Genomic DNA, 72,089 nt, shown 5'->3' with positions numbered 1-72,089 from the left:
TGCACAGGAATCATGAGTTATTACAGATACAGACATTTGGCATAAGAGAATTGGGCATGTAAATGTGCAAAGAATGAAGACTATGGCAGAGTAAAGAAATTGTGACAGGGCTGTCTAAGTTTAAGTTTGATGGTACGCAGAAAGTATGTGACGCATGTCAATTTGGAAAGCAGACAAAGCATGTATTTCCACATATTAATAAGTCCATATTAGGGAGTTTTGGAAAATCCCAATTTCCATTTTGCAAGATCTAAAAATGGGGGCACAGTAAACCCTTTTAAGATTTTGTCGAAACCCCCTCATGTGATATATTATTGGAAAGCTCTTGAAGAGTAGGTTCTAAATCCACATTCTCCAATAAATTTAGAATTGGTATGCATAAGATACACCAAAAAGTAGATTGAAAAGAAAATTTCTAAAGTAATGGGATTTTTCCAAACTCCCTAATATGGTCTTTATTTAATAGAAATGTAAGCAGGAATGTACTAGATGTTATGTATGGAGTCCTGTAAAAACTATGGCTATGGGTGGTTGTAAGTATTATGTAACATTCATTGATCGACAACCACATAAGGAAAGTGTGGGTGTATTTCATGAGAAGAGTGAAGTTTTCACTCATTTTTGGTATATCATGCAAAGGCAAAGAGAAGGTTAGTGAGCCTCTTAGTATGCTTGACATTTCTGCAGGGAATTCTTTTGTTGATGGATAGTCTAATGGCTTAGAGAAGAGTCTTGATAATGAGCCTGGGATTTCAACTATTAGAACACCCGATATAAGGAAGGCAAGAGAAGCTACAAAAATTTCAAGCAGTGATCATGGACAATGTAGGTTAGGGAGATATAGAAAACTTGTTGACAAGTTGACATATGATGGTTATGTGGCTCATCATTATGCATATATAGCTACTAAAGTTGTGTAAGATGTTGAACCCACCTGTCTTGAAGAAGCTATTGGAATGTAGATTGGGAGAAAGCCATGGATGAAGAAATGGCTACATTGGATGCAAATGAGACTTGGGACTTGGTGCCATTACCTCAGGAGATGTGAATGGATGAGATGTGATGTGAATGGATGTGATGTGATGTGAATCGAGGTAGATGTGAATGGACGAGAGTGATGTGAATGGATGTGATGTGATGTGATGAGGATATGGGTAGATGTGAATGGATGAGATGTGATGAGTATGGATGTGACGTGATGTGATGAGGATCTAAATAGATGTAAATGAATGTGATGTGATGTGGATAGATGTGATGAGATGTAATATCATAAGATGAAGAGTGGACTAAGGACCAAAGGAACTACTAAAAAAAAATTTTTTTGACACCTCAAATGTGGGGATTCCCCCTCATGAAGGAGGCTCCCCAAAAAATGAGTAAATACTCACATAAAATGAAGAGTGGACTAAGGACCAAAGGAACTACTAGGACCAAAGGAACTACTAAAAAAAAGAATTTTCGACACCTCAAATGTGGGGATTCTCCCTCATGAAGGAGGCGCCTATTTCACATGTGTGGTGGAGTTTTAAATTCACAAAAATTGAGATATTTCATCTCTCCTCTCTCCTCTCTCCTAATTCAAGTCTAGTTCTAAAAAGTAAGCTAAATTGACCCAAAAATAGTCAAAATTGACCAAACTGATCTGGAAAATTCTAGAATCAATTTGCTTGGTTAGAAGCTCACTTTTTCCTATAAATAGAAGCCTCCCCAAACTAATACGCCATGGTCTAACACACAAAGCATGGTCGGTGTGTCACTCACCTCATGAACGCTCGTGGCCCACCAATCCTAGTAGGCAACATCACAAACGAAGCACTCTAGAGAGCTATCCCGTGGCATGCCTTTCATAGATAATTTGCAAGCGTTCACATTATTATACAATTTATAACCAGTTAAGTGAAATCTAGCCTATCTAGTGCCTATAACCAAATGAAGTGAAAGTGAAGAGGTGGTCGGCCCTTGATGCCTGAGAGGTCTCCAGCAAGGGTTAACAAAGCCTAATAGCAATGGAGATTTTACCCAATTGGAGAGATTGATAGTAGTGAACATAAAGCAGTAGGAGGGAGAAAAAAAAAAGATGTATCCCAAGAGTTTCAAGAATTAATTAAAGTGAAATGAGAAGTGAAGAAAATGACTAGCATGGATAGTAGCAGTGATCAAGAAATTGAGGAACTAAAGTTGGGTTTTGAGAAAGAGCCAAAAAATGTGATCGTGAACAAATATTTTCCATAAGATTTTAAAAAGGAGAAAACTTTGTTTCAAGAATTCAAAGATATCTTCATTTGGGAACAAAGAGACCTCAAGGGTGTAGACCCTGAGGTGTGCCAACATTGGGTGCCTTTAAGAGCTAATGTTAGACTAGTAAGAATGTAATGCTATCAAATGAATCCCAACTATGTTAAGAAATTAAAGGAAAAGATAGATAATCTCCTCAAAGAATGGTCCATCTCACAAGTGTCTAGTAGTGAACGGATATTTCCTATAGTTGTAGTAACATCACTCCGTCCATCCCAAAGATAATCTGATATTTCCTCGCTCCATTTGGGCACTATGTCCAGCTTGAACAAACAAGCATCAGGGAGGTCATCTCATCAACACTAGTTGTCGGTTCCCCATTTGGAATTCTCAACATATGATTGGCCAACACATGTTATGTCCCCTTTCTCACCATAACTGTAAAGTCGAATTCCAATAGTAATAGCAACCACTGTATGATTCTCCTTGTGGTGCAAGGCTTGTTCACCAAATATAATAAGACTTGATGGTCCACGAAGAACATGAATTTGTTGGCCAATAGGTAAAGTCGATACTTCTTGACTGCATAAACCATGCCCAACCCTTCTCGCTCTATGGTAGTGTAATTCACCTCTGCATCATTCAATTGACGACTAGTGAAGCAGACTGGGTAGTCCAATTTGAACTCACCAGGTTGCGCTAATATGCATCCAATTTGAACTCACCAGGTTGTGCATCCAATAGCAAAGTTTGATGCATCGATATGCACATGAAAATAAGGTCCCAATTAGGTGGTCTTAGAATTGGCGCACTAGCCAATGCCTACTTCAATCGATCATATGCTTCCTGGCATTCCTCAGTCCATTCAAAGATAATGAGTAGCTTGTATAATGGCTTGGCGATTTCAGCATAGAAGAGTATGAAGTGGTGGTAATACCCAACGTGGCCCATAAATCTTTACACACCTTTGTAATTAGTGGGTGGTGGCAGTTCCAAGATCAACTTGACCTTGCTATCATCCGTGGATATACCGTTCTTAGAGACAATGTGTCCTAATATCACATCGTGTTTGACCCAAAATTGGCACTTTAAAGGGTTTAGGGATATATGATATAATCAACATCGCTCAAACACCTTCCTTAATCAAGCCAGATGCTCTACCCATCGAGAGTGTGCACATAGATCATCAATGAATACCTCCAACCACTTCTGTAAGTAGTCCTTTGAAGGCTATGCACATTAATCGTTTTGGAATATTGTTGGGACATTGGTGAGGCCGAAAGACATGACTTTGTAAGAAAACATCCCCCACATTGTATTGAAGGCTATCTGCTAGTCTTTTGGTGCTATAGACACATGATTGTAGCCTGAAAATCCGTCCTAGAAGCTGTAAGCTTCTTCCGTATATAGGGCAATGGATAATGGTCTTTCCTAGTAGCTGCGTTGACCTTTTTAAGAACGACACATACCCTAAGTTTCCCATTCTTTTTTTAGCACTATTATGATTGGTGACAACCAATCCGTATGTTCTATCTCATAGATGAAATCCACACCAATGAGTTTATCGATTTCCTCCTTTACAATTGTCGCATATTTAGGATTCATCTGGTATGGTTTCTGCCTGGTTGGTCTTGATCCTTCCATGATTAGGATCGTATGTTGCACCACCTCAAGTGGTACACCCTTATAGTTCCAGGCAAAACAATCCTTAAACTCCTTAAGGAGAGTAACGAGCTCATTTTCTTCAACCGAAGTCAAGTCTGTAGAGCGATATAAATAGGTTTAGCTTCCTCCCGTGGTCCCACAATATCAACTTCCTTGACTTAAGTTGGGGCCATCATCATATGATGTGGATAGCCCATCTTCCCCTTAACTCTTTTTGCTGTCAGTCAGGCCACTTTTCGTTCATCAACTATGTAGGTTTTGAAGTGGTCTTGTACTAAATACAAGTCTAGTTTATCCTCATTCTCACTTTTTGTTTTAGCCATAACTTTCCTGGCTTCTTGCTCAACTTTTGCCAAAGCTTTGTTTCATTTTTGGCGCCACCCAACTTTCCTAAGCTTAGGCGTTTTTGGTTCTTGAAGGATGACTTCCTCCTTATGTTTCCCTTCAAGTGAGTCGAGCAATATACCGTTTTTGCTTTTGTCACCTTCTAAGGCGTTAGGCATTGGTACGGCCTTGTGATCCAGTCCATTCTATGCTAGAGACCTCTTCTGATTCCTCATCAATGGTTTGCCAATTGATCATACAGACAGAGGTAGCGGGAATAGTTCTAGATTCCACATATTAGGTTCCTCTGGGTTGCATCACATCTATGGTAGCTAGCACATGCATCCAGTTTTCACTGAAATCCAGAGGAGGAAGTGATGCATACATTTCCATTTCCTCTTCCTCTTTGGAATTTTCCACCGTGGTCTGGCATATTTGTACAGATGTGGTCCGCTCAATTGTGACCAAATCATTACCGAATAGTTGTCCTTCCATGGGGTGTGCTCTCCACGTTCTCAGATCTATCTTTAAAATTTGTGCTCTCCATGTTCTCAGATCTATCTTTAAAATTTGTGAATCCCTACACACATACACATGATCTAATGCCCAATCGTGCACCAATTTGGATTCCCTCATGAAGGGTCTCCCTGATATTATGTCATATGAGTCTGGTTGGCGCATAAAGTCCATTACTACAAATGTATGATGGTAGCGAAATGTAAAAAGTTTGAGTCTCATATTCCCTAAAAGCCCAATGGGTCTTGAAGATGTTCCATTTACCATTTTAACGATAAGATCTGCTCTTTTTAGATTGGGTTTTCCCCAATTTTTCCAACACCGTTTTGTGATGATGCTAACCCCCACCCCACCATCTAGGATAGCCATTGCCTAGTACCCATTATGATGAATTGGGATTGTAGCATTAGTGTCGTCACTTTCGTAATAACATCCCAATTAATTAACCAGTATCTTGACAATTCTTGTTGTTCTTTCCCTACTCTTCTACTAAGGCCCTATCGTCTTTGAGCTTCCTTATCTCCTCTTCGGCATTTGGGTATTCACCAACTCCTTTAGGGGTTGATGGTCTTTTCCCTTGCATCTCTAGGTCAGGCTCTTTTTGTTTGACCGCTTAATCCCCTTCTTCTCTTGATTGGGTGGATCCGATGTCGATCGTATCTTCCTCGGATCCATCTTGGATTGTGACCCTGGTGTCACCCTTACCCACTTTTTTCACTCTTCTTCTCCAACCAGTTCTGGAAGTGGTTGCATTTGCTCGGTTCTTCCCCTTGTCCCCGGATTGGGACTGGGCTCGTGTTAGGACATTAAGTGGCGTAACATTTCCAGGTTGCATAGTAATGGTTCGGACGGTGGCCTGGTTAGAAGTGGAAGTCGAACCACTTGCACAGTATGGACAATCTTTGATCAAATGATCAATCCCACGAGTAGTACAAGCAAGTATTGGCATGTCATTAGGTGGAGCAGTCAATTATTGGGGTTGGTGCGTATGAACCACATTCTTGTTTGGACACTCAACGATTCGATGTGGTCCATCGCAACCAAAACATTGTAGTGATCCTCTTCTCATGTTTGAGTTTATGTCTTACCCTGCCACTGTACCGTGGTTTGAAACACAGGTACTGGCATGTTATTCTGTAGGACATAGAATTATGGTGCGATCTTTGCAGCTTCCTCATAGTACTCTCCATTGAGTTCTACTTCATGCATCATATCCATTTCTTCTGATGGCTCTTTAATTAATACTTGGTAGCCTGTGGTGGTTGTGGTGGGTAGAACATGTGGCGGCAGAGGTGAAGTGCCCTATACCCGAAACATCCCCCTACTAGTAGGTAAATAGGAAGAGTTGGGTTGTCCTACACAGCTGCAGCGATTTGCACAGGTGGTGGTGGTAAGGCCAATGGAGCTCTAGGTGCCGGCAGCTATGTAATTGTTTGGAACCTTGGATATCTGCACATGGAGGTGTCATGATTCCCTAATTTTACACAGTGTGCACAATAGAGTAGTGGCCTTGCTCTTAATTGTGGACATTTGGTGGTAGTGTGATTCAATCTGCACATAGAGCATCATACGAATTCTCTACTGGGGTAAAGATGGGTATGCCCATGCCTAGATGTTTCTCTTCCCTCCTTTACCTTTAAGTTTTCTAGTATTCCATTACTGAGTTCACGTCCACAATCGTGTTTCTGACTTGCTTGCTCCAAGTTCCAATCTCTTGGTGACTTGTAACACATGAAGTCATTGCTGCCAAAGATATTTTGACATCTTCCAGTTGTGGCAATTCCAGTATATTATCTTCATATTCAATTGCCAGTTTACAACATGCATCCAGAGTAGCCAGTCGGGCTAATATTAGATAATCATGCATCTTGTGGTCTCTAACTTCTCTTCGTAAATCAAGGCAATAACTGATCATCAGTTAGCCTTTCCCGTAGTTTTCACCTTGACTTTAAGTGCTTTAGCCGAGACACATAGTCTCGCATCATCAACTCCATTTCCTTTTGTTTGACGTTGTGCAGCTGTGCCACAGGACTCCATCTATCGCCACTTCTATAAAAGTTAGGCAGCTGTGCCACAGGACTCCATCTATCACCACTTCTATAAAAGTTGGGCACAAACACATTCTTGAGTCGTGTGAAATTAACCTTATCCTCGGGTTTGAGGATTCAGAACCATTGATGCGCTTTCTCTTGGGTCAATGAGAAAGCATGAATCATTGTTACATCACTGACTTGCCCTAGGTTTCGCATGTGGACTCAAAGATCTTTACATGTTGAATAAGATCCCCATCCCCAATGAATTTTAGAACGAGTTTTGAAATGATGTGTGGCTTCATTGAGAGGGTCAAGATTCTAGAGCAGTGCCTAGCTCCCTGACCATTCCTCGACCCATTTTGTAGCCATATTAAGCAAATCCGTCCTTGTGGTTGCATTAAGATCTATGGTTGGATCCACCCTTGGTCTTTGAGGAATTGCTCCCCTTGGTCTTTGAGGAATTGCTCCCCCCCTACCTAGACCTCGTCCTCTTCCTATGTTGGCTCTTCTAGGCATCTCTGGTCTATGGGATGGTCCGGCCACTTCATTCTGGAATGGCTCATCATTAGCTGCCTCTATACGCCTTTGCAGTATTAAGAGTTCTATGTCCTGTAGAAACGTGGGATGATTGATCATCTGCTTGATGTCCTTTTTGTTGTATAGGCAGTCTTCCACTTCACCTGCTTCTCTTGGTAGATTATCCTCTTCATCTAGGGTTATAAACCCTTCCTCCGCCTGGGCTCTTCATTAATGGGTTTTAAGTTTGAAATTTCTCCCACTTCTACCCATGACTATTTCCGGCTCTTTACCCCGTGATTGGAGTAAGTTTACACTTCCCATCTCCTTTTGTTCGGCTTTAGCCCTTAGAGTATCGAGCTCTTGTTTCCTTTAGCTCAATTCTCGTAGCTGTCGTTCTACCTCGATCCTTTTCAGATCTAATTCTACTTCCTCTGAGGTTGGGAAGAATACTTGACCAATCCTGGCTGCACTTTCCATGTCTTTTCTCATTCAGGGGGTGCCAGTGTTTGAAAGCCTCGAATTTAAAGTTTGGATAGGTACTTCTTGCCTTGGACCAAGTCCAGCGCTAGTTAACGGATCCATGCCCGTAGATTTAGCTGGTTTGGAGACCAAAAAATCCCCGGGCTATATTAATGACACTGTTGGATCTGGTAGGGGAGGGTGGTTTCTCCTCTTCCCCAAACCCAGAGTATAGCAACCCTTCTTCCATGGATTCTTCACTTCTGGTTTTGATGGTGCTTATTGAGTGGCCTGAACCCACACTCTTTTGATAGGAAGATCCTGGGTGATTTGATGCACTATTGTCAGGAGTGAGGTCATCTCTGATGAGCTTTCCAGACCTCAAGTGCATGTGAATATGATTTGATAAGCTATTTTGCTGCCCCAATTAAATTTTGGTCAGATTCTATTGACTTGTTTCTGAAGACGCGAGATTGCAGAGAACAGTTCATGGCTTGAAGTGTCAGAAAATCATTCACGATGTCAGAAAACAATTCATGTCGTGAATGATTTTCTGCACTCACGTGTTTGGACTCAGAATTCCACGTTACCTTGTTATGATTTTCAATGGTCTCAAGACTTCCTTAGCCTTAATCCGACAATACCAGGTTTGTGAGTTGGATTTAATTAAGGCATGAAATTGGAGAAAAAGTTCACGCTATGAAGAGAAAAGGTTTCACGTCGTGAAAAGCAATTGGTTCACGTCATGAATTGAAGATGGTTCACGTCGTGAAGGGTTCTAAAATGGTTTACGTCGTGAAATAAAAATGTTTCACGCCATGAAGTGCCCTGAAATAGTTCACGTTGTGAACGATTCTCTACACGTTCATGATTCTTAATTTTGTCAGATCCCGTGTGTTAGAGGTGTCAAGATAACTACCTATTTTTGGCAAGGTAATCCCATGAATTACGGCGTTAATCTCACGACGTTGATGCTGGGAGTATTTCATGGCATGATAATTACCTATTTTTTGGCAAGGTAATCCCATGAATTGCGGCGTTAATCTCATGACGTTGATGCCGGGAGTATTTTACGGCATGAAGTTGCAGAAAATGGTTCACGTCGTGAACGATTTTCCTGTAGTTTCACGTGGAAACTTCCTGCGTTGACTAAGGTGATTTTGGGTGCAAAATCCTTATCCAACTGCTTCTAAGGTGATTTTTGGATGCAAAATCCTTATCCAACTGCTTCTAAGGTGATTTTGGGTGCAAAATCCTTATCCAACTGCTTCTAAGATGATTGTGCCAAGACTAAGAAATGTAATACAAGCTCAAGGCACAATCAATGGCTCCTTAGTTTTGTGATTTTTATAAATTTTTGAAAAGAAAGAAAAATAGAACATCAACCTGCTCATTCACATTGATGATTCCGGTGATGCAAACATCAAAATTAACTAGAAAAAACAGTGAAGCTCTCTTCCAAGACCACTCCACCACACAAATACACAACGCAACAATTTCTCATGATTTTTCACTTTCACTCAAATCTTATCCATTCATTTCCTACACAATGCACTACCAGAATGCAAAGGCAATCATGAATCTTATGTAATGGGAGCTGAAACTCAAAGAGGGTGGAAGAAACAAAGGTGTTTTCCCAGCAACGGCACCAAATATGTTATGGGCTACCACACCTCCAAGAGGAAACTCAGTGCATTCACCTAAGGGAAGAGCAATAGAACACAACTATCTTAGGGCACTTATCAATGCTTCGAACTTGAGTCCCTTGAGGCCTCCAAGCTCACTTGAGAAACTCCAATCCTCCAAGCTCCACCTTCATACTGTCACCATAGAGTCGCTCGCACCATCCCATAAGGCAATCACTCTCTCTCACACTCTTCAATACAAGTATAGAAGATGCATAAGTGCTAGAATGCTCTCTCTCAAGACACAAACAAGAGCTCTCAATAGCACAAAGGGGGATTGTGTCCATTCATTATATGAGAAAATACCTTATATACAATTGGCCCTTATTTACACTTGGGTACCCAAAACTTACTTAACTAAGGCCTTGAATATCTCTTAATGTACAACTTTTATAGTGCCTTTGCATGACACTTATTAATGTCCTCAAATGGAGGAGCATACTTGTTAATCCAAAATGGAATTAACACAAGTCATCCACAAAGATTTGCATGAATTTATGCAAGAACTCTAAGAAATGTTTCATTATACACCATTAAAAAGTAGTTGGGGCATTGTATAAGCCAAACAACATTATTCGTTACATATATGCCCCGCACTCGATGATGAATGTGGTTTTCTCTTAGGCTTCTAGAGTGTTATGGCTTACCCAAACCCCCCTTGAAACACATTTAACAAAAAGATTACTTGGAACCACAACTGACGTGAGGATCTTTCCAAGCATTATTACACAAAATCAACTCAGAATCAATAAGGTGGCAATCCAAGGAAGGCTGCTAAGATGGATGTTGCTCCTACAAAAGTTTGACTTTAAGATCATCCGTAAGCCAAGGAAAACACATTATAGAGCTGATTACCTCTCACAATCATTTGGAGAAGAAACAAAGGAAGGGCAGGTAAATGGAACTAGAATGGCAAGATTTCATGGACTACTTGTCCACAGGAGAAGCTAGAGGAACTAAATGTGAATCAAAGAAAGGCACTAGTATTAAAAAATATAAAGTTTACCATCATTAAGGGGAAACTTTATCAACTCAAAGCTGATATGGTACTTCGGAGATGTGTTCATGAGAATCTCATAAACCAGTTAATCGCAAAGGCACACTTGGGACATGGGTACTGAGATAATAGCTTGAAGAATTCTACGAGCCGACTATTGGTGGGGCAATATCTATGTCGACAGACACAAATACATACAACCAATGCCAGAGAATGGGGAGGCCTATGTGGAATGACATTATGCCTCTACAATCTATATAGGTATTAGAACAATTCATATGAAGCGGGGGCTATACTTCATGGGACCCCTCAAAAAAGTGATTATGCCAAGATGAGACAAGTATATCATAGTCACAAGTGACTAGTTACAAAGTGGGTGGAAGAAAAAAAATATCTTCCTGATGATAACTCGAGTCATATCTCATAGATAAGCCATTAACTGCAATTGTTAGGTTGGTCATGGTCTGCTTGGGATAAACCATGTTTCTTCACCATGGTTCTCTCTCACAAGAAGGCAAGAAAAGAAGAAGCTAATGCAAGAAGGAAACCTACAATCACACCTATCCAACAAGAATACAATAGCAAGCAAGAAGAGGAAGGAGGAGAGCTCACACGAAAACTATTGTAAGGGAGTGATTATGTACTGCTTATTTGTTAAAAATGACTTATATATACAAGTGACTAGTTTTCACACAAGGTCGGACAAACTAAAAACTGGTTCGGCCTATCTATTACTAGTCTTAAGTAACTATGTACACTAAGTCCATAGGCTTTCCCTATTTGACATTAAGGGTAGGGTAAGGCTGCTTTATATGTTCCAGCGTAGTCCTACAAAAGTTAACTACCCATTCACATGAGTAAGATGGCAAAGCACCTTATGGTAGGTCAGGTGGGCGAAACCATGTTAACCAATGGAGCTGTTTAACACCTACGCATCTACCTAAATTCTATATTGATTAAAATTAATTAGTACCATGTTTATCTTTCACTTAAGAGGCGATTCCCATGCACAATTTCTTTTGGCTATGACTATGAAGCTAGCTTATAAGGCAAAACGTATATAAAGGCCTTAAAAAGCGGTAATGGACACCTTTGGGCCACTTACTCTCAAATAACCAAGTTGGAAAGAGAATATGAGATATGTAAATCTCTTTTCCTAGCATTGTAAGTTTGCATTAAAAAAATCTAGTGTTCTCCTGGAATTGTAAGTTTACATTTACAAAATCTAATGTTCTCTCCATTCTCTATTGATACTAGCATGTGGTAGTTTGTTGATGCATAAAGACTAAGAAGGCATACTTTCTCCCATCTTGTGTGTGTTCCCATCTTCTCTTCCCTCTGCTTTCTTGCATGAGTAAAGCTTTACATGATGATGGATTGAGCCTTGGTGCACACTACCACCTATGCATTTGCTCTTCGACTCACACTCCCTCCATAACACAAGAAACTATTGTGGTGCAAAACGATGCAAGTAGGATGACCACTTGAGAAATTAGCTCTCACTAATATGAGGGTTGGACTTGCAAGTAAATGTTTCTAGTAAGTTTTCCAATGACCCTTGTTTAACAAGGCTAAACATGGATGAAATGAGGAGATAAGTTAAAATAGGAGTAGAAAAATTTCAAAGGCAAGTCCAAAATTAATATTTGAAAGAAATAAATTTTGATTTAAAAATTTAGGTATTGGATTAGTTTAAAATGATTTATACTGAGAGTGATTGGAAAGTTGGGCATTAGATGTTGGTATCCACATGATTAGAGATCATGCTATGGTGGGTGGAAGATATACATGATGTGAGTGTAGGAGTAGATCTTTGCAAATAGAGATAGAGATGGAGGTTCAAGCCATGGAGATGGTGCTGCTCCGAGAGAGAGAGAGAGAGAGAGAGAGAGAGAGAGAGAGAGAGAGAGAGAGAGAGAGAGAGAGAGAGAGAGAGAGAGAGAGAGAGAGAGAGAGAGAGACTGCACAACACAACAATGATGGCATTATGATAATACTTCCACCATGTATAATGATTTATATAGGCACCAAGGCCCTATCTTATTATTGTATTATGACAATACTTCCATCATGTATAATGCTTTATATGGGCACCAAGGCCATATCTTATGTTCTCTTAACTAGATGGTGTTCACACACCACTAGACACTTACTAGACTCTCAAATATTCAACAATCCCCCTTCGCAGTGAAGGAGTGTCATCTAAGAGATAGACTTTTAGTATTCACAATTTATTTAGGCTCTAAATTACAATCATGTGATATAAAAAAACACAATGATGCCAACACCTGAAACTCTCATGTCAGGCATGATACAAGAGCTTGACCATACATAATGCCTACATTAATCTATCCATAGACACCCCTTGGCTCTAAGTAGGGAAAGCAAGATAAAAAGGAGTTGGGCCTTTTATAAAAACAAGGTTTACAAAAAAACACATAAAATATTTAAATTTTGGGGGAATTCTTAGACAGAGAACCCTTAACTCATACATAACTAGAAGATGATCTTGGAAGTTTGAAAAACTCCCTAATGCTTTGCTGATGAAGATTTGTCGGTGTTGCCACTTGGGCTATCATTTTAGGCTCCAGGGCCAAGGCAGAGCACCAAGATTTGCTCAAATTGATAGTTGTAAGGGAAATTCCCAAATTTTTGTTGATGCAGTGGCTTGAATTTGACACAAGAGGCTCAATTTTGAGGACGTTTGAAAAATCTATGTGTGTTGGATCTCCAATTCAAAGAAATTCTCCATATCTGAGAAAAGCCCCAAATTTGCAAGTTACAAAAGCTTCAATTTTTCAATCTCTTTGTAGACTACAAAAGCCCTAAATTTTGTTGAATGAAAAAAACTGTAATTGGTCAATTTTCACCTTGTGTGTGAACTCATTACGATGACATGAGGTGAAAGTCGTGGTCATAGGTGCAGTGAAGCATCAGGGAGTAGACTATGGTTAGCTCCAGACTATCATGGGATGAATTGGACCTCTAGTTTTTGGGCTCAATCTGGGGTTATGTTTGTTGCCCTAATTTGCTGCTCTAGGTGCATTTTGTTGCAGATATGCTACATTTGTTATCCGTTTGCATATATGCTACCTTTGTTATACGTTGCTACTGTCGTGATATGGGCTCCATTTTAGGCTATGCTAGAAGCCCTGGAGTTGAGAATTATGCTATGTGAAGGTTGCCTAAAGATGATGCCATGGTTGCCCTCTATCTGTAGTGGGTTAAGCTCTCTTTAGTTGCCCTTGCTAGGAAGTACTACTTGATGTTGGTAGGGAAGAAAAATTCATAGCTCAGGAGAAAAACACATCAAAGATGATGGTGACAATAAAAAGAATGCAAAGAGCTCATGAGGAAAAAAAATACAGGTGTGAAGGCTAGGCAATAGAGAAAAACGCAGGTGTGATGGTGGGTTCATGATACCATGTTGGTATCCACATGATCATAGATCATGCTATAGCGTGTGAAAGATATGCATGATGTGAGTGTAGGAGATTGAGATAGAGGTTCGAGCCATGGAGATGGTGCTACGTGTGTGTGTGTGTGTGTGTGTGTGTGTGTGTGAGAGAGAGAGAGAGAGAGAGAGAGAGAGAGAGAGAGAGAGAGAGAGAGAGAGAGAGAGAGAGAGAGAGAGAATAATAGAGAGAGACTGCACAACACAATAATGATGGCATTATGATAATACTTCCACCATGTACAATGCTTTATATAGGCACCAAGGCCTTATCTTATGTTCTCTTAATAAGAGGGTGTTCACACCATTGGGCACTTACTAGACTCCAAAATATCCAACATTGGATTGGTTCGGAATGATTTATACTAAGAGTGATTGACCATTGTTAAGCCTAATAGATGTTGCATGCACAAATGGATTTATAAAATGTAGTAATCAAGTGGAAATAGAAGCTTACTAGGAATTGAACAAAGAATGAGAGGTGTAACAATGAATAGGTAGGGGAGGTAGATACAGCATTGCTAGAAGTCATCAAAACCTCAGTTTCAACTCATATAATGCCATTTCTTCCTTTGTCAAAGTTTAGAAATAAGCAGAACTTTTGACGTCATACGTTTTGTTGGCTTTGTTGTGCTAAGTAGTTCTTAGGAAACATTCTTATAAGATCATTTTTTGTAGCATTTATATCTTGTAAATATGAAAATTTTAGACTTTATATAAATTGGCCTTTTATTATTTTGGATGAAATCCTAGGGGCCTTTGTAAACTTGTTTAGCTTGAGTTGGGATTTATTTTGAAACTATGCGGGCTTTGTAAACTTGTCTGACTTGGGTTAGGAGTGTTTTAGGGCTTAGCACACATTATGAACTTGGGCACAAACTTGTTCTTTATTGTTGTTTAATGACTAAATAAGACATTGTGGGGTTCTAGATAAGGTACTTAATTGGAGAAATTTAAGAACACATAAGAGAGTATAGCATTTGAAAACTTGAGTTTTCACTCTAGAGGAGCAAAAGGAAAGACACCACTAATATGAGCAGCATGAGCATCAATTTAGCCCATGAAAATCAAGTATCGGGCTATTTAAGAAAAAACAAGAATCGAGCTATTCATGAAATCAATCTTTTTTAGAGACCTTAGAAGTGCAACATTATTGTATAATAACATGTACATCAGCATAGGTTAGATTCATAAGTAGTATAAGAAAGGTACACCCTTCCCAAAAATAGGGAAACTAATGAATAGTGGGAAAGTAGTGTTGACCTTCTTTTCAAAGTGCTATAATCTCAGTGGGACACAACGTTTATTCTCGAGACGCATGCGAATAGAACGTAGCTCATCAAGACATGGCCATGACATGACAACGCACCTAATGCATCCATGTCCGAGGGATTTTTGGTAATGGTAAAGAGTGGACATCTATTTTGCAAGAATGAAGACTTGTTATGCACATAATGCTTGTTTTTTTTTGGGGGTGAGGAGAACATCATACACACTCATTTTTTTCACACCTTTGTGGAGTGAGTGGTCCAGAATCAAACCCATAGAAAGGTCGTTGTTCGCCTTGTCTACCTGGTTATTGTCCCCACTTGTAGCATGTAATGCTTGTTGTCCTCGGAACATGTGTGTGGACACTTAGGCAATGTAGCTCATAAAAAAGATTTGGTTAAAAGAGCCTTTAGATCTTCATTTCCTTCTAAAGAGCGCACTGAAAAAGAGGAAAAGTTTGAAAACGTCATCAAAATGATTTGAAATTTGGCCTATAAAAGTGGTGATTTTGGATAATTGGCAGCCGCAAGATCACACCCACAGATCGGACGGCGAAAAATGCAGGCGGCGATGATACAAAAAAGAAACCAGGAAAAACAGGAACAAAGTCTACTTCAAACACTCCAAAGGGGGTTTGGCTTTTTGTGTGTGTTTTTTTCCTGCAAAGCTTTTCAAGCTTTTAGGCTATGGGGGATGATCACCTTCTCTCTGTTCACGGTAAGCATTCTGGCTCCCATCCCTTCCCCTTCCCCTTCCCGTTCCCCCGTTCCCCGTGCCCCTCCCCCTTCCCTTTGACACTTTTGTCTGTGCAAAGCACACTGTTTTTTCGCCATTTTTTCCACTTTGAGCTCTGGCTATGGTGGCCTGACCTTCTCTTCTATCTCCCGCCGCTCTTCAGGCTAGGAGTTTCAAAATCACAGTCGTCCTTTTTCGTCTAGTTGCTGACAGTTGATCGGTGGAGTGAGATTGGCAATGCTAACTGGGATCTCGCCTCGTCACTACTGGATCGGCCCGTAAGCTTACAGAAGTCATCGCCAGCAGTACAGTCCAGCGCCATGTCTGCAGAGGCCGTCCTTGAAGTCGCCGTCTACATGCACAGATTCCACAATCTGGACCTTTTCCAGCAAGGGTATGCCTGTCATCGCTTGCACTTCTTGTAAATGAAAAGCTTATTTTTTATAAGTCAATTTGCTGGGTATTTTTTATGCAGTTGGTATCAGGTCAAAGTCACTTCCAAATGGGAAGGATCTGAGGACATGCCGGGGGTTCCATCTCGTGTTGTACAATATGAAGGTAATGACTGTAACGCCTGCATTTTAAGAAATATCCAGTCTCTACAAACTAGGATCCTACATTGATCCGCCAGTGACAGTGTGAATGACGTCTGTACATTTGATTCTTATAGAACATATATCTCATAACAAATCATTGTTGGATTTCATGTTCAGCATAAGATAGTAAAAAATGACTATTCAAATTCAATGAATGTCCATGTACAAAAATACAGTGCATCACATCATACCTAGTCATTTCATGTTGATGAGTGTAACTCTGAGTGGGGCACAGGTTTACACTTAAATTTACCATAATCTTAAACATATGCCACTTAATTTCCCAAAACTATAAAAGAAAGATGTGCAAGTGTCACCACATAGAGGCCGGGATGGGCCAACACCCCCCCTCCTCCCCTCCGCATGCCCCAGGAGTAGTATATTACCCAAGGAGAAAAATATCATGTACAAGCTTTGAGGGCCTTCCTCCCCATGGGAGATGCCGGATTATCCATAAGCAACCATCATTTGACCATACATAGTAGCTATCATCAAAAGAAGCCCCAAAAATGCCATGGATGTGTGTAAATCTCCTCTTCTCGTCAATTACCTGATCATCCCCATCACCACGGGTCTTCAAGATGCCATATGTGAGAAAAACTCAGCTAAAGCAAATATATTGCCACATATATCATAAATCCAAAACACTCGTGAAATACGAACTGGGTCAGCTATAAAGCTGGTGTAGAACAATCTAGATAGCTTTAGGGACCATCCCAGGCACTATGAACAAGTTGGGCAGTAGCACCATGGGCAACCAAAACAGTTTGGGCTGCTCCAATAGAACTAGACAATAGGTACAGAATCTGGAACAATAGGTACATGTCATGTGCACACATGGACACGGCTAATCTCAAGGCTAATCCCTATTTTGGGCGGTAGATAAACATTAGGTTTAGGGTAGTAACGAGACCTTGGTAGGCGCTTGAAGGCTTCTCTGTGGATCAAGACTCATTGGCCAAGCATAGGAGGTGACACTTTAGGTCGGCAGCATATATATATTTACGAGTCCATGGAATTGGCCAACCAGGAGTTGGCCAGTTGAAAAAGGCTTCCGAGAGCCCATAAAAGACAAGGCATTGTTCATTTGTAGGCATCTCACCCTCTTTTGGGGTAGGTCAAGAACTAGTCCTAGATGGTCTTTAGATTCTCCTTTGCCAAAGGCCACAAAATCTGTACAGTCATGTTGACATCTTTTTGTACTATATAATTGTGACACACCTATGAGTATGCATGCCACAAATGTGTTAGAATTTGTGCATCTCATTGTGTGTGGGGATCGGGCCTTTTATTGGCACACATATGTATTTATCTCATTTGTGATGGTCGTGGGGTTATTTGCTGTAGTTGGCCAGCTCCAGAGGCCAGTCGTCTAGCTCCAGAGGCTAGTCGGCCAGCTTCACTCCTTCCCTATATAAGGCCACTCTCCTCACTTATTAACTAAGTTCTGTCATTCATAGGCACATGTTCTACACTATGTGCTGGCTGGTATTGCCATTGTAAAAGCCTCTTGCTACATAACATGATGTTCATTGTCTGATGTCTCTCTCTCTCTCTTTTGCTCTCCATCTCTCCTATGTTTTGATTCCGCACTGTGCAACGTTATCATGGTATCAATCGCTTAGGTGATCAGCACTTCAAGGCAGCGGCGGCGAGTTTCCTTACTGCAAGAAGTTGAGCATTTTTGGGAGCAGAAGAAGGCTTGCATTTTTTTGCTACATATGCAGCAGAGGGCTACGTTTTGTGTAATTTTCAAGGCGGCTGCGTTTTCCTCACCACTCAGTGATTGCGTTTTCCTCGTGAAGGCTGCATTTTCACATCGGTGGCTACGTTTTCTTCTAGGGTGCCGTGCTTCAGCTTTGGTGGCTACGTTTTTGTGGTGGCAGTAGCTCTCTCTCCTATGCTATCTTCTCCATCATCCGTTTGTTGGTGGTGCGTGGGCTTTGTTTTCAGCCCTGGGCAGCAATGAGGTGTTTCTTCCCGTGTGCCTCAGCCTTGCCATCACTTGAGAGGGGGCTATTGGTCCTGTGCTTTCGTGGTGTTGGCGTTTGGAGCAAATCCTTGGACAGCAGTTGGTGGTTCTCTTTTTCATGTGTGGAGCGCCACAGACTTGTGGCATCTTTAGTCTTCCTCTTCTTCGATTTATATACCTCCTTTGTGGGTGTTTTTCGGCAAGTTTTAGTGGATTGTTTGCTACTGTCCAGTCCCTTTCTCTCTCAGTTTTGAAAGGGGGTTGCTTGTTCCTCGTACCTTGTTCTGTTGGAGAAGTGTTGGAGATTGGGTGTGCATTGTGGAGTGTTCAGATCATCAGCACTAAGGCTTGCTTGCAGAGGTGTGCTATTGCTGTGGATATGGGTTCCCTCTTGGAGGAGGCATCTATCCTTGTTTCTCAGGAGCAGGTAAGGTTTCCTCTGTCGACGCAGCGGAGATGATAACAAAATCTGAGACCACAAGAGCAAGTAGAGTGCAGAAAATAGACAGCACAAGAGAAGGAGAGAGAGGCGTGTAACTCTTCTCTATACACAAGATCCCGCAATGAAAACAAGATACAATAGGTGGGGGGCCATGGGGCCATTTTATATGGCCCCATGAGTGCAGTTGGCTAGTAGGACAGCCGACAGGACATAAAATGCCCACGACTAGTGAAAACCATGTGTCGGCCAGCATCTTAGGGTCGGCCCTCGCACGTGTGGAGTCGGCCAGTAGCAGAGAGCAACTGGGACTGCCTGTGACCAGTCGGCCAGCATTTGGTACAGCCGACAGATCCTACACTGCCTCCCACACCCTGGAAAAATAGGGATAAATGGGGAAAAAATACGGGGAGTGAGGAAAAATGATAAAACACCTACAAAGGGCGGGCACACCCACAACAGAGGCCCTGGTGTTTGATAAAGACAGGAGATGACTTCTAACACCCCCTCTCAGCTCCTGGCTGTGAAATCAACCCTAGGGAGCTGGAGTGCCGCCTGAGCATAGCCTGAGGTAGAGACTTCGTGAAGAGGTCTGCCGCATTGTCCTCCGTCGAACAATAAAGTAGCAAGATGTCACCAGCCAAGATCATCTCACGTACAAAGTGATACTGTATCTCTATGTGATTGGTCCGGGCATGTAAGACCGGGTTCCGAGCAATAGCTATACAACTTTGGCTATCACACTGGATGACTGTGGGCTTCTTTTGTGGAAACCCAATCTCGCCTAGCAGCCTCCGCAGCCACACAACCTCGCAAGCAGCACCACAAGCAACTCGGTACTCTGCCTCTGTCGAAGATAGGGCAATAGTTGGTTGCTGCTCCAAGAAACTGCTCCTGAGCCGAGGGTAAAAGTGTAACCTGAAGTGAATCTCCTCGTGTCTTGATCTCCTCCCCAATCTGAGTCACTCCAACCTTGGAGTCTGAGTCCATTCCCTCCTGTGTAAAAGAGTCCTAGATCCTTTGTACTTTGCAGATACGGCAAGATCCGCAATCCTGCGTCCCAATGAGACTTCAATGGCGTTTGCATAAAAGAGCTCAATAGCCCCACGGAGAAACTCAAGTCCAATCTGGTGTTCAGCAACCAGATCAATGAACCAACCAACTTTCGATACTGCGAGGCATCAACTGGCTCACAAGGATCATTAACAGTTAACTTTGTATTCGGGTCCATCGGCGAAGTAATAGGCTTGCAGTTCTCCATCCCAACGGCCTCAAGCAACTCATGAACATACCGTTGTTGAGAGACAAAAAACCCCCTCTGGGTCTGCCAGATCTCCAATCCCAAAAAGAAGTGGAGTAAGCCTAGGTCGGTCATCTCAAACTCTTTTACAAGGCAACCTTCATCACGCCAATGTGCTCCACATGACCGCCGGTGAGAATGAGATCATCCACATAAAGGATGATAATCGTAACCATGCTGCGTTCCCGAAAGAGATACAGGTTGGGATCTGCAACCGATCTTTGAAAACCACTCCAAACAAAGAAGGAATCAATCTTTTGATTCCAAGCGCTGGGAGCCTGCTTAAGACCTTACAAGGCCTTACGTAACCTGTAAACCTGTCAGAATACGCAACGGAGATGATGACCAGATCTGGGAACATGAGAGCAAAACGCAGTGTAGAAAATCACAGCACAAGAGTGTGAGAGATAGAGGCGTGTAACTCTGCTCTATATACACAAGAAGATTCCGGAGTATGATACAAAATGGAATGGGGACTGGGGGTCTATTTATATGGCCCCATATACCAGTTGGCCTGTGCTACAGGCAACCGACTGGTCCTGAATCTCCACGACCAGCAAAAACCTCTAGTTGGCCAGTTAAACTGAGTTGGCCAGAACAGAAATGTGGTCAGGTACATGAAGGTTCAGTCGGCCAGCATAAAGACCCTCCTGTCACCACACATGGAAGCCACCCAAGCCATAGAAAAATGGGAAAAAATTAGGGGAAAAATACGGAGAGTGGGGAAAAATGAGAAAGCACCTCATAAGGGTGGGCACACCCACAACAAAGGCCCTGGTGTGTAAAAATAGACAGGAGATGACTTCTAACACCCCCTCTCAGCTCCTGGCTGTGAAACCAACCACAAGGAGCTGGGGTGCAGCCTGAGCAAATCCTGAGAGAGCGACTTCGTGAAGAGGTCCACCGTACTGTCCTCCGTCGAACAGAACTCTAGCAAGATGTCATCAGCAACGATCTGTTCACGAACAAAGTGCCTCTGGATGACAATGGGTTCCACCAGAGGAAGCCCAAATCTGCAATGCAACCTCTGTATCCTCACCACCTCACAAGCAGCATCACAAACAGCCCGATACTCTGCCTCTGTCCGCGACAAGGCAAAAGATGATTGCCTCTTACTGCTCTGTAAAACTGCTCCTGGGCCTGAAGTAGATCTCCTCATGTCCGGATCTCCTCCCCAAATTGAGTCACTCCAACTGTGGAGTCGGACTCCATCCAACAATCCCTCTCCTATGTACAAGAGTCCATGATCCTTCGCATGTCGCAGAAACCACAGGAAACGCAATCCTGCCTCCCAAAGAGTCATTCGCAACCATGAGCTCAACTGCCTCATCAGGAAGCTCCCGTCCAATCTGGTGTCCATCAACCAGATCAATGAACCATTCTGCTTCTGAGTCAAAGAGGCATCACATTGCTCTCACAAGCATCAACACCTGTTATGGTGCAAAAACAAGTCCTGGAAACCTGATGAAGACCACGCAAGGCCTCCTGAAACCTGTCATCCACCCCCTCTGAATCTGGAACCACAAAGCATGGAGTATGCACCTCCTTCTGCAAGTAATCAACTGCCACCTGCCTGGCTTTCCGAAAGGTCCCCGCGGAAAGAACATCCTCATCTACAAGAGGTTCTTTGTCCCGAATACTACGAGACATCAGAGCATAAGTTACCTGTTCAGTTTCCTCTGACTGACGAACACAAGAACTACCAACATCAGTACTGGAGAGTTCTTGCCAATTGCTGCCATCTACTGGCAAGCTATCCACCATTTGGTCCCGAAAAGCCTGCACCTGCAGCGTATCCACACTTAAGTGGCCATTGCCAGACTGCCACTCATCACAAGCCTGAGGATCTGGGAGAGAGAGTGCTGAAAGCTTGTAAACTCCATTCTCCACTCCGCCTTCCCAAACCACTTGGCCTGTTGCTTTGTCCCGGAGAGCAGCAAAATGCTCATCAAACTCTACCCGTACGCCAGTCTTGCAAACCTGATGCACTGACAACATATGAAAACCAAGTGACGGAACATACAACACCTGGGAGGAATGCTTCCCCCCTCTGCCATTGGGAACTATCTCCATCTTGCCCTCACTGTGAACTGGGATAGTGGATGTATCCCCAGTAAGAATGTGACTAGAAAGCTTGCAGAGATCCTGTAAACTAGAACGGGAAGGAGTCATGTGCCTAGAAGCACCACTGTCTAGAATCCACTCCCGAGTATCCGTTGCGGAGAGTCCTCCAATCTCCTCCTTGCCTGAAGAAAATGAAACATTGGTGTCCACCACCTCCAGGTGCACAAAAGCCGGAGTCTTCATGATTGTTGCTGAGGAATCTTCACCCTTCTCGGTCTTCCGCTTGGGACACTGCCTCCAATAGTGGCCTTTCTCGCCACAATCATTACAGGTCCTCTCTGCCTTTAGTTTCTCGCGGTCATTAACGGACTTCTTCTTAGAAGACTTCTTCTACGAAGCCTTCCCTTTGCCCGTGTTACGGCCTTTCGACCGTTGGCCAGTTAAGGCCTCCGAACCTCCACCCTGAGGAGGGTTCGTGAATCGTTCCTCCTGGTCCAGGACCATGGGCACAAGCTCCTCCCACGTTATGGTGCTGAGCTTGCCACTGGTAATCAAAGATGAGTAAAATGCTGAGTACTGAGAGGGCAAGTGCGACAGCAATGTTATGGCCATGTCTTCTGACGATATCTCCTTCCCAGCCTAAAGAACTTCCTACCGAAGAGCCTGCAACTTGTTAATATGCTCCCGCATCGTCGACGACTTTGCAGGGTTCATAACCTGCATCTGTACTTCCAAGGAAATCCTCTTCATGGGCGATACCCTGTTGTAAAGAGAGGCCAAATGCTGCCATTTACCTCTGGCCAGCGTCATATGCTTTACATGATTGATTACCTGCGGTGTGCAGTTGAGAAAGATAAACGAACGGACTCTGGCGTTGACACGATCCCACATTTGTGTCTGAGCCTCCCGGTCCTTTCGGATCGACGGTATCTCCCCTTCCTCTACTTCCGGCCGTGGAACACCAACAACGACGAAATCGGCGAGGTCGTAAGACTCCAGAACAGATTCCATCATAACCTTCCATATGCCGTAGTTGTTCCCGTCCAACTGACGGTCCACCGGGAATGTGGGGAGTGTCGGGCTCTTCACGTGCCTCTCTGCCATCTCAAACAGATTTGCCATTGCGGGGATGTACTCTGAAAAGGGTGGGTGGGTGGGAACAAAGAAGAACTAATACCTGCAAGTGGCTGTCCAGCAAATCAGCCCGCCGTTCTCTTGCTTCTCCTCTTCCCGAACAGTCTCGTACGGTCCACCAATCAGCCACACAACAGTCCCCCTCTTGCTCACACAAATCCCAAGAACTATCTAGAGCCTAGGCTCTGATACCATGTCAGAATACGCAGCGGAGATGATGACCAGATCTGGGAACACGAGAGCAAAACGCAGTGCAGAAAATCACAGCACAAGAGTGTGAGAGATAGAGGCGTGTAACTCTGCTCTATATACACAAGAAGATCCCGGAGTATGATACAAAATGGAATGGGGGCTGGGGGCCTATTTATATGGCCCCATATACCAGTCGGCCTGTGCTACAGGCAGTCGACTGGTCCTGAATCTCCACGACCAGCAAAAACCTCCAGTCGGCCATCTCAATTGAGTCCGCTAGAACAGAAATGTGGTCGGGTACATGAAGGTTTAGTCGGCCAGCATAAAGACCCTCCTGTCACCACACGGAAGCCACCCAAGCCATAGAAAAATGGGAAAAAATAGGGGAGAAATACGGAGAGTGGGGAAAAATGAGAAAACACCTCATAAGGGCGGGCACACCCACAACAAAGGCCCTGGTGTATAAAAATAGACAGGAGATGACTTCTAACAAAACCATCCCTTCTGATCCTGGAACAACAAAGCTTGGAGGCTGCTCAACATACTGTTAAATTAATGTATCTCAAAGTGTGGTGGTGGTCGGCCATCTTCTACACGTGGATATATAAAGAGCATCTGCCCCCATTGTAAATTCAATCTTCATTGCTAATAATCAAGTCAAGCATTGTTCGGCTCCATCTCTCTCTCTCTCTCTCTCTCTCTCTCTCTCTCTCTCTCTCTCTACGTGTGCGTGTGTGTTGCTTCCGCAAGACCATTCTTGACATGGTATCAGAGCCGTAGGCTCTCGACCCTTGGACACAAAGCACGAAGGTGGGTAGTACTGCAGACAAGGCGGCAGAGAGCAGCCAGAGCGCGGAGGAGAAGCAGCGACACACGTGGCTTGGGCAGCGTAGAGAAGGCCGACGCGTAGCGTTTTAAAGACATAAGTGTTTTTTTTAAAAACATTAATGCTTCTAAGCTAGCGTTCCCACCCTCCAAGGCGCTTGAAGCAAGTTTCTTCACACTTTTGGCGTTGATGAGCTCATTGAAAGTTGTACGGACAAGCTACTTCAACATGGCTCCACCGTGCTCGACCAAAGAAGGCAAGCTCATTGATGGGTCGAACCTTGCTCATTGGCAGTTACTTTTGACATTGGCTATGAAGAGTCATCCGCACCCGCGGATAGGAGGACAAGGTCTTGAACTCGGAGTCTTGGTCCCGAGAGGTGTTTTTGAGGATCATGATTACTGTACTTGGGCACTTTCCGATTCCCAGAGGATAACTTTTGACAAATTTCTATGGTGGTCACTGACATTGCTATGGAGGAGTACCATTTTGCAGTTGTACATACGCCCAGGTGGACAGATTTTGTTATCTTCACGGAGCAGTCATTATTTCTATCTTCTTCGGGCTAGTGGTGCAGAGGGGGATTGGAAGATGACAGCTTCAACGTAACCGAGGGTATACACCCCTCACATGTTTCAGCCAGAGAGAGGCACGTGAGCGGGAGAGGGGGCTAATCTAAGCTCTCAAACAAGTGTATGGGAACCGTGTGACGGAGTTCAAAGCACATGCATCTGGCGAGAAGAATGGCTTGACAACACTATGGACGTGCTTCTGTTTGCAGTTCATTGTGGTAACATTATGGACGGGATGAGTTCCTAGTTCATTGTCAGAGAATTTTGGGCGTCATGTGTCGATAGTTCAATGTTCAGGAGATCTTTTGGACGTGGGTGTTCTCAGTTCAATGAATGGAGGATCATGGATGTGGAGTTGTCTGCAATTCATTATTCTATGTGGCAGCTGAAGCTCAAGATGGCATTCCTTGAGGAGACAGGTTGTTTGGTGCATTTTTCGAGGTGTATTCGGTATCCGGCCGGTACTGAGGTGTCCATGGTTGCATCTACATCAACTTGGCTTGTTCATCTATGCCCACTATGAGCTACAGAGAGGGTGTTAAATTAATGTATCTCAAAGTGTGGTGGTGGTCGGCCATCTTCTACACGTGATATATAAAGAGCATCTGCCCCCATTGTAAATTCAATCTTCATTGCTAATAATCAAGTCAAGCACTGTTCGGCTCCATCTCTCTCTCTCTCTCTCTCTCTCTCTCTCTCTCTCTCTACGTGTGCGTGTGTGTTGCTTCCGCAAGACCATTCTTGACACATACACCTCCTCCTGCAGGTCACCATTAAGGAACGCAGATTTTACATCCATTTGATACAATGGCCACCTTTGAGAAGGGCAAGAACGGTCCGAATGGTGGTCATCCGTGCTGTCGGTGCAAAGGTATCCTCGTAGTCGATGCCTGGCCGTTGAGCATAACCTTTAGCCACAAGTCTGGCTTTGTGTTTGTCCACCGACCCATTTGACGCATATTTGGTCTTAAAGACCCATTTGACACCAATGACTGACCGTTTCGACGGCCTCGGTACCAACTCCCATGTTTTGTTCTTCTCGATGGCATCAAGTTCCACCTGCATGGCTTTCTTGTCAGAATATGCAGCAGAAATGATAACCAAACTTGACTGACCGTTTCGACGGCCTCGGTACCAACTCCCATGTTTTGTTCTTCTCGATGGCATCAAGTTCCACCTGCATGGCTTTCTTGTGAGAATATGCAGCAGAAATGATAACCAAACTTGGGTATACAAGAGCAAGTAGAATGCAGAAAATAGACAGCACAAGAAACACAGAGAGATAGGTGTGTAAACTCTTCTCTATACACAAGATCCTGCAAAAGATTGAATGAGGAAGTGGTGGGGGCATGGGGCCTATTTATATGCCCCTATGAGAGCAGTCGGCCAGCACTAAAGGGCCTCCACGACTGCATGAGCAGTCCGCCAGCAATGAAAAGGTCCACGATTGCATACATCTAGTCGGCCAGCAGTCCAGAAGCCCACGAATGATGTGTGGGCAGTCGGCCAGCCATAGGACTGCAGATGGGACAGTCGGCCAGCCCTGAAGTGCTCCTGCCAACCTCTGGCATCCCTCCCCACCATTGGAAAAAATGGAAAAAAATAGGGAAAAATATGGGGAGTGAGGAAAAATGATAAAACACCTTATAAAGGGTGGGCACACCCACAACAGAGGCCCTGGTGTATAAATATAGACAGGAGATGACTTCTAACACCCCCTCTCAGCTCCTGGCTGTGAAACCAACCCAAGGGAGCTGGAGTGCTGCCTGGGCGTAGCCTGAGGTAGAGACTTCGTGAAGAGGTCCGCCGCATTGTCCTCCGTCGAACAATAAAGTAGCAAGATGTCACTAGCCAAGATCTTCTCACGGACAAAGTGATACTGTATCTCTATATGCTTGGTCCGAGCATGGAAGACCGGGTTCCGAGCAATAGCTATACAACTCTGGTTATCGCACTGGATGACTGTGGGCTCCTTCTGTGGAAACCCAATCTTGCCTAGCAGCCTCCGCAGCCACACAACCTCACAAGCAGCACCACAAGCAGCCTGGTACTATGCCTCGTCGAAGAAAGGGCAATAGTTGGCTGCCTCTTGCTGCTCCAAGAAACTGCTCTTGAGCCGATGGTAAAATTGTATCTTGAAGTAGATCTCCTCGTGTCCGGATCTCCTTTCCAATCTGAGTCACTCCAACCTTGGAGCTTGACTCCATTCCCTCCTGTGTAAAAGAGTCCCAGATCCTTCGTACTCTGCAGATACTGCAAGATCCGCAATCCTGCGTCCCAATGAGTCTTCAATGGCGTCTGCATAAAAGAGCTCAACAGCCCCACGGAGAAGCTCAAGTCCAATCTAGTGTTCAGCAACCAGATCAATGAACCAATCAACTTCCGGTACTGCGAGGCATCAACTGGCTCACAAGGATCAGTAACGGTTAACTTTGTGTTCGGGTCCATCGGCGAAGTAATAGGCTTGCAGTTCTCCATCCCAAAGGCCTCAAGCAACTCATGAACATACCGCTGCTGAGAGACGAAAAACCCCCTCTGGGTCTGCCAGATCTCCAATCCCAAAAAGAAGTGGAGTAAGCCTAAGTCGGTCATCTCAAACTCCCGTGACAAGGCAGCCTTCGTCACTCTAATGTGCTCCACATGACCGCCAGTGAGAATGAGATCATCCACATAAAGGATGATAAGCGTGACCATGCCGCGTTCCCGAAAGAGATACAGGTTCGGATCTGCAACCGATCTCTGAAATCTAGTCCGAATAAAGAAGGAATCAATCTTCTGATTCCAAGCCATGGGAGCCTGCTTAAGACCATACAAGGCCTTACGTAACCTGTAAACCATCCCTTCAGATCCTGGAACAATAAAAACTGGAGGTTGCTCAACATACACCTCCTCCTGCAGGTCACCATTAAGGAATGCAGATTTTACATCCATTTGATACACGGGCCACCTCTAAGAAGAAGCAAGGGCAAGAACGGTCCGAATTGTGGACATCCGCGCTGTCGGTGCAAAGGTATCCTCGTAGTCGATGCCTGGCGCTGAGCATAACCTTTAGCCACAAGTCTGGCTCTAAGTACCAACTCCCAAGTGTGGTTCTTCTCGATGGCATCAAGTTCCACCTGCATGGCTTTCCTCCAAGTATCCTGTGAAAGGGCTTCCTTTACGGAAGTGGGCTCTTTGTCTCGCATGATATGAGACATCAAAGCATAGTTCACCTGAAGAAGCTCCTCTGTGTTGCTTTTATCTCGGACTCTATGTGATCTTCGAGGGCCGTCCTCTGTGGTCCACTCGGAGGGTAGCTCCGTGACACCTGACTCCCGAAGGGTGTCTAACAACCACCTAGGTACTCGAACAGATCGTGGAGCCTCCTGTGGTCGCGGGGGCTCTACTCCAGCTGCGGGCTCAACCTCCTGTACTGATTGAGGTTGATCAACTGGAATGATGGTCTGGGAATCATCATCAGACTCCTCTGGATCTCCAAGAAGTGGTGGCTCCTCGGCAGTGGATATTGGAACATGCTCGTCAAAGACCACATCCTGGCTGACAACAATCTCGTTCGTGTCTGGATCATACAACCTGTATCCCTTGGAAAGAGAGTTATACCCCACAAATACAAGCTTGCGGGACTTGGAGTCAAGCTTCCCCCTCTGCTTCTTCGGAATATGTACATACGCATCACTCCCAAAGACACGGAAGTGCGAGACATCAAAAGTATGCCTCAAATGGAGTCATATGGGGTACTGAAGTCGTCGGAGATCGGTTGAGGGTATGGACAGCCGTTGCCACCATAGTTTCCAGAAATGCCGTTTCTGGCCCACCGAAACGTGGAAACGTTTCGGAAACGTTTCCGTTTCCAGAAATGGCGTTTCCAAGGCGTTATTTTTCCAGGGTTTAGAAACCCGCGTGCTCTCTTTCGCCGGCATTTTGCGCGCTTGTTTCCGCCGCCTGTTTGGAGCTGCTCTACCCATCTACCTTGCCCTCTACCCCTCTACCTCCACATCAGCCCTCTACCACGCCCTCTACCTCTCTACTTGGGGCCTCCACCTTTGCCATCTAAGCTCTACCAAGCAAGGAGGAGTCGCACCTTGGTCGCAGCCTGCAGGACCAGAAAAACAGCCTCCCTTCTCGAATCTCTCCGAGTCTCCCGACCTCGAACCACACAAGTAAGTTAAGTAACATGGCTCGGACTCCGGATCCTTTTTGGCAGCATGTGGAGCAAGTGGGGGGTTATGCAGGATCTGGTGGCTCTAGGAAATGGAGATGTAAATATTGTGGGTTGGTCAAAACGGGGAGTGTCTTCCGTGTGAAGGACCATCTTGCTCATGTTCCAAACAAAGATGTAGGGCCATGCCCCTCTGTTCCTCTAGATGTTCGGAAAAGCCTTGAAATGTGGAGGCGAAAGCGTTTGGCCATTCCCGAAGAGGAAGTATCTACAGCAATGGGTGGTCAAGAGCATGAAGCTGGTTCAAGTCAAGCAGCAGCAGCAAAGAGGGCCAGAGGCAGAGACACAGGATCAAATTTCTCCTCTACCTCAGTGTCGGGTGTGCATGCAAGGAGGACTCCTTTGCCAGGTGATGTATCACATTCACAAGACACCCCTCCAATAAATACTGTACAAAGGGCTAGCAACCAAGCAGGATTTCAAAAGCAAGCAATTGCAGAGGCAACTAGGGAGCTCACCCGGATGTTCATACGGTGTGCCATTCCCTTTCATGTGGCCAAGACAAATCAATGGAGGAAGACCATGAGGGCCATCAGCCGCATTGGATGCGAGTGGGATGGCCCTACATCTGAGGCTCTGCGGACACGAGAGCTAAAGCGGGAAAAATCATGCATAGAAGTGCAGCTACAGCCCTTGAAGGAAACATGGAAAAAGTATGGCTGCACTGTATTGTGTGATGGGTGGTCAGATGTACGCAGGAGAAATGTATACAATGTTTTGGTGTCATGCTGCAAAGGCACTATGTTTTTGAAAGCCATTGATGCCTCCCTCCCAGGTCTCACAGTTACAGGTGCATTTATTTGGACACATATAAGGGAGGCTATAGTGCAAGTTGGGCCTGAGAATGTTGTGCAGGTGGTGACAGATAATGGAAGTAATTGTAAGTCTATGGGCTCTATGCTAGAGGATGAATTTCCAGCCATTGTGTGGACCCCTTGTGCATCACATAGCCTCGACTTATTGATTGAGGACATAGGTCAAATACAATGGGTTGAAGTCATGGTCAAAATTTCTTTTTTGGGACATGTCATTTGCGAGGATGGAATCTCGATGGATCCGGAGGCCATTGTTTTGTGGCCCATAATGTACACAAGCTTCGTGGATTTCTTGGCCTTACAGTATTTTATTGGTGTTTTGTGGAGCATTATGCCAGGGAGACCAATCCTTTGACAGATGCTACAAAGGAGGATCGGGTATTTTGTTGGACTTCGATTGAGCAAGCTTGTTTTGAGAAGTTCAAAGTTATTGTGTCATTTGCTCTCGTTCTCCAATTATTGGATTTGGATGAGCCCTTCACGGTTTGCTATGATGCTAGTGGAGGCGGCCTTGAGCAATGTTGCAGTAGCATGGGCACATGCAGAGTATCTTTAAAATACGTTTCAGGAGGCATAAATCGGACTGAAACCTTTTTGAAATGTTTCATGTTGTGAAACACGTTTTTTATTCAACATGTTTTTTTGCCCCAAAAAAACCTTATCGAAATGCGTGCATGCAACGTGCTGGCTATCTTTGTGTGCACGCATATCCTGGCCATATCTCTGAATGCGCAAGTCAAATCGATGTGGCTGATTGATTCGTGAAGGGGTTGACTTGCCTAGGTGCTAGTGCAGTGGATACACGGGCTGGTTTTTGGTACTTGTACCTCTATGTTTCACAAAGCTTTTTTGCGTTTTTTCTTCCTTGCATTATATGCAATAGATGGTACGAGCTTGTCCCCAAAAGTCCTATAAGTGTTGGCCAACACAAAACTAAGTCCTATGGGTGTTGGCCAACACAAAAATAAAGCATAATGGTGTGCTTAAAGAGAAAAAATGGGGATTTTTCCCCATGACCTACAGTGTCTTAGGTAACATGGTTTTTTATTTCCAAGATGCCTTGCCCTCAGGATCCCTTGTGGAACAATGTGACATGGGAGAGTAAGTATATAGGCTCGGGCTTAGGAAAATGGAGGTGCAAGTTTTGTATAGATGTGCATCTTGGCAACATTACATTGGTTAAAGGCACACTTCACACATACAAAGGGCCATGGGGTGGGACCTTGTAAGGCTGTACCAAGGCACATTTATGAAAGTTTGAAGGCTTGGAAGGCCAAGGAACTAGGCATTCCTCTTGAGGAGCTTGTGGATCTTGAATATTTAAGAGCCTGGCATGGAAGAGCAAGATTCTACAGTTGGTGACATGCAAAGTCAGCACACTATTTATGTTGCGAGTAGCTCTAGCTTAGCACCTCGAGCAAAGAGGACCACTTTACCTTTTTTGAAGAAAGGGCATGTGAAGGCAAGGTTTCAAAAGGCTGCCACAAGGGAGGCAACAAGGGAGATAACCAAGCTGTTTGTTCAATGTGCCTTGTCCTTCAATATTTTGTGGACTCCTTGATGGAGGACAACAATCAGGGTAATCTCACACATAGGTAGTGAGTGGGATGATCCCTTATATGAGGCCGTGCGTACTACAATGCTTTGGAAAGAGAAGCTAGTAGTAGAGACAAAGATGGAGCCTCTAAAGTTGTCATGTGCATCAGCAATGCCATGGACCTTCTCAAGACTAGATCCAGAAGAGACAAACAGATAAAGACCATGAACCAGTAGAAGAAGGACATGGAGCAGGACTTGGAGCAAAGCATGGATCAGAAGGGCTGTCGGCTGCAGGCCAGAGGGTGCTGGCAGCAGGCGCATCCAAGAGAACCAGTCGGCTGCATTTTAATTGATTTTATGAATCAATAACTGGCCGACCAGCAGTCGGCCAGTTTCCCACATGCTCCAAGGCCTATATAAAGACATACTTGCTCAAGGTCTTAGTCATTCTCTCCCACTAGGGAAGTGGATCCTTAGAGGTCCCATAGGGGACAGAATTTAGGGTTAACCACCTTTTTATGGAGGCAGCCCATGGCTGCAAAGATGTGTACCTTTTTGTACCATAGTATATATTGATTTTCCAGCACTTCTCACTCTCTCTCTACTCTCTCTCTACCTGCGTTTTTGCATCAGATGGTGCGTTTTGCATCAGAAGGTTTTCCAAGAGTGTTTAGGGCTGAAAGAAGACTACCCAGAGCTTCCGCGCGTTACATTGGTATCAGAGCATCAGGCTCAGCAAAGCTAAACACTGATTCAGTCCCAGATGATGGTGTACAGGTCCAAGGTACAGGAAAGTACACGGATTCGAAGCCCAAGGCAAGAACACAGATCGGGAAGAACTCCCAGGAGGTTTGTTGGTGGTGTTCCACAGTGCCAGATGGGGATAGCAGTTCCGTGAGCCAGATAGGTTCTAAGGGAACGGTCCCAAGGGAGGTTGATCCTCCAAGGGTGATGTGAGAGTGCCAGACTCAGTTCCAGGAACGAAGACCAAGACGGTGTTCAGAGTCAGGGCAGGAATGGATTGTGGACTAGAGGAAGACCAGATGCATAGATCTTCATCAGAGACAGAGTGGTTTGGAGAACAGATCGGATTTTCAGGGAAAAAGGTTTGCCAGGGATGGATGATGACAGAGGGACTTCGGGACAGGATTGGGATGATGACAGTCATCCAAGAGCAGGTTGGATTTCCGTCATCAAGTTTAGCAGAGGGGGATGTCATGTGCATCAGCAATGCCATGGACCTTCTCAAGACTAGATCCAGAAGAGACAAACAGATAAAGACCATGAACCAGTAGAAGAAGGACATGGAGCAGGACTTGGAGCAAAGCATGGATCAGAAGGGCTGTCGGCTGCATGGAGGCTGACATCAGCATGACCAAAGGGCTGTCGGCTGCAGGCCAGAGGGTGCTGGCAGCAGGCGCATCCAAGAGAACCAGTCGGCTGCATTTTAATTGATTTTATGAATCAATAACTGGCCGACCAGCAGTCGGCCAGTTTCCCACATGCTCCAAGGCCTATATAAAGACATACTTGCTCAAGGTCTTAGTCATTCTCTCCCACTAGGGAAGTGGATCCTTAGAGGTCCCATAGGGGACAGAATTTAGGGTTAACCACCTTTTTATGGAGGTAGCCCATGGCTGCAAAGATGTGTACCTTTTTGTACCATAGTATATATTGATTTTCCAGCACTTCTCACTCTCTCTCTACTCTCTCTCTACCTGCGTTTTTGCATCAGATGGTGCGTTTTGCATCAGAAGGTTTTCCAAGAGTGTTTAGGGCTGAAAGAAGACTACCCAGAGCTTCCGCGCGTTACAAAAGTTGACTTGGAGCAAAGTATGGTTGTACTTCGGTGTGTGATGTGAGAAAGAGGAATGTATATAACATTCTTGTCTCCTCATGCAAAGCACCATGCTCATGCGTGCCATAGATGCCTCCATGGTGGGCATCGTGGTGACAGGGGAGTTCATCTTCAGCCATATATGCCAGGTTATACAAGAGATTGGCCGAGACAACATTGTGCTGGTCACGATAGACAATGGATCAAATTGTGTTTCCATGGGAAGGATGCTTGAAGAAGAGTTTCCAAAGATTGTCTGGACACCTTGTGTTGCACATAGCCTTGATTTGATGATAGAAGCTGTGGGAAAGCTTGATTGGGTGAGCAACATTTTCTCAATAGCCTCTAGCATGTTGAAGTTTGTCACCAAGAGGCCCAAAGTGTTGAGTATATTTAGAACCAATAGTGATCTTGAGCTCTTAAATCATCCAAAACCCGCTTTGCCTACATGTTCATTGTGGTGGAGAATGCACCATGGCCACATGGGATGGCAGAGATGCACCAAAGTCAGTGTCATTTGCTCGTATGGTCATGAGGGAAAATTGGTGGCATGATGCACAAACACTTGTGAAGATACTCCAACCCATGTATAGTGTTCTTGGTTCACAGACATGGAGGGGACTACCATTGGGCTCCTCTATGAGTTCACGGGCAAGATTAGGAAAGCCCTTGATGCTTGTACAATATTGTCTCTTGAGAGGTACAATGAAATCTCGACTCTTACACTTACTCTTGAAGTTGGAAGTTGGAAGCTGGATGGAAGTATAAAGTGTATGGCATATGCTTACTCCTTGTGTTTTCACTTGCAACTTTGAACTCATATGCAGAGCTCAAGATATTAGGGAGATATGGAACCAACATTGGGATTGGTTTCATAGGCCAATCCATGCATCCTCTTTGGAGAAGTGAGGAGCAATACTTGAATGAAGAGCCGGAGTTGGGATGGAACTCTTACATTTCCAAGCTGGTAGATGGTGATGTGGAGCTTATGAGAAAGCTAGAGGATGAGCTTCTCATACATCAGAACAACAGCCACATATTTGGATGGGCAACGATAAAATTGAGACACATAGTTGGAGTGTGTCTTGGTGGAAGAAATATCGCATTGGTACTCCAAACTTGGTAGGTCACTAAGTAGTAAGTAGATCATCATCCCTTGGAACCGCTCTCCTGAAAGCCTTTCTTGGTATGCCCCAAGTGACATCTGATTCACAGGGTTGCCATTCCCCTTGGGTCTTGTGGAACACCACCAACCAACCTCATGGGAACTTCTTCCATGTCTTGTGTTACTCTCCTTGGACTGTGCACCTTCATTTGGGACACCATCAGTGCTTAGCCTTGCTGAGCCTAATGCTCTGATACCAATGTTACATGCGCGGAAGCTCTGTGTCTTCTTTCAGCCATAACCACCTTTCCTTGGAACACACAGATGCAGCCATGTAGAAGCAATGGTTCACTTAAATCTACAGTATATCAATAATACCAAAAGTATGTATGTATATACAAAGCTGGTGGCCATGGGCACACCCAAAAGGTTGTCTTCACTCAAAAGTCCTAGTCTATGATTAAATCCCAAGCAGTGTCACATGGGACGTGAAATGGGGACGGGGACGGAAAAGATTGAGAATGGCCATTCCTTGTGACTATAGAGTGACATGGGACGGGAATGGTAACGGGGAGATGCTGCCATCCCCTACATTCCCGAGTCTAAAAATGCCCATTCCCTGTGACTATGATCCCAAGGTAGGAATGAGATAATGAATACAAATGCTTGCTTAGCTTTATATAGCCTCACAAGCAGCTGGTCGGCCATTGAAGAAGTTGTCGGCCTGTTGAGGACTGTCCCGACTGGATATATATCATTATAAGTGCATCGATTTGCACATGGGTTCACACGTGGGTCTCCTGGCTGTTGTTGATAGGATACAGGACCCCCAAAGGAGCCGTTGACTGCTGTCCAGCATCATTTGATGCCTAACCAGGTTGCCAAATCCAATGCTTCAGCCTTGCAAGAGCACCATGTCCACCATGTCCATGTGTGCACATGACAAGTATGGTAGGTACATGGTGGCGATATAGCAAGTACAATGGTTGGTATAGCAAGTATAGTGGCAAGTACACGTGAAATAATGAGAACACGCCATATAAAATCTAGAGAGGTAGAGTATCGCTAGTTTAGGGCAATAGAGCTTCGCAAATGGACAGAAGGCTCCAATTTGTAGATTTGTGGCTCTCATGAGCTAGAATGGCAAGTGAATGTCGTAATGACAAGTGGAGAGTTGAGGTGACAAGTGTGAGGCCACTTGTCTCACCTGAACAAGTGTGAGGGCCACTTGTCTCATTTTGATCCACAATGCCACATGTCCTGCTACCAACCTTGTATATGTTCACATTGCCACTACAGGGGGGATTTATGGGCATATAATACATGGTTCTAGTGCCACATGTGAACAAGACATAACTAGTGGCACTTTTTTCCTTTGGGTTTTCCCCCCTAGCACAAGTTGTGAAAGGAAACCCACCTTTTCATTATTGTTGTATATTGATATAATATGTCGGTTGACTTCTAAGCTCCATACATTCGAGTGCAATCTATAGCTTTGCATCTCTATCCATCACCATCTCGGTGTACTGTGTATGTGCTTGCTTCTCTATGTGTAACCCTAGCTTCCCTAGGCCAACATCGGTTGGCTGACATTTCTGTTGGCCACACATGAAATTCTTTTTTCTAGGATTATATGTGGAAGTGTACCTTGTGCCACCTTAATAAAGCTAAAAGGCTAAGAGCTGGAGGGTTATTGCAGCCTTTGCAAATTCTTGAGAACAAGTGGCAAAGTGTCTCGATGGATTTTGTAGTTGGATTACCCCGGACTAGTAGAGGCCATGATTCAATCTGGGTCGCTGTTGATTCATTGTTAGTGAAGAGTCGCGAGTTGGCTCAGCTCTTTTTGGAGCAATTGTATAAGCTTTATGGATTGCTTGAGGAGATTGTTGACCAGGATCCCAAATTCACTGCACAATTATGGCAATCAATGTTTTCCAAATTGGAAACACGCTTGGGCTTGTCATCTTTGGATCATCCCAAGTCGGATGGTTAGACCAAGAGGACGAACCTGACTATGGAGGATATGTTGAGAGCGTGTGTCCCCAAGAGATAGTCTGAGTAAGAAAGGTATCTTCCGTAGATTATCTAGTTCCAATCAATAGTGGATTTCTTGCAAGATATGCAAGATATGCTGAAAGTTGCAAGGGAAAGCGTAAAGAGTGCTCAAGATCGCACTCAGTATTACGCTAACCAGATAGCGACAGGCCTCGGGAGTTTTACATGAGGGCCTGTGGTGGGTGACAGTGATGAGATTGTGCCATTGGAGGAGATATCTAATCTCGAGGACATGACTAAGTATATTCCTATGGAACCCAAGTTCGTTCTTGATCAATGTACTAGACGGTCTCGACATACCATCTATTCAGAGTACTTGATCAACTAGAAAGGATGGTTTAAGGTTGAGGCTACATGGGAGTCAATGCGTAGTCTGAAGAGTCGCTTCCTCGGATTCATTGATGAGGACATCAATGATTCTTAAGGGGGGAAGTATGTTATGTCCCAAGGCTAACCAAGGTTAAGACTTTTAGGTTAGGCCTTAACCATGGCCTAAGGGTAAGGCATGTTAAGTGGGGGTAAGTAGCTTTTATGAGATGTGCTATATTTGGCTTCTAGTGTATAGGATACCTATATATGTGACTTAATGAGTCAGTTCGAGGGGTAGCTCTTCAGACCTTGACTTGACTTTGTGTTAACATCCGATGGGTGTGTACTTGTGGTATGGGACGGCATGGACTTTGCACATGGAGCCATGTCTCTGATGCTACTATCCCCGTATGCTTTGGGGTGAGCTTGAATGGTTTTATGGTTGGGTGGTGAACTAGATGCATGAGTCTTTGTGTGTTCTCCTTTTTGTTTATACTTAATCGCAGGGTCTGTTATCGTGGGGCCTTGGCACAATTAGTATTAGGGCAATAGTGTTCTTGAAAGCCTTTGGAACGAGTTTTTAGAGGATTGTGAGAGGCTGCTTTGGAGTTTCTTCCCGCAGAGGAGAGCTGCAGCTTTAGGGGGAAACGTGGTACACACGCATCACCTGTTGTATGCAAGGTGCAGGTAGAGGGAACATGCTAAAGAGCTTCTGGAAGTAGTCCTCAAAGGATAGGTGGCGGCCTTAATAAAGGAGGGAGACCCCTCAAGCGTCACTGTTGGGGGTAGTTGCAGCTTTGATGTGGAATGGACACTCTTGCATCAGCCCTATGTTCCAAGTGGCAGCAGCAGGAGAGTGCGCACAAGGCAAGCAACAAGCATGGTGCTGCTTGAAAGCTGGCCAGCTAAGGCTGGCAAACTAAGAGATTGGGCTGGCCCATTTGTGGGCAGCCACTTTGTCTTTTCTCCTTACAAGTACAGCAATACCTTTGTTAGCACTTGGTTTTGTGGTTAGATTGCTTGACTATGTGATATGAAATGTTGTTTGTAGCTGTAAGGGGTCTTTTTCGATGCCATTTGCTTCAATCTGAGCAAATTTTGAGTCAAGTAGTCTTATGTTGTGAGGGTATGATTCTGCTTTTCCTGTAACTGCCTATATAGTTGGTTACTTGGCATTTTGACAGTCTCTCAAAGTGTATACTTGTGCAGCACCAGATGTTACAGATGACTCTGCTGCTATATGGCAGATAAATGATGTTGACCATAGCTTCTGCACCCGACCTTTTCGGATCAAGTATGCACGGCAAGATGTCTATCTGGCCGTGATGATATCTTTCAACTTGTCTCTAAGAGCTGTTGAGGTAAGCCTAAGACTTATTAAATTTTCATATTTGTGGGGCTCTAATGATGCAAATTATGTGCATAGTATCATGCTCAAAACTTTTATTTGTTGGCCTGATTTTGTAGAAGGAAGGCTTAGGTGATGAATTGGAATTTTGTCTTAGCATAGCTAACAATTATTAGGGATTATTTGAAAAATACCAAATCAGAATCCCCTTTTCTCTTCCTTTATATCCCCATTTCCCCTTCTTCTCCCATGATGTGTGTGTGGGCACGCGCGCGCGTGTCCAGACAACTAACTCATGCAGGGACAAAGGAGGCAAGAAGAACAGAGCCAGTGCCAGACACTCCTTAAATCGTTCTTCCAGAGCATGGATAGTGCTGAGACGGAGAGACGGATGACAAGGAGGAGACCAAGTGCCCCAGATTAGAGCATACATAGAGAGATTGCAGCCATAGGGAGCATCCATCGTGATGTCCAAACACCCAACTGCTGCTAGACACTCTCAGACGATGATATGCAGAACCTATAAAAGACCCAAAGCTCAGTAGAAGAGTTTACCGTCCATGCAATGCCCTGCCCAGACACATACTACTTGGGTATAGAGGACCATTTTGATCCTATGGTGATATATGAGCCTGGATCCCCCTCAAGTCCATAACTGGATGAGGTCTTGAGATTTGCAACTGTACTAGGCTTTGATATCTGCCTTCATTGTCTGTCGGCGTCTTTGTGGCATACCTTTGACTCTCTCTCTCTCTCTCTCTCTCTCTCTCACGGCATGGGAGACGTCCAGCTTGAGTACTCACCATGGAGGACATTGAGGATATCCGCCATCGACCGATGAGAGACATCTTTGGATAGTGATGTGTATGATGCTTACCTTTGTTGTTGGAGTTTTCCTCCCAGATGTTATCCATTAGGAGCTCCTAGTACCGTACTTTTCCTCATAGTTGTTTCAGTTTCAGTTAGTTTTTCAGTTTTCAGTTAGTTGTTTAGTTGTTTTTAGCTTTCCTTACATAGACATTGTATCAAATCCACCAATTGTTGTAACCTTTTTGGTCTCATAGGTCATTTTGGCCTTCTGAAGACGTTAATATATCATTTCATTTCATTTCATTTCTCTCAATTCTTCTCCTCCTGGTCTTCTTCTTCTTCCTAGTCCTCCTTGTTTTCTTCTTCTTCTTCTTTGTCTTTCTCTTCTCTCTCTCTCTCTCTCTCTCTCTCTCTCTCTCCCTCCATCTCTCATGCAGGCCCTACATAGAGAAAATGCTCACTTACTTTTCTGTTTCCACATTGTACTTAGGATATTCAAATGCAAATTGCAGAAATTCACATTTCATGGATGAGATCCTCCAAATTTAAGCGCTAACCTCATGGTTGTGTGGCTTGGCTGATGTAACAGCGCCTGTTGTTGAACGCTGTCATAATCAGCTTTGAACTTCTTTATGCTCCAATTGATACAATTGTGTGAGTGTTTCATTTGTCTGTTCTAGGTGGCATGCTTAGAAGTTTAATGCATCTAAGTCGTTTGCACTGAGTAACAACTGTGCAATGCAGCTCATCAAGCAATGCTTCCCTTGAGTACTCTTCTTGTGCAAGCCATGACTTCCGTATTCCACCAAAGGCTTTATTAGGACTACATGCCTACTGCCCTATACATTTTGATACATGGCACATGGTTCTCATTGATGTGACTGTGCATTCCGTGTTGTTGAAAGTCAACTCAAGCTCCTTCATTCCAAGCAACATTGGAAGGTATGTTTTCTATCACAATTTCAGTAAAGATGTCTCTCATTGCTTTTTGGTATACAAGGAGCGTTGCATAGTGTTGCAGACATGTCTCTAGTGTGGTTAAGGTTGACAGTCAAGGCTACCATATATAAGTTTTTCTGGAGGTTTTCATTGGACATGCATTGGTCTAATGCTTCAAATATCACATTTCAGTCGAAAAGATCCAGTTGAAGATGGCAAGGCGTATCTAGACGACGAAACTAGTGAGGTAGAATTCTACAGTTCTGTTTGGAAAAACTGTTTTTTGAGGCTCCTGGTGTGATGTTATATTGATGTCTGCAAGCTTTTGTTCATAGGTAGCAGATTGTGTGAAGATTTATTTACTACTCAAGTGCACGTTTTGCATGTAAAATGGACTCTTTTTAGTCGTATGAATGAATGTGCGGGACAAGATGCATGGGGTATATCCCATGTTAGGAATTTTAGGTATGTTAAGTGGAAGTTTGATAGGAGGACATTGAGGTGGGTCCCGATGTCTGTAGTGCCCTATCATGGCGAGGTCTCTACATAGATCCAGGCATTGTAATTCTATGCATTATTCAAGTAATTCTATGCAATTACTTGAACATTATTCTGTTATTTTTCCAACATCTTTATTCACTAAGTGGAGGGGAATTCTGCTATAAATAGCCCCCTTGATACCTCATTTTTACTCTTTTAGTCCACTCTGCCCTCAACCCCATGAGAGCAGCTAGAGGGATCAGCAATAGGAGTCCAGATCAAGACAGAAATCAGCAGCAAATCAGGAGCATCTTCAGGCCGTGCGTGAATTTGAGGAGATCAAACGGTTTGTGTGAGTGTCCGGCCTGGTATCTTGAGAGCATGGTGAGTTAACTGTTTTCAAAGAAATGAGCCATCTCAGCCGTTTACTTTTTTGTCCTAGCTGTGGGAACGGAGTGCTAGTGTTTTTTTGTCATGCAAGTGATTCCTTTCAGTTTCTCGCTGTTTACATGTACTTTTGTGCATAAAAAGGATGGGTCCCCCAGGACGCATCGAAGAGAGAGGACTTGCGATACTGTCTTCAGAGATGTGAACTGAAGGGATCCCAGCCACACATGCTAGAATTGAGGCAGCTGTCACCGGGGATTCCAACACTTGCCCTGTCGTTCTCCCAATGACGGGGAGAAGCAGAAGGTGCTCCTTCATGAGGCTTAGAAAATAGACTGTGACCGGGAATCCGGATACTCCAGCTAGAGGGTCGGAGGCGGGATCAAAACCGTGCTGCCAATGGGCGAAAAACGCGTGGGCCATGTGCAATGCAACCGGGCTCAGTTGAAGCACGCGGTCCCAAGCTGCTTGGGTGTTGAACTCTGCGTGGTAGTAGCCGTGCTCGAGGGTATTAATATCTATAATCTTTCCCAGCTTGTGAAGGAGGCTGGCCTGGAGCAAGTTGTAAAGCTGGCTGCACGTTGTGGGCGATCCACAATCTTGCAAACCAACGTTGAGGCTTCGAGGGAGGCTACTGTTGAGGCTAGGAGTTGGAGGTCCACTTCGGAGAAAATGCTGGGGGCGGTGGCCTTGGTTGGGGGTGATGGAGCGGCTGCCATGGAGTCCTCCTGAAGGGGTGACGACTGAAGGAAGTTGACACTCATTGAAAGAACAACCCGAGCACAAAAACCTATCGAGTAGAAACATGAATAAGGAGGCAACGAAGCCGGGGTGCGATGAAAAAGGAAAGGCGAGGTGTCACATGCACTCTGCATTGTAGTGCATGGTGACAAGATGGCTCATCATCAGTGCAACACTGTACAGCAGTAGAACCCTTTAGGATTTGATATTTGTTGTATGCCGTGTCCATGATGATGAGTGCTGACTCATGAGACTTGATTTATTAGCTAATGGCCTTGTGGTGACTTATGAGACTTCATTATTAGCCAGTGGCCCTGTGGTGACTTGTCGCTCTTACGAGTAAGTTCAGCCCTTAAGACTATGGGCTCTTCTTCTTGCATTTTCTCTTTGCCACGGGACGGCTGTCCCACATACTCATGTTCCCTAATGTGCACCACATGAGCGTGCTCATCCTGTAAAGCATTGGAGGCATGCATTTCATTGTCCCCGCCTCTTGTGTTGCATCTCCAACATTCACTGGGTTGTTTATAGTGTTCTAAGTGTAGAGATAGCTAGTGTTCACAGTGATCGTCTTTCACGATAGAAGTGAAAGAGAACCGTATGCTCTGATACCAATGTAACTTGGTTGAGCACAATGCTAATCAATACACTTAAACACACCAAGATTTAATGGACAAAATGCCCAATACAAGAAGTAATTTGCTGAATTGACAAGAGAAGCACAGTGAGCCGGAACGGCTGGCCCCTCTCTCAAATAAAGTATATTGATCTTGGGAGAATCAAGTACATAGTGTCATACAGCATTGCAAACAATGTGGTTGTTAGTGTAGACTTGCAACTCACACTACCCTCTCAAGTGCCCATGTTCCCTACCATCTGCTCTCTATTGTTCCACCAACAAATGGTAGCAACAATCTGCAAGAGAGCACGTAGTAGGAGGACAAGAGAACGTTACACAGGGTACTTGATCTTGTAATCCGGTTCCTTCCTCTTGCTACTTGCTTCCATTTTTAAGCATAAAAGCTTACCAATTGCAAGTAGAGTCGATGACAGCGGAAGTCTTCGCGATGGAAGTGCTTGGAGCATTGAAATCTTCGTTTTGTCGCAATCCTTCGCGACAAAAGTCTTCAAGAGGATGAAGGGAGCCCTAGGAAAGCTTCCCCTATGGTTCAACTTGAGAAAAGAAGGCTGAAATTAGGGTTTTCAGTAAAAAGACTAGAAATTACAGCAAAAATGAGAGCTGTTTTGCTGAGTTTCAGTCATTGGGAGTGTGTAGGAGAGTGTATAGCACTTGGAAACACTCTTGGAAGCTTGGAAAACACCCTAGCAAGCTTGGATATGGAGTTGTGAAAGAGAAAGTGCAAAAAATACAGCCAAAGAGGCCTCATGAAGGAGGCGCCTACTTCTAGAGAGAGAGAAGAGTGAGGTGGTGAGCATATTAAGTCAATAGAAACTTTAGGGTTTACATCAGAAAGCATCCTTCATATTGCACATCATTCATTCATAGCAACTAGACCATTGCAAGAACCCCAGATATCATCCAGTATTTATCAAGATATTTACTAGGATTTTTTTGGTATTTTTCCCAATATTTTATACACATTTATGCATTATTCATTGGACATGAGCAATCGGCCAGCTCAGTAGCTAGCCGACTGGCTCATTCAGCCCATATAAATAGAGCCCTTGCATAATCACTCTCTCATTCATTCATATTCAGCAAAGAGCATTCAGGCGCATCATATTCAGCCTTGCATCCACTTCAGTTCCCTGCATTTTGGGAAAGTGTTTCATCCTGCAGCAAGAGGAGCATCAACGCTTGTGCATTCAGCCCTCCATCAGCAAACGCAGCAATTCTCAACATTCAGCCATCAGTAAACCTTGCATTTTCTGCATCCATACGGTTTTCAGCATTCATCCATTCATCGTTTTACTCCAGCCACTTGGTGAAGGTAAAACGCAGCATTCATATTCATTTACAGCATTCATACTTAGTCTAGAACAGTCCCAAACAGCCCCTCTCTCAATCCTAGCTTTGCATCCCTGCCATATACCATTGGGAAGAGTACATAGGCTCGAGATTGGACATCTTTGGTGCTTCTACAACAGTGTCCAGTTAGCCCAACACTTGGTCTTCAAAGGTCTTGCGTTTGGCTTATCATCAGTCACACCGTCAGTCTCTTTAAAGATAATAAAGTAAATTCTATCTCGGTAACGGGATAGGGGGCCCTTCGGTGGGTGATTCGAGACCCCATACGGTGTACAGTTCTCATCTCTCTCTCATATCTCTTAAAAGTTTGAAGTCTTAAAGTGAATTGCTAAACTCGCGAAACTCAGGATACAGAAGACGGTGTGAGCATTTGTGTGACAGGATCCTCCAATACGAATACTTCCGCTACATGTTACAGAGTAAGGGGACGCACGCCCGTGAACTGTGCGTGTGAAATTGTCTACTAACATGGTTATGTGGCATGTGACAAGTGGTAAGTACTGGCCATAAACCTAGCCTTAGAAATTAGCATTAATTTATAAGTCAGTGTGTACACACTTCATTAAGTTTTAGGCAACCAAAACTCACTTAGAAATTATGACCAGCCCGGTGTTCACACTATGATGTCCCGAGGTGGACAAAATTCAATACCTGCCGTCCAAACCTTATTCCCTTTGTACAAAGGGAGTAACCAACCATGTGTCCGTTCTAGCTTGGCAATGATACAATCAGCCCTGTGCAAGGGGTGGTCCCCTATGTGTGGGCATGATGAACTACTCCCTTGAGGGAGGACCCGGGCCTGGAAGTCCCTGTCAGAGTGAGTACAAATGAGAAGGAGGTAAGCCTTATATAGTCCCAAGATAAGCTGGCCGACTTGCTCCAGAAAAAGTCTCACGACTGGACAAAAATAAACATGTGATAATGGGTGGTTAACCCTACAACCAAGGGCCTAAACATGAGGAAAAAATAAGGTGCTGCCCGGGATAAATTTGGGCACCCTTGATACACAGTGACACCTGTGGTCTAGTCTGTATAAAGATTAGACCAATGCTGCCACCAAGTGATTGCCTCACCAGTGAGATGGGGAGCCGTTACGTGGACTCTATCATGAGGATCATGTTTGATTAACATCTTGTTCTTAATTAGGCGTAGGGTTGTGAATCATTACAACAAGGCTTCCGTGCATGCAACATTGGTATTAGAGCATTTAAGCTCAACCCACTGAGCATAGCAGCCAAGGAAGGTGCATAGTTCGAGCAGAAGAATGTAGTAGGGTAGCAGATTGGAGTGGCCTGCAATAGGCGAAGCTAGAGGTGTTGAAATATGCAAGTGAATGGGTGTGTGCGAGAACAAGCCCTTAGCAAGAGACTGTAAAAGGGAGATTGTAATTGAGTGGGTAGCAGTGAAAAGGTGAGAAGAATCTACTGATGAGAGAATCAAGGGTAGCATGAGTGAATATAGGGGTGTGGAAAGATTCTAGGAAAAGGTGTCCCCAGATGTAGGGGAGGTGGCACAAATCAAGGAGAAATCAGTGGGATTAGATGCTTGGCATCTTGTGGATGTAAAACCTATAAATTGAGGCATTGGCCTAATGAGAAATCAGTGGGATTAGATGCTTGGAATCTTGTGGATGTAAAACCTATAAATTGAGGCATTGGCCTAATGAGAAATTGTTGGTTTTTGAGTTTCCATGTCTACATTAAGCTATTAGATTAATTGTGTACTAATCTCATCTTAATTACCTTCTAATTACTTGCTAATCATGTTGATCCTTGCATTTGATCCACCATAGCTCATCACATTGCTGCAATTTAACTTGGTATCAGAGCCAAGCTTAGGATTCATCTAATTTTTGAGCCTAATTATCTTGCTAATTACTAAGCTAATCATGATTAGAAATTAAACCTCTTTTTAGTCTCTTTTCAACTATCTTTTGCATCTCTAGCTGGTGGAGGAGCTCCCTCTCCTTTCACACACATTCTTTGCCCAAGCCCTTTTAGAGGCACAAACTAGACTCACTACTCCACACGTAGCTCGAAGGAATCGACGAAATTCAGCGCAGATCGACGGCGGCACTGCGTTTAGTAGGCGGCATTAAAATCGGCGAAATTCAGCACAGATCGACGGCGGCAGCGCATTTAGCAGGCGGCATCAAAATTGGGGAAAATGCTCTATACGATGAGCTCGCGTCGAATCCATCTAATTCCAATTGGACTTGGGGGTTTTCAAGCATGCTCTACAAGCTGGTGAAGACGGTTTTTGATTTCATCAAGCCTTCAGTGAGATCCAGCACTGTGCACAGTCAGGGAAGTGCCTCTGTTAATCACTTGATTAATTCTTCATTAAAGCTTTAATCTTGATGGTTGTGGACTCAACATATCTAGATACATTTATCTACTACTTTATTGAAGCATTTTGAGATTAGATTTGTGCAATTGGATCAATTGAAGACTCCAAGTGGGGGCAGTCTTTTGCACAATTAACAGTGAATTATCTTGGTAAATTGTTTAATTAATTTACCTAATCAAGGTGTTAATTAGGCATTGGTGGATCTAATCCAACATTGGGAAGGTGCTACACAAGTCTATGTGTTCAAATTGAATTTTCCGTCACAATTACTACTCTAATTAATCTCTCCAAATTAGTGTATTCTCTGCACACACAAACTGTGAACTAGTATATCTAGTTTTCTATGCATCATTAGTAGTCAAAACTTGTTGTAATCATCAGATTGGAGTTGTAAAAGAGTAGACATTGTCCTTGAATCTTGAATTGGATCAAGAGGTAAGACCCCCTTCACATCATCATGAGCAGTGTACAAGAAATAACTAAGTTCAATGGGGAGCAGTTCCATACATGGCAAACAAAGACCATGTATTTGCTCATGAGGAAGAATCTATGGGAGCTAATTGAGGGAAGAGATGAATGTCCAATGGAGAGTGGGGAGAATGAGTGAAAGAACAGAAATGAGAAAGCATTAGGGCTCATTGCACTTAGCTTAAATGATGAAATCATTCATTACATTGCAGGGATACAACAAGCTAAAGATGCATGGGATGAACTTAATGAATTATTTGGTACTCAAGCAAAAAATTCAAAGATAAATGTGCTAATGCAATTCTACAAACTTGACATGAAGGAAAGTGAATCTCTAACCACACACTTGAACAAATACAAAAGCATTCAGCAACAACTGGCAGCCATTGGGAAGAAAGTAGAAGATGACGAGGCACTGGCAGTGCTTCTGAAGAGTGTGGACAACAGAGAGTATGAGAACATTGTGGCAACCTTAAAGAATGTACTAAATTTGAAGCTGCATGAGATAGAAGGAGCTCTACTAGAACAAGAGAACAAGGTCAAAGAGAAGAAAAGATTGGAACCAATAACTGGAGAGGAGAAAGCATTGTACACCTGAGAAGGTCTTGCACGAGGACGAGAATGAGAACGAGAAAAAGGCAAGGAAGGAGGAAGGACCTTCACTTGCCACAACTGTGGGAAGCCAGGATACATGGCTAGAGACTACTACAGCAAACTAAATGAAGAAAGATCGACATCGGCAAACTTCATGGAGACTCCTAAGGTAGAGGAGTCAGGACATCTTTTCTGAGAGAGAGAGAGAGAGAAACCCCACAACCCAATGTAACCCGTTCCAATAGAGTAAAACCACCTCTGAGCCACCGATGATGTAGGCCATGTGGTAGATATATGTGTGAGCACTTTAGTCAAGGTCATGGGCACTTGTAGTAGCCTTGGACACATAGAGAGAGAGAGTGTCAAGGACTATGAGTTAGGGACTTGAGGCATCGGTCGGGCTACCAAGTAAGAGGGAAACTTGGTATAGGGTCCAGGTGTGCTAGAGTTATTCACCTGAGGGAAGGTGTTGAAATATGTAAGTGAATGGGTGTGTGCGAGAACAAGCCCTTAGCAAGAGATTGTAAAAGGGAGTATGTAATTGAGTGGGTAGTAGTGAAAAGGTGAGAAGAATCTATTCATGAGAGAATCAAGGGTAGCATGAGTGAATATAGGGGCATAAAGATTCTAGGAAAAGGTGCCTCCAGATGTAGGGGAGGTGGCACAAATCAAGGAGAAATCAGTGGGATTATATGCTTGGCATCTTGTGGATGTAAAACCTATAAATTGAGGCATTGGTCTAATGAGAAATTGTTGGTTTTTGAGTATCCATGCTTGCATTAAGCTATTAGATTAATTGTGCACTAATCTCATCTTAATCACCTTCTAATTACTTGCTAATCATGTTGATCCTTGCATTTGATCCACCATAGCTCATCACATTGCTGCAATTTAATTGGAAGCATTCCTTGAGGGTATGTATGCATAACCATTAAGCTCTCAGATCAGTTCCAAAGGCGTAGCAACAGGCATGATTAGTTTCGGCAGGTGACCCACCGTTGTATTAACGGTAAGGGAAAAGGAGGCATGAGGATAGGCAGTGGAACAGATGCTTAGATCTTTAGCAAGACTTGGAAGTGGAGATGAAGAGTGAATTTGTTCAGACAAAAAGATCATTCAAAGTCAAAGTCAGTTCAGTAGAAGATCAAAGTCAGTTGCAGTCCAAGGAGGAAGGATGACAGAGTGTCCACCTCGTCATCAAGTTTAGTAGAAGGAATGTCACGTTCATGCCCATGCTATGACTAATCTTTGGCATGAACAGTCTTAATCCTTGATTAAGTCACCATCAGGCATCAGTAGTATCATCAACATCATTGGCAGCATTACCATCATTAGCAGAAGTATTAGCATCTACATCATCATTATCAGTAGCTTTAACATCATCATCACCAAGAGGGCTTGGGATTCCTATCGACAGCCAGCAAAGCAGTGTCGGTAGCGAGCAGAGGGACCAAAGAGCAGGTGGCACGCGATTGGAGACAAGGCAGCATATGTGGGCAGCATTCGTAGCAGTTTAAGGATTTTATCCATATTTTCATGTCCACAACAGGCCGACAGCCTCTACATTTGGCTGAATGGCATCCCTCACATATAAAAGAGAAAGGCATAATTCATTCCATAATCAAGTTCATTCATCAGATCTTGAAGTTGTCAACATGAAGTCAACATCATAGATCTGTTCATAGATCTCATCTTAGTTGTAATCATTTGCATCATTAATATGGTTGCATTTGCATTCATCTAAATTCATCTCTACCTTAATTAAGTTAATTAAGTTTGTGATTACTACGATCAACCTTCATCTAAATTATGACTTTAGATGTGCAAAAGTCATAATTTTTACCCATTTTCACACCTAAAGCATGCTAAAAATATACATCATATGGAACCTAATGCAAAGCTCTATCTCCCAACAGCATGCAAATGGTCCATCTCCACAAGTGTCCCTTTACAGGCTCACAACCCACAACCCAGAGATGACCATGGCTAAAAATAGCATCTTTAACACATGTCAGTGTACCATACTGATATCTGAACTTGGGTGTTGCAGAGCTAAAACTGGGCATAGGCTTCATGGATTTTTACAAAGTCCAATTGCCTCAAGTTTTCATCCCAGCAGTTGTTTTGGGGTGTGCTCTCAGGGTTGATTTTTGACAGTTTTTGATGGTTGTTTTGAACGTTTTTGGATATTTTTGGACGGCAAAAATATTTGTTAGCCGTCATAAATTACATGTAAATGGTGAAATACTTGTAACACTCATTCCTTTCCTGTCAATTACATGTAAATGGTGAAATACTTGCAAGTCTCATTCCTTTCCTGTCAATTACATGTAAATGGTGAAATACATGCAAGTCTCATTCCCATTCCTTTCCCGGCAAACTGTGAAGTTTGATGGGCAAGGGCGCCTGTCAACGGCAACGCTGCCTGCTCTTTTCTTCCTCATTTTCGTAATGCCATGGCTATTGTGAGCTGCCCTTCTCTTCTCGTGCTCTTTCTCCTCTCCTCATCTCCTTCATCTTGATGCATCTTAACATAGCTTTGAAAATCATACGTTAAGTAGGCATGCAAGGTACATGGGTGGTGCAAGTACAGAAAAATCTCGCACCTTTATGGCATATTACCTTTTGTCATATGCTACATGTTTGCATTTAATGTTGTAAAAACTCTTGATTGTCTTTTGTGATGTTCTGTGTTACTGCAGACTGGTATTGAATCTGAATTAGATGCTAGAGATATCAAGCTGTGGAAGGCTCTACATGCATCTCATGATATCTTAAAGCATGAATTAGAGTCATTGGGGTCAGCTATCAACCAGCATGTGCCCCTCGAAGTCAAAGAAAATTCGGTTGTGGCCTCTGTGATAAAAAAGTTGAATTTGAATTCACTGGATAATGGTCTTATACTGAATGGGGATAGAAAGAGGCATCCTAAAGATCAGAATTGGAGTCAGGATGTGGCTGATTCTTTGAAGGTTTGTTAGTAAACTATACACACACATATAGCAGGTGCAAGCGCACATTTACATACATATACATGTATGCACACTTGCAAATGAATTATCAAGTTAATGTGCATCCATTGTGAGCAAGTTTTTCATAATGTACATGTTTTATTTTTGGTTGTATGCTGTAATTGTGCATACACATATACATGAATATACATGTATGTGTACATGTACATGTACATATACTTGCATATACATGTATGTGTACATGTAGTGTGTCTGTACATAGTGTGTGTGTGTGTGTGTGTGTGTGCATGTGATGCATGCACTCATGTGCAATTGAATTATCGAATCACTGTGCATCCGTCATAAGTAGTAGGTTTTTCCTGTACACGTTTTAGTGCAGGCTATGATAATCAGATGGTGGTTCAGTTTTTTTTTTTTTTTTGGCTTTGTTTTGTTTTGCAGTGGAGTGAGACATTTGAAGGGGTGAAGTCCCATGTTATTTTGCCCTCGGTTTCCAGATTGGAGCTGTCAGAAGCATTTCAAGCTTTGGGCGGTGATCTTTCAATACTTTGGAATGCATTTCTCAAGTTTCACAGGTGAATGATACGATTCCTTTCTGTGGCTTCATAAGCCCTCTACATCATATCGACTTCATAAACTCAGCATTTAGTAGATAAGATAATTGACATGCTACTTCTACATTTTTTAACACGTAAAAACTGTTTCAGATTGAACCGATCTTTGCTGTGGGAGTGTTTGAGAGGTGTATGGGCAGACGAAAGAAGCACTGAATGGTCCATGTGGCTGAGTCACTCTAAGATGGACTTACTATCTATTGATAGTAGTAAGAAGGATCTTGAAGGAGTTTCTCATAAACCAGTCGTTAAGAAACCAGTGGAGGAGGTAAACCTAATTCTCTTATGTTTAATCTAGAGATTGTATGCCATACATTATAATCTGCATTATCATGAAATTGTTGGGGTCATTGAGGTTGATTCATTTGCAGGCATCTGTAATTTCAGCTTCCCGAGCAGATCTGCATCGTAAAACTCTGGAGCAGATCAAGGTACAGACTCTTCTGTTTAGTGTAAGAATGAGTTTGCAGTTTTCTTTATGTACTTATGCATAGGCAAACGCTGGTTACACAAATCTCCCCTGCCCCCCAGGGGGTGGTGGTGTGGGGGGGACCGGTGGCAGGTGGTCCATGGGCAGGGAGTTGGATGGCAAGAACGCTGGTTTATCATTGTCGGCGGGGGGCTTAGATGGGTGCCTGCTTATGTATATGCTGCCTAATATGTGGTTTTTTGTCTTCATAGATGAATAGTCAGGCGCTTCAAGATATGCAGATTTTTGGCATGCCATCTCAGTTGCCCGTCCTTATTGTGGAAAGCCATACGGTGCCCATTGAGAGGGTTGTTTCCGATGCTGCATGGACGAGTAAACACATTGGATCTGGGACAAGCTTCTTACTCCAGAAGCCTGGAAATCTCCTTACAATGGCTTCAAAGAGTCATGGAAAAGTTCTGCGTGTAGTCGTATTTGTCCATGGTTTTCAGGTGGGTGGGGATGTTCTAGTATCACTAAGGGACAAGGTATATAGACCTTTCTTTCGCCCTCAACAATCAACTTGTTTGTTTCTCTTCTACAGGGTCACCACTTGGATCTGAGGTTGGTTCGAAACCAGTGGCTTCTGATTGATGCCAATGCCGAGTGTTTGATGTCAGAGATCAATGAAGACCGAACGACGAGTGATTTTAGAGAGCTAGGGCACAGGCTTGCCGAGGAAGTAGCAGCTTTCATGAAAACCAAATTTGGCTCCTTTCTAAAGAAGGCTACTTATGGCAACTGCAGACTAAGCTTTGTTGGGCATTCAATGGGAAACATCATAATCAGAGCAGCTCTAAATGGTGAGTTGAGAAGATCTTATTCAAGGATCTTAATTTTTAGTTACAGATATACTACGTTCAGCAGGTGCAGCTAGGGGGAATTGAGCCCAGATCCTCCATCTGAGAGGCGAAACGCTTCATTTACTAGGCTACACACTGGTGGACCAGCAGCTTAGTTTTTGCAGCCACAGCCATTTTTCATGGTTTTCTTCTTCTCATTTTGCAGATCCTATTATGAAGCCTTTTCTTGAGTACCTGCATACCTTCTTGTCAATCTCGGGCCCTCATTTAGGCTATATGTACAGCTCTAACACTCTTTTCAACTCTGGTTTGTGGCTGCTTAAGAAGCTCAAGGCGTCCCCTTGTATGCATCAACTGACCTTCACCGATGAAGCCAGCATCCAGGACTGTTTTCTCTTCAAGCTTAGTGAGGAGAAGACATTCGAATACTTTCAAAATGTTCTGTTACTGTCATCTCCTCAGGTTAGAATATCAGCTCTTGATCGTTATCATAGAAATCAGTTGCTCACTGCTGCTAAATCTCTAGACAACTCTTCGTGGATATTGTCATTGAGATAATATTGAGGTCTTTTGGCAGGATCGATATGTGCCTTACCACTCTGCTCGAGTCGAGATGTGCCAGGCAGCTGCTCGAGACTCCAGAAGAGGATCAGCCTATGCAACAATGCACGGAAATTGCATGGACCAGATCCTGAGGCCCTCTATTGTGGAGCGGAGTTTCATAAGATGTGATGTGAACTTCAACATGTCTTCTCAAGGTCGAACTTTGAATAATCTAATCGGTCGAACCGCACACATAGAGTTTCTTGAGACGGATGCATTTTTGAGGATTTTGATGTGGACATTCCCCAAGTTCTTCTCCTAGTGAAACACCGACTGTCAAAAGATTGGGTTGTTGGAGGGATTGCTATATGAGGGCTATCCTTGGCCGAGCTTGCCTCCTAAAACTGTGCATCGCCAAAGTCTCATAATTCTGCAGGTCAGGTATTGAGAATCCCACATTTAAGAGTCATTCAATTAGTGATTTTTCGGGGGCTGAGATACATATTATTTGTGTGCCCAGGGGGTGTAGGCTTGTGGGTATTGAACTCGGTTTCTTACCCAGGGTGGTGAAACCCTTCACCACTAGGCTACACACTTATGGACACAGACATTTCCCGTGAATCAGTCCCTACATCACCTTTTTTCTTTTTGCAGCTCTCACTACAAGGTTGGGGTTATACAAGGTTGCGGTTATAATGGCGATAACCTAAAAAATTGATCACACCAGAAGCCCAGAGTGGCAGTGTCTGGTATTCTGGCATCATCCCTTACTGTTCACAACAGGACAGCAATGGGGCCATGTCCCACGTGTATCATGAAAATTATCGTGCTTTGGCATACTGACCTCCAAATATCAGGAAAGTTAATTTGCTGAGCATTTGTAATGTAGCTTCTCATTGGTTTCATGGTCATATTGACTGCAAACCACTTTGTACCACGCTATATGTTAAACTAAAGAGTCAACTTCTTGATTCAGGAATTTATATGAAGTCCAACGTTCTTTAACAGCTGGTTCTATTTTCCAATGATGCTTATTGTGGCAGCAAGAAGAATGATCAAATCATGGTCACATGAAGATCTCTCTCTCTCTCTCTCTCTCTCTCTCACTCACAGATAAGAGCAAATCTTCTCTCTCTCTCTCTCTCTCTCTCTCTCTCACTCACAGATAAGAGCAAATCATCCACTGGGATGAAGGGGATGGCAAGGACTTCCAAGCCATTTGTAGGTGGTCAAGACTGGTGAGCCTTCTAGAAGTTGGTGGATGTTAGGGTTTGGCTCGATGGATGTAAAGCAGATGATTTAAACAAGCCATTCTTACAAGATTAACGTCTAAACTCATGGCCATTCCTGTTGGAGTTGTCTAGATACATTTCACGACCATCAGGACTAGCCCATGAATTGGAGGCGGAAGTTCTGCGCTAATGCCACTACATGGAAAGAGTAGTGTGTATAGTTGAGTTGCCCCTGATATCTGCATATCTCAGAATGTTGTGAAACTCAACAGTGTCCTTGGTTGAGCACATTTGTTGCTGCAGTTCGTTGGTTGTGTGCCTACATTGTTTCTTGCTGCACAAAATCGTGACGTTTTCATTCTTGTATCCTGCTATGGCCGCATGGCTCTTTTGTGTGTTCGTGAATTCAACTGTGACTGTAACTCCTTTTTGTTGTTGTTGTTGTTGTTGTTGTTGTTGTGTGTGTGTGTGTGTGTGTGTGTGTGTGTGTGTGAAAACCACTGGAACACACACCTCTCTTGATGGTTTCTGCTCCACGAATTAGAGTTTTGCCATCGCAAATTTCTGTGCGAAACTAGGGCTTCTGCGTTTAGGGTTTCTGTGCAGGTAGCTTTTTCTCTCTCGGCACCTGCACAGCTGCTGCTGTGCATGCCCTTGCCCGTTTCCAATGGGTCGCCTGTTACCCCTCCGCTTGCTGCCCTCTGCCTTCTCGAAACTGCCAGCTTGGTACCTATGCGCCCTGTCAACCCCTCTGTCCACTGCCCTCTGCCCTCTCGGTACCCCTGTGCCTGCTGCCCTAACATGCTTGCGTGCTGTGGATGCACCTCGCCTTCTGTGTGCCATCAAAGAGATCTATGAGGTTGAATACCATGGAGGGGAAGAATGATGAGGCATCCATCAAGGCCTTGAAATTGGAACTTTAGCAGTTCAAGGAGGAGAATGCCACATTGCGTCGAGAGCTTGATGAAGCCAAATCAGAGAATCGATCCATGAGGATTTTTCGAGACCTTTACTGGGTGGGACATAGTCTTCTACACAGACACATTATTAGAGGTCGAAAGAGGTTTGCCACAAGTTGCAGGGGATGTAGGATGTGCAGTCGTTCGAGGGTCCAGGTGGGTTGCAAAGAGATCTATGAGGTTGAATACCATGGAGGGGAAGAATGATGAGGCATCCATCAAGGCCTTGAAATTGGAACTTTAGCAGTTCAAGGAGGAGAATGCCACATTGCGTCGAGAGCTTGATGAAGCCAAATCAGAGAATCGATCCATGAGGATTTTTCGAGACCTTTACTGGGTGGGACATAGTCTTCTACACAGACACATTATTAGAGGTCGAAAGAGGTTTGCCACAAGTTGCAGGGGATGTAGGATGTGCAGTCGTTCGAGGGTCCAGGTGGGTTGTAGCCCTCTTAAAACCTCATCTTTGCACCATACTGACAGTTGTTCGGAAGGATGAAGAGGCCCAGTATATGCGAACGCAGCATCTATGCTTGCTAAGGATCGGGTGGTACAGATAGCGTTATGCTTTTCTTGGTCAGATACATCTAGCTATGCATAGAGTTCTCTGTGGATCTACGGTCACCATACTTGGTAGTACATAGTGATATCAGGGAGTTTCCCAGGTTGGAGGACATCCACCTCCTCAATGCAGATACTTTTGTAATACTACCTCCTTTGGTAGGTCTTTCTTAAAGATGGGCGTCGCACATGGGCTCATCATATATGATGCCATGACCAATTGGCCCACCTGAGGAGGCTTGCTTTCCCCATAAAGGTGGCTTTAGTGCAGTTGACTATTTGATGGGCTCCCCGGCCTGACGCATCCTTGACTTCTCCGTTCTTCCCCCACCATTAATGCAAATCACACTTGTCATTTTCAATCTCATGCATCTTTTCCATGAAGATCCACTTCCAACATGGCTAGATAATGTTTCTCAAGGTCATCTCGAGCCCCACTCTCCACCCTTGATCTTTCTGTCCCTCCATCCACCAGCATGGCCTAGTTCACCACCTTTTTGCACAATTCAGCCTACAACTCCCTCCCTCCATGCACCACTCTTACCACCAAGTTGTCTCGTGGGATCCTTGCCTCAACATAGTCAGTGTGATGATGAGTGCAAGACACATGCCTACACATTGTATGCGATAAAGCAATGGGACAAATCATTGAGTGCCAAGTGCAAAGGATGTTCCAATGCCTCACTTGTTGTAAAGCATTGGTAGAGTACCATGAAGCCTCTATATACCCTTATATAACATCATATCCATTTCATCAATGATCACAATACTGGAGAATAAAAGATTGCTAACACATATTTGAAGAACAAGAACCTTGGATATCAATAATATCAAACTATGAAGTATGGGATTCACTCTTACTACAAATGATTCTCAATATTGGGTTATTACAAGAATGACATTCAAAATATGGCTTCTTTCTCACATAACTCAATATAATAGACTTCATCTGGGAGATGAGACTTCACCTCAGTGATTTGTAGAAGTATCTGGTACTTGCAAAAGAAGAAACCACTCGTATCAGTTTTGAAGGAAAACAACATGGAAGCAGAAAACCCGACACATTCTACTTTAGTGATTTTAGTGTCCAATATTAGGGAAAGGATCATGTTAACAAAATACTTTTTTCAACAGATAAATTTTTTAAAAGATCTCTAATCCAAAAAAACTCGTGCTTATGATAGTCAGCTTCTTATTAATTGTATGGTTGATTTTTCCATCTTGATTTTATACGATTTCAACACACAGTCCAAAACAAATGAGAATTCTTGTAGGAGAGAGATCCTCTCACAACAACAACACGAACTGATTTAAGGTTGAGAAGTAATAGTTCCCTCTTCCTTCTTCACAAAATTTCCTCTTCGCACAAAGTCTCCTTACCTCTTATTTCCGAAGTGGACATTAGAGGTATAGTATGGCTCTCCACCGACATCATAATCAGCTTTATAATATTTCTGATCTTCAAGGTCTTGAAAGGTTAGCGATTTAAACCAAAATACTTCTTTAAAAAAAAAAACTATTCTCCTCGAATATGTGCTCTAACAAAGTTCCATTCAAACCATTGCTATGGGGATCTGCATACCAAGTGGCCTAGTCTCACGACGACCACTACATAGCCAGAGTTTCCCTACCAACTCTTGGACAAAAGACGGAAATAAAATGAGAGTTTTTTTTTGGGGGAAAAAAAAACATTCACATCCAATTAGCTATCTTTGTGCAAAGTCTCCTCACGCAATTATGACAAAAAAACGTAGGAAAATAATAGTATTTTTAAAGAAAGTCATCCCAACATTGTCTGCGCAGCCCAGTAGCCCTTTATATAATTTTCTTGGCTTCAATTGTTTGGCCCATAACTCTTCATGCATTCCCATTGCTGTTATGGCTGGCGGCCAGCTATTGATATCATGTATCCTCTATTTTATCCAAATCTTTCTCTGCAGTCCATTCCTTTGCTTCTTTAATTTCCCATCTCTGATCGGTTGTGGCAACCGTGGCTCCATTGTTAGCTTCCTCTCTTTAGCGCATTTTCTGAACTTTTTGTAGTTGTTGGCTCTCAACCTTACCTTTATATTTTTTTGTAGTTGTTGGCTCTCACCCTTCCCTTTATATTTTTTGGATCAATTTATTTTGATTGCCACCTTATTTTATCAATGGTCGTAAGCCTCTTATTTTTGGAATTCCCTTGGGTATATGTTATTTTCCCTTCCTTTGGTTTTTACCTTATTCACTTCTTTTTGACATAAGGGTGCCAAGACCTTACCCCATTGTACCCCCAAATAAATGCAAATACCACATGCTATATTTACAAATATGAGGAACACATAATTAAAATGCATATTGTCTACACTCCCATAGACACTGATTTATTTCCTACCAAAAAACATACTGATGTCTTTATTTACCACTTCGTGCTTTCAATTCGAGCTTTTATTCGGTGCATTCAGAGGGTTCACAAAAATTACCTGACATATTTTGTCCACCCCTAAGTTTGTGGACGTTCATATCCTGCAGTCTTCAAATAACCAATGTAATGAATATATGGAGTCATTCTCTTCCTGGTTACCTTCACATGAACTTGTCCTCTCGTTCTCCTTGTTTGTTTGATCGGTGTGGTAATCATTATCATTCTTGCTACATATTTCTTTAGTCGATAACCATTGAATTTTCTGTGGTGCAAAGTTTCATCCAAATCCTCTAACTGGTATGCGCCAGTGGAAAATCTTTGTTGTACTTTGAAAGGACCTTCCCACTTTGTTTGAAACTTTGTGTGAAACGTATTGTCCACCTTGTTCTTATATCGGATATCGGAGTACTAGGTCATCTTTTTTAATGCCTTTGTCCTTGATCTTCTTGTTAATTCTCCGTTGATTTTGTTCTTGAGTTTTTGATAATGTTGTATAGCATGTATTCTATTGTAGTGCAAGAAGCATGCTGTGGTTCTTCACTCTCTTACCACAAGAATTTTAAAGCTGGCATCTCCACCTCAATAGGTAATAAAGCTTCAGTACCATAAAGAATATGAAATGGAGAGAACTATAAGCCCAAAGTGCACAAGGAAGCTCTAAATGCCAAGTCCTTTCATGGGATTGTGTCATTTTACTCAACATGCGTATCAGTTTTCCATTAAATCTTTCATTCATCCCGTTACATTGGGGATAATATGGTGTAGCATATCTATGTTGAATTTTTAGCTTTTCACATAGATGATCCATCAATTCACTTCTAAATCCTGGTCCTCTATCAGAAAGTAGCTCTAGTGGTACCTCAAAACGACAACAAATTCCCTCATATACAAATTTTGATACCTTTTTTGCATTGATTGCTTTTGTAGCTTTAGCTTCTACCCATCTTGAGAGATAATCAATAGCTGTGAGTATATAACATTTTCCACGTGTAGTCATGGGTAATGGCCCAATGGCATCGATCCCCCATTTTCCAAAAAAATTTAAAAGCAAGTATAACATTCATGGGTTCAAAATTTAGTATTCTTCTTCCCATTCTTTGGCATTGGAAACATGATTTACACCAATGTTGTACATCCCTTTGAATTGAAGGCCATATAAAACCTTCCAATAATATCTTTTGTAATGTGATTTTGAAAGCAAAATGTCCTCCGTAGTCTCCTTCATGATTCACTTCCAAAACTCGATAGATTTCTTCTCTCCAAGGAATTCTTCTTAGCACTAAATCTGGTCCTTCCATGAATAAAACATCATTAATAAAGCAAAATTTTTGACATCTCTTAACAAAGTAATACATCTTGGATTTTGACAGATCTTGAGGAACTTTTCCTATCATGAGATATGCTTCTTATTTGTAAAGGAACTTTCTTCCTTGATATAGTGGTCCATCCACCTTAGCTGCATAAAGTGTAGACATAATTACACTTTGAGCGGCTTCATGAGCTCCATGATTTTGTTCCTTGTCAATGTGCTCAATGCTCCATGCTTCACAATGTCCAAGTAATAGCTTTACTTGTCCTATCCACCAAATACCTGTTTAACTACGAACAAAGCATCTCATTTAATTGCAATTCTTTTAATTCCAAAATTAAGACATATCTTTAAACTTTGACATAAAACTGCATATTTCGCCTCATTTTATTGCTTTTGGCTTCCAACTGAAATCTTGTTCTTTGTATTTCTTTCCCTTGTGAATCCAAAACCACCATTCCTCCAGTAGCTTGAATTAAACTTTTCTTGAATGAGCCATCAAAGAAAAGTACATGAGCATTGGCAAGTTGTTGGCCTTCCATTTTTTTAACTTTGTTTTTCTCTCTCTTTTACCAAAACTGGTCCCTTTGTATGTGAGTAAATCGGCCAAAGAAGCTCGAGTGGATTCCTCGATCAAAAATGTGAATTCGAATTCCTGAACAACTATCCATTTGAGCATAATTCTTGACAAATTGGTATTATTGACAAGTTGTGGTAAAAGGGAATAACTGGTCAACACTACAAAGGATTTGGGTAATAAGTATGATCTGAATCTTCTGCAAGCATAAACTAGGCTTCATACCCCCGATTCTGATTCAAAATTTTTTATTTCCATCTCAGTATTCACCATACTTGCATAATACACTGGCTTCTTATATCTGGAGTCATTTCCTTTTGCTGTGCAATAGAATAGCTCCTATTGCATCTGGTCCAATAGAAGGATTTACATAAAATAACTTATCAAACTCCGGAGCTTTTATATTAGAAATTCCTCCCAACACTTCTTTAACCTTGCCAAAAACTTCTTCACATTCCTCATCCCACTGGAGAGGATCTTTCTTCACTGTTATATCCACTGCTTATTTTAGCAGTGGATATAACAGTTGGGATAATAATGGAATGAATCTTAACAGATATTTCAATTTTTGAATAAAAGTATGTAGCTGTTTTGTAGAAGTAGGAGAACATAATAAAATTAAAGATTTAACCGTATCTGGATGTGCTTCTATTCCATTTTGAGATACCATATGCTCGAGAAGTTTGATTCTTGGTTGTCCAATAAATATTTTTTTGGATTCAACTCCCCACCCCTTGAATCTAACTTGTTAAATACTTGCTCCAATTTATTGCAATGTTCATGCCTTGAACTGAATATGCAGATGTCATCTAAAAAAACTTTAACAAAGTGATCTAGGAATGGTGCAAGCACTTCATCTGATCTTTGCTGATACCAAGAAGGAGCATTTGTTAAACCAAAAGGCATAACCGTGTAAACAGAAACATCCCCAAGGTGTGATAAAAGTTGTCTTCTCTTGATCTTCGGGTGCAATGGCTATCTAGAAGTATCCAGAATATCCATCACAAATACTATATCTCTCATGTCCTGCAACTTTATCCAAAATTCCATCAAAGAAAGGTAAAGGGTAATGGTTCCTCTTTGTAGCTGCATTCAATGGTTTATAATCTACACATACCCTCCATCTTCCATATTTTTTTGGCCTGGTCACAATTGGATTACCCCAATCTGAATTTTCCGTTTGATAAATAAAACCAGCTTTTAGAAGTTTCTGTACCTCTTCCTTGGGTACTTGAGTCAGCTCTTGTTCCAGTCTTCTTAACTTTTAAAACATTGGTTTCACACCTTCTTTTGATTCAATCTTGAGTGGTTTACTTGTAAATCCTATTATCTCTTCATAAGAAGTGATAAAAAGATTGGGAAATCTGGTAAACATAGCAAGCTACTCTTTCCGTTATTCTAATGTAATACTGGTACTGAACATTTTTTCTATTAGTTCCTGTAATTGAGATTGGGAAGTCTTTGGCTGCATTAGATTCTCCATGGTTTCAAATCTTTCTTCCTGTTCTGCTTCATGTATAGTTGTAAGTTGAACTTCATGTGGATCTTCTTCTCCAAGGATGAAAGACACCTGTCCATTTTCTATCTCAGAATCATCACTTTCTACTTCACTTTCACTTTCTGTCTCCTCTTCTTCAATACTTCTTTCATCTTCCTCGTTCAACTCCATACGATTTACCATGTCGAAACTCATCCTTTTTCCACTACCTGTATGTACAGTTATTATTCCTTTTTCCCAATTCTGAATGGAACCCACTTTCTGCAAACCATGGTCTCCCTAAAATGAGAGGATAGGCATGTTGATTTTACAGTGTACATTAAAAACTTCCACATCAAGATTAGTTACTACAACGCCTAGACATTTTACTTCAGCATGATTTGCTAATCTGATCCTAAAACTAGATTGGGAAGCAATCTATAAACCAAGTTTCTCCATACAAGATTGAGTGATCACATAAATTTGAGCTGCTCCATCAATATAAGCTTCTCCCAACCCTATTCCTTCATGCCAAGCTTCAACAGATGGAAAAATATCTGGTAGTTCTTCTACAGACATTACTCCTTTTAATGGTCATGGAACAACTTTTTTATTGGGATTCACTGCTCGTTTCCACTCCTTTTTCAGCTTTGGACACATTCCCATTATCTGACCAAAAGTAATATCAACTTTCTGTTGAGACAAATCTTTTATCAGATCATAATCTTCCTGTTCCTTTCCCAAAGGCAAATCTGTTACATTGAATCATCTTCTTGGTTTCCTCGCTTTCTTCTTTGACTATTTTGTTATCTCTTGTTTCCCTCTCTTTGAGCTGGGTTCAGCCTCTCCATCGATAGAAGCTCTTGTTCTTCTTGCTCTACGGACATTACTTCTGGTTCCTCTTCTAAACCAATAAGACTTAATGGTTTACCTTTTCCTTTCTCATCAGTAGTAGTACCACTGCTACTGGGTTGAGGAACATCTTTGATCTCTACTCCAAAATCATTTGCTATGTTGTTTAAGTTTTGAGGTAAAGGAAACATATCTCCTCCCATGCAATGAGGTTTATCACAATAGGTACTATAATGTCTCCATTCTCCACAATTATAGCAATGTACATTCATTGGATATACAGAGCCATTATGGATCATGTGCACACTTATCTTTGAGTTCTTGCCCTAGTCACCTTAATTTCCACGAAGACTCCTTAGTGGAGATACCAAAACAGAATGTAAAGAATTGGTAGAGTACCATGAAGCCTCTATATACCCTTGTACCACATTACATCCACTTCATCAATGATCACAATACTGGAGAGATTGCTGACACATATTTGAAGAACAAGAGCCTTGGATATCAATAATATCAAACTATGTCATCAAACTGAAGTATGAGATTCACTCTTATTACAAATGATTCTCAATACTAGGTTATTACAAGAATGGGCATTCAAAATATAGCTTCCTCCTCACATAACTCAACATGATAGACTTCATTTGGGAGATGAGACTCCACCTCAGTGATTTGTAGTACTTGCAAAAGAAGAAACCACTTCTATCAGTTTTGAAGGAAAAAAACACGAAAGCAAAAAACTCGACACATTCTACTTTAGTGATTTCAGTGTCCACTATCATAATCAGCTTGATAATATTCATGATCTTGAAGGTCTTGAAAGGTTAGCGATTGAAACCAAAATACTTCTAAAAAAAAAATAACTATTCTCCTCAAACAAAGTTCCATTCAAACCATTGCTATGGGGATCTGCAATCTGGTGGATACCAAGTGGCCTAGTCTCACGACGACACCCCCCCCCCCCCCCCTTCCCTGCTATGGGGATCTGCAATCTGGTGGATACCAAGTCTCACGACGACCCCCCCCTTCATAGCCAGAGTTCCCCTACCAACCCTTGGACAAAAGGCGGAAATAAAATAAGAGTATTTTTTTTTTGGGAAAAAAAACATTCACATCCAATTAGCTATCTCTGTGCAGAGCCTCCTCACGCAATTCTGACCAAAAAAAAAAACGTAGGAAAATAATAGTATTTTTTTAAAGAAAGTCATATATACAATCCCAACACCGTCTGTGCAGCCGAGAAGCATCCTCCAGCTGTTTATCCAAATCTTTCTCTGCAGTTGCATTTCCCATCTCTGATGATCGGTCGTGGCTCCATCGTTAGCTTCCTCTCTTTAGCGCATTTTCTGAACTTTTTGCAGTCGTTGCCTCTCAACCTTCCCCTTTTTAAATTTTTTTTGGATCAATTTATTTTGATTGCCACCTATTTTTGCCACCTTATTTTATCAATGGTCATAAGCCTCTTATTTTTGGAATTCCCTTGGGTATATTTGGGTATATGTTATTTTCCCTTCCATTGATTTTTACCTTATTCACTCCCTTTTGACATAAGGGTGCCAAGACCTTTAAAACCCCTTGTACCCCCAAATAAATGCAAATACCACATGCTATAGTTTACAAATATGAGGAACACATAATTAAAATGCATATTGTCTACACTCCCATAGACACCGATTTATTTCCTACCAACAAACATATTGATGTCTTTATTTACCACTTCTTACATTCAATTCGAGCTTTTATTCTGTGCATTCAGAGAGTTCACAAAAATTACTTGACCTTACCATCGTAATAACAAGGTGTCATTTTTGGTCAAGTGTGAGGATGACTTCTACTGATCCTTTTTGAGTGAAAATAGTAGTGATGCTTGGCTAAAACATCTTGAGGACATGCCATCCACCCCATCACAAATCCGGCCATTCGACACATCAATGCTAAAAATCTCTACTGCATTCCTGACCTCACCCCCACAAATTTGACATAAATCGCTGCACGATGCTGATGTCGAAAGCGGTTCGTGTGGCATGAAGTTGTAGAAAACGGTTCACGACGTGAACGTTTCCCTGCAGTTTCACGTGGGAACTTTCCGTGTCGACTACTGTGATTCTAGGTGCAAAATACTTATCCAACAGTTCCCAAAATGATTGTGCCACGTCTAAGGAGTGGAATATAAATTCAAAAAGGCAGAGTCAATGGCTCCTTATTTTTTTGATTTTTTGTGAATTTTTAGAAAAGAAGAAAAATAGAACACCAACTTGCTCATTCACGTTGATGCTTCCAATGATGCAAATATCAAATTTAACTAAAAAAAATAGTGAAGCTCTATTATAAGACCACTCCACCACACATATACACAACAAACACAACCAATTTCCACACGATTTTTTATTTCCACATAAATCTTATCCATTCATTTCCTACACAATGCACTACTAGAATGCAAGGGCAATCATGAATCTTATGCAATAGGAGCTAAAACTCTAAGAGGAAGGAAGAAACAAGGGTGTATTCCCGTTAGTGGTGCCAAAAATGTTATGGGGCTACCACACCTCCAAGAGGGAACTCAATGCATTTACCTAAAGGATGAGCAATAGAACACAACTATCGTAGGGCACTTACCAATGTTTTGAACTTTAGTCCCTTGAGGCCTCTAGGCTCACTTGTTAAGATCCAAACCTCCAAGCTCCACCTCCATGTTGTCATCGTAGAGTCGCTCACACCATTGCATAAGGCAATCTCTCTCTCTCACTCTCCCACACAAGCATGAATCATACAAGCATAGAAGAGACACAAATGCTAGAATGGTCTCTCTCTCAATCTCTCTCTCAAGACACAAGGAAGAGCTCTCAATAGCACAAAGGGGGATTATGTCTTTTCATTATGAGAAAAGTCCTTATATATATTTGGCCCTTATTCGCACAAAACTTACTTAACTAGGCCTTGGGTGGCCAATATCTCATAATGTATAACTTTTATAGTGCCGTTTCATGACACTTATTAATGTCCTCAATTGGAGAAGCATGCTTGTTAATCAAAAATGGGATTAACATCCCCCTTCCTGATGTAGGTTCTCTCCTCGAAAGCTTTACTGACGTCTAAAAACCTGGTCACCGAACTCATGTCGGTAGAAATTTCTTCGTGTGACTGAAGCTTCTTGAGGGTGCATCTGAAGGCTGAGTTGGAGCGCCGAAATCCTGTGTCGACCATGTCTTTGAACGTGACATGCACATGTAAACCGAAAGACACCTTAGACGATGGTAATACAACATCATGTCCCGATCAGATGGCCATTGATTCATGTCGAACTTGAGTTGCTCAGCTTCATTGCCATCATAGGGCTCTTTGGGTTGATCAATCAGGACCACTAGCAATTACAAAAATCGAACACTTGCCCACAATTTCTGGGTCCGGGATACGTTGCCATGCTTGTATCCAAGTAAGCATTTGTTTCTTTTGCTCCCGTATGTCTGGAAAGCTTGCTGGCATGAAGATCGGGAAATTGTAACATACATGGGAGTCGCGCTACTTGGCCTCCTGAAACTCCAGAGTGGAGTCCATCTTCTCTAAAAGGGGCATGTAAAATGGGTCAACCCGCTATGTTGGTGGCGCGCACATATAGACTTGGCTTTCCTATGGAATTGTTAAGTATTCTTTCCGCCAATTTGGCTGTATTCCAAAATCCTCTAGTTTGGGTTGTGGCTCATCTATGACAGTTGTAGCATAGCTACCTCTTGTGTGTGCGGGGTGAGCCTTTCTCTACTTGTGAAAGCAATAGCTGATCAAGAAAGTGACAGTCCTGATTTCAGCATCAGGTTGGCCAATTGGGGATTAGCCAATTTTGTGTGCCGCGCCACATTAGCCCATAATGTACCCTCTCCACCCAATGGAAGTAGTTCTTCTAAATTTGGGCGAGGTGCTCATAGAGAGTATGGCACAAAATGCTCGTAGAGGGTATGGCACAAAATGCTATTTTGTTGGTGTGACCTTGGAGTAGGATTCTGGTAGAATCCTTCGAGTTGGTTCAAAGGGTGTTACTTGCATTAGCACTTTGAACATCAAATTGGGCTTTAATAGAGGATTGCCAGCGCGAATGAAGCTCTCATATTCTGCACCAGACAATGATTCTAAAATTTTATCATCAGTAAAAGCTTCAATATTTTCTTGGGGAATAGGATAGCGTATCTCCTAAGGTTGCTATTGGGGAGATGGGTAAGGTGCCAATATCTCCTCGGGGGGGGGGGGGGGGGGGGGGGGAGGGGGGGGCGAGAGGTTTAGTGGAAAAATCTATCTGCTGCTGCTGCTGGAGGAGTGAAAGTAGAGAATATGCAGGCGGCCTGAGATGTGTTAGTAGGTGGGGCATTAGGATAGGGATTAAGGAGTTTACTAGCAACATTATAATATACGGGGTAAGTGGAAATTGAAGATGAAGATGAGGCTTCCTCCTGACCATGACTTGTACTAGGGGGTGGGTGGGTGGCTTGTGAGATTTCATAAACTCGTGTAGGTCAGGGATATCCTTAGGAGTTATGGTAGGATATTCAATATGGGTGGCATCAAAATTGTAGAGTACATTGGTTAACATGGATTCTAAGTCGTATTAGAGTATAGTTTTAGAATTCCAAAAGGGTGATATAAGGTAGACTCATATAATTTGAGATATTGGTGAGTGTTGTAAACTTCGATCCACCCATGGCTTATAATCCACTGACAGCTATGTGCTACCACCTCGTAGTTGGCCGGTGTCTCGGAAATGTCAACTGGAGCAAATATGTCTAATTTTTCGACACTATTGTCCAGAATTTGAGAGTTTTTGAGTACCCGACACCACTACGAAGGTTTAACACAATAGGAGGTAATGGGTAAAAGAAGATATCTTGTGGATTAGATAAGACTATGGTTGCTCGTAAAATTCCCATTATAATTATGGGGTGAGCATTGTGTTCAATATTTTGCTTAATGAGGGTTAGTTCACCTAGGCCTAGGTCCTCAGATAGATTTATATCGTATTGAAGTAGGGAGAAGGTTAGTGTAAACAAAAACAGAGAAATGAGGAGGGGCTCGAGGAGTTACTGGCAGTTGACCCAACTCCGAGGCTCGCTCAAGGAGTAGGTGCATGTCATCTGTAGGCTCTAGCCATTGACCTGGGTCTTGTATCGCCAATTGGTGTTCCAACTCTTGTAGACGAGAGTTATTGTTGCTAAGGAGGTTTGATATTGCGGTTTCACGGACCATCCTTACAGCATCCAATTCCTCGAATCGCCGAGTTGCTTCCTCTTGGGCATGACGGGTTGCAGCTTTTCTTTCTTAAGCTTCTCTGATTATCTGAAGTCTGTTTCTGAGTATCTTTTTTCTGAGTATCTTGTAACTACTTGGTGACTTGTGCCATCACCTCTTGGTGTGCTAATACCATCTTTTGCATCTTGACTTGACTGGCACACTGATGGCATCATTAAGTGCTCTCACTTTTTTTGCATGTGCCTTGTTTGCTTGTTCTCTTTCTTGTTGTAAGTGAGTGGTTTTGCCTTTCGCTTCTTTCAGACTTGAGAATAACTGTTGAATCTTGCTTTGCAATTCTTCTTCTTTTGCCACCATGGACTTTTATGGAATTCTTGTACTTTCTGGGCATGAAGGGCTGTGAGCTCGTGGTTATGGGTGACCTCCTTATGGAGTTGCTCTTTAGCTTGTTCCAACTTTGCTTTGAGGTCTACATTTTCCTTGATTCTTTGAACAATGGTTTGGCTAAGAACCACATTATTTCTTTCTAGTGTCTTGTATCTTGTCTCTTGCTCCCAGAGTGACCTTCAAACTCTTCATTATGACGTCCTTGTGGGTGTCCTCTGCTGTGCTGCCAAGTGGTCCTTTAAAGTCTGCACTTATGTGTTTGACTTGTTAACCTGCTTCCAAAGTGCAACGTTATGATCATGTAACATGTGTGTTGTGAGGAGGTGGTAATACCATACTTATTGCTCCTGCTTCCATGGTGCACTTGTGCTTTTGTCTTCTTCGATTCCAGCAGATTGTAGGTTTAACAGTTCATCCAAACCTTCCATTGTTTCCTGCATGAACTGTTTATAATCGATATTTTGTAGGAAGGATAGATAGGGTATTCTTCCGTCATCTTCCAAACGCCTTCTTTTGCTTGGGCTTGATGGCTCTTCATCTCTTGTCCTTTTATCTGTATCCATGTGGTATGTTGGATCTTGAACTGGGACCATTGGTGTCTCAATTTCCTGTGGTTCCTCAGCCGGCACTGGAATTGATGTTGTTAGTTTTGGTTCTATCTCTGCGGGTGTCTACCAAGGCTGAATCCTTAAGTGGGGACACGTTCGTGAAGATCAGCTATGCTGGGCTCATTGGGGGAGTAACTTGCTGCGTGTGCTCTTGTGTGGCCTGGTTGACTGTGGCCTCTTACATTGTCAATGCTTCCTGGTATGTTCTAATTTCCTGTGCCACCTCAGGCTCTAGCCTTTGTGATTTTGCGACTATGTCCGGGACGATGCCCCTCATTTTCTTTTCTGTCTTCTTCTTTCTCTCTTTCCTTATCTCCTTCATAATGGCCTGGGTCTCCACTAGGATAGCTTGGCCCTCTTGCATTTCTTCAGCTGCTGTTAGTGTTGGTTGCTTTGGCAGCAGTGCCAGGTGTTGCAGTTGCTCTATTGGTGCGGGCTCGGCCTTTTTGCCACATGATTGAGGACTTGGGTCAGCAGGCACGGGTTGCATATTTTGGATTGGTGGGCCTTTAGAGAGTTCTCCATCTCTCTATGAATGTAATACGCCCATTCCTCCTTTTCTTCATGCACTTTAGCTATCCTGTTAACGATCCATTGGCTTCACCTGCATTATGAGTGACATAGCTCTGTAGGCTTTCTCTGTAACCTCATCCCGTATATTCTTGTACTCTGTCCCATTGGAGTTATACAAACTCTTCTTCAGCATAGCGTCTAAAGGCATTTTGTCGAATGTGCGGGCATGGACTTTGACTGTTGGTGGGAGCTGTAGAGCATCACGAATGAGCGCTGCTCTGTTGTGCTATCGGGTTTTATGATGGTGCCACGTTTGGTGCCTTTATCATAAGTCCTGATATATTTGGCATAGAGCTCAGTGTTGATGTTCCTTTTGGAAGTATTTGTGCCATTCTCCCTAGGCCCACTTTCTCTAGCTTTTCCTTGACCTCTGCCTCTTCCAAGATTTGGAGGCACTCTGGGCTATGGTAATGCAGTGCGACCTTTCCATGGGCTGTTAAGGATCTCCCTGCTGATGATGGCCCCATGGAAGGCTTGGGCATATATGGGCCCAAGTAATTTAGTTTCGGTACTCGCACTAGTTTCTTCTTCTAACTTGTTGGGGAGCCTGTGTTGGATAGGTGTCATCTCCAGATGGTGTCACGCTAGTGGCACACTCTTTAGCCTCTAGGAATTTTTGGCATTTATAGCATTCATTTCCATTTTTTCCTATTTACACACATTTTTGGGTGGAGGAACTTTCCTATATATATATGAGGCATTGTAGTTCATTTCTAATCAAGTTGGCTAGTGGTTCATTGATGAGTTCTTGAGTACATTGTCTCTTCTCTCATCTCTTCTTTCTCACATGGTATCAGAGCAAGGTGTTGGTGCACATAGAGCCACCTTATCCTTCTTCCTCTCTACCTCTAGTCCTCTTCAAGAACCCCACTTTCAATTGCATTTTTTCATTCTTTGATTATTTCATAAACGAATGCGCTTTTGAGGATTGGGCCCACAAAACCTACTGGAATCATTGTGGCCTACAACTTTGCAAAAGAAAGTTTTTGCAAATTCCTCACCGTTTTTGAGTTATTCTTCGCAGACTGTCTGCATGTAGAATTTCTGCTTGCGTTTTTTGCAGAAGCCCTTACTCATCGTCCTTGCACTCATGCAATGATGCAAGAGGCTTCAAACCAGCCCCTTACCATCCTCTACAAGTGTGTTTTTAAAGCACTTCAATCCGAGTCCTACAACTCTACTTGCGGCGGTGAAAACATTGCCAACTAGTTTTCTCTACATGTGGTAGTGTTTTTTTGGAGGCTTCTTGTGGAAAGATTTCTTGGCTGTGTTTTCATCATCAACTTCAGCCCTCTTCATGGTGTTTTGAGGTACATATTCATCCTCTTTTCTACACCTTTCTATTGGTTGAAAATTCCACTTTGCTACACACTTTGTGTTTACGTTTTTGTGGACAATCAACTCCTCCTCCATACTTCTTCTACCTAAGGCTACATTCTCAGCCCTCTCTTGGTGGTTTCTACGGAGTCTATTGGTTCATATATCGGCTACGTTTTGTGGGGCTGCGTTTTTGCACTATCTTTGTGCATATTTTGGAGATACTTTCTTGGTGGACAGCCCATCTATTGGCTGCGTTTTTGGAGGTATGACACTTCTTCCCTTGTGTTTTCCCACCCTCCACTCCATATGGGATCTCGGAAGTCCTTTACTCCAAAAGACAAAGGCAAACTTGAAGATACTATGGATCCTACATCTCCTACGACGGTTGGACCGGCAACTACTACAACGAAAGTTGGTGCAATTCCTTCTTCGGTAGGTGCTTCTACTTTCTCTTTTCCGTCGTATCCATTACCTTCTACGGATCCTTTCACTCTTTCTTCTTTGTCCTTTATGCCTTCATATCCACATACTTCTATGCCCTCTATGGTATATCCGCCTACGTCATCTATGCCTTTTATGGCAACTTTATCTAGTACTATGATTCCTTCTTCTACTACTTCCACTACTACTCCTCTCCCCTCTATGGTATATCCACCTACATCATCTATGCCTTTTATGGCAACTTTATCTAGTACTATGATTCCTTCTTCTACTACTTCCACTACTACTCCTCTCCCCACTCAATCATATCAGCCCTTTAACCTATTCACTCAATCTTTGAGCCGTCCAAGTCTTTTCGATTCACAAAAGCTTACCCCAAACAACTACCACACTTGGTCCTTGTTTATGCAACTTGGTCTATAATCACTTCTCCTCATATGGTGCCTTCTCAATATAAAACCTATATGGATGCAAAAAGGACTCGACTTTTGTAAGCCAAGCCAAGGGCAAAGGCAAAGGCAAGGGGAATGATCAACGCAAAGACTCTAATTCCAATGCTAAAGATTCTTCAACCAATGGCGACAAGGACAAATCAAAGGATTCTTCCAAGGAGTGCACTATCTATGGTCGTAGTGGCCATAGGAAGGATCGTTGTTTTGCTAAGAAGGCGGCATCCAAGAAGGTAAAAGCTAAACTTGAATCCAAATCTAAGGTTTCTTCTACATCAACATCTTCTCACGACAAAAACAAAGACAAGAAGGAAGACGGTAACGCCAAGATTGCATATGTTGCTATGTCTTCTACTTCTTCATGTGACACATCACTTGTGGTAATCAAAGATCTTGATACGCATACTGCGGATGAGTGGATTGCCGATAGTGGTGCTATCTCTAAGGCTACTTCTAAAGGTCTTGGGGTTTACTTTGATGATGAAGTGATTGAAATCATTGATAGACAGTCACTTTCTTGTGTGGCACATGGTTACAAAATGCTGGGCTTTATCATATAAGCTCTTTTACAGCATAGTTGCCACCACATGAGTCTCATCTTCATCAATTATTTACTTCTCTTAAAGCACTTTTTTTTAATGAAGATAGTGATCTATGGCATTTCCGCTTTGGCCATGTTCCTCTTGCTACTTTGCAACATCTTGTCTCACATGACATGGTTACAGGTCTACCAAAGCTTCATAAATCTCGCCATCACATTTGTTCTTCTTGTGCTCAAGGAAAGCAACATCGGGCTTCTTTTCCAGAGGAGGCTACTCATAGGGCCACACGCATACTTGAGCTTATTCATGCTGATCTTGCAGGACCTATGGATGTACAATCGCTTGGTGGATCCAAGTATTATATGCTTCTTGTGGATGACTTCTCTCGCAAATCATGGGTTTATTTCTTACCTAAGAAGTCTGATGCTCTTTCTCAAATTCTGAATCACCTTGGATGTTCATCTACTCTGACACTCATCTACTCAGATTCACAGAGTGCTATTGCTTTAGCCAAAAATCCAGTTATTCGAGGACAATCCAAACACATTGATGTTCATTTTCATTTTGTTCGTAATTGGATTTCTGGAGGTCGCATTCAGCTTGAGTATTGTCCTACCAAAGATAATGTTGCTAATTTGTTTACTAAGTCTCTTCCTCGACCTACCTTGGATTATCTTCTTCAACGCGTTGGCATTGGTCCTCCCATTTGGACCTGAAGAGGAGGTGTGGATAGGTGTCATCTCCAGATGGTGTCACGCTAGTGGCACACTCTTTAGCCTCTAGGCATTTTT

General features: G+C 42.9%; 1 protein-coding gene across 5 annotated transcripts; it reads left to right on the top strand.

Annotated features, from left to right (window-relative positions):
- Positions 1 to 15,756: 15,756 nt before the first annotated feature.
- Positions 15,757 to 53,377, top strand: LOC147607838 (uncharacterized). Of its 5 annotated transcripts, none has more exons than XM_086790090.1 (16): positions 15,761 to 15,873; positions 16,055 to 16,285; positions 16,367 to 16,449; positions 38,075 to 38,226; positions 39,613 to 39,677; positions 39,768 to 39,965; positions 40,155 to 40,209; positions 49,674 to 49,943; positions 50,385 to 50,518; positions 50,651 to 50,825; positions 50,929 to 50,988; positions 51,239 to 51,478; positions 51,571 to 51,829; positions 52,035 to 52,291; positions 52,407 to 52,813; positions 53,027 to 53,377. In XM_086790090.1, exons 2-15 carry the CDS (start codon positions 16,212 to 16,214, stop codon positions 52,692 to 52,694), a joined length of 2,310 nt encoding a protein of 769 aa, XP_086646216.1. In that variant the 5' UTR covers positions 15,761 to 15,873; positions 16,055 to 16,211; the 3' UTR covers positions 52,695 to 52,813; positions 53,027 to 53,377. The 5 variants fall into 5 exon arrangements, with proteins under 5 accessions (XP_086646219.1, XP_086646216.1, XP_086646218.1 ...); XM_086790092.1 differs by having other exon boundaries at positions 15,766 to 15,873; positions 38,113 to 38,226; XM_086790089.1 differs by having other exon boundaries at positions 15,770 to 15,873; positions 16,105 to 16,285.
- Positions 53,378 to 72,089: the final 18,712 nt, after the last annotated feature.

This window comes from Cibotium barometz, chromosome 54 (assembly GCF_041138505.1).
Source record: "Cibotium barometz isolate CiBa-2024 chromosome 54, ASM4113850v1, whole genome shotgun sequence".
Taxonomy (NCBI): Eukaryota; Viridiplantae; Streptophyta; class Polypodiopsida; order Cyatheales; family Cibotiaceae; genus Cibotium; species Cibotium barometz.
The sequence above is the reverse complement of the archived record's forward strand: the minus strand, read 5'-3'. Positions and strand labels throughout refer to the sequence as shown.

Excerpts from the sequence above, each read along its gene's own strand:
- LOC147607838 (XM_086790089.1), top strand. The coding sequence starts at position 15,843 with ATGGGGGATGATCACCTTCTCTCTGTTCACG. Across the intron at positions 15,874-16,104 it reads TCACCTTCTCTCTGTTCACG|TTGATCGGTGGAGTGAGATT; the intron begins GTAAGCATTCTG and ends AGTTGCTGACAG. Across the intron at positions 40,210-49,673 it reads TAGACGACGAAACTAGTGAG|ACTGGTATTGAATCTGAATT; the intron begins GTAGAATTCTAC and ends GTGTTACTGCAG.